We start from the raw sequence: 68679 nt of genomic DNA on the forward strand, positions 1-68679 counted from the left end.
TAGAAGTACTCTCTTAGTCTCCACAAAAGATGTCTCACTTTTCTCTTTACTTAATACACAAAATATCAAAAAATTTCGTGTCATCCCACAAGTGCGATATCTTTTGTTGGACGGAGGGAGTACTAGAATTTACAATATGTATAAGCAATGACTGAAAGAATTAAAACAAATTTATGTGCTTATAAAGCTATTTATGTGTCCATAACGTTCTTGTACTAAGAGTTTGATGGTGCTTCAAAAGGAAATCTTGGTCAAGCCGGGGCAGCTGGAGCTGTACTGTGATCTGATGTCTTGATTGCTTTGATCATGATATGCACATTTGACATTTTTGATATGTTAAGCTTTGTAGGCTGCGGGAATCTTAGGCATTGCACCCAATAATTTTGCTGACTAGGCTTTGTACTTGGGTTGAGATATGCACTAAATCGGGTATTCGTGGATATGTGATCCGAAAAATTTGGGTAGCCGATCTCGAATTTCCCAAAAACTGATACTTGATACTCAATCGAAACTGATTTCGGTATCCAGTCCCGATTTTGATTTCTTTTTATTTAGAAAATTACTATACAAATTTTTAGAAATACAAACTTGTAGTTCGAATGTGATACAAACTTGAAGTAGTTCGAATTTTAGAGAAAATAATCGGTCATGGACTCATGGTATATAAGGAGTACTAAAGTCTAAATAAAACAATCTTTGTTTATCCAATAACTTAATTAAATGTATCAACATGACAACAAAATACAGTAACACTGTGACATCCCAAACTTAAAATATGCATAATTTTGCATATTGATATGATTTTATTTATCATTTTATATTTATAAAATTATTTTATATGTTATATTTAATATATATAGTTATAAGGTGACCTTAAATAACTAATTTAAGTGTGTGCAGTGTGCTGATAAGGCTAATTTCATGCATCGGTCTAGGGGTTCATTTCATGAAATTACTGGGTCTAACGCATTGAATTAAGTCAGGTATGTGAAGTTTTTCGCCAGATCCAGGAAAAGAAGAGGACGCTTGCATGGTCCTAGGAAACTGGCGAAAGAGTGAACAATTGGAAGAAAATTGCTAGACGGAGGAAGCCTCGGAGTTGAAGGGTAGAATAGGGATTTCTACGAAAACTCTAGAAGGATATGTCCGCATCTATAAAAGGGAGAAGCATGCAGGCTGGAGGGACCTTCTCGGGGGAGGCCTCATTAACAGCCCCTTGCTCGATTCACCTTTCCACACACTTGACTCCAAATTCGCGAGAGATTCCAGTTAGCACTTGGCTGGGGTTCACATTTTAGCTTTCCAAGAGTGGTCCGAGGGTTGTAACACCGTCCTAGTTCAAGGGCGAAGAAACAATTTACATTTCCGTTGCTATTACACTGATTCCGCCGAGCTTCGCTGTTCGAAGCTCGGTTTTCTTTTGTTAACCAATATTTCCTGTTTTATTCCAGATTTTACTTTCGCTTATGTCTATTGTGTTCATTTCTGGTTTGCTGGCTGAGTGCGCTTGATTTCGAGTTGGATTGTCAGAGTTGTTTATTTTTTGCAGTTGGTTTCTGATTATTTGCTGATATTTTTCGTTTGGATCTGAAGAATGGTTCTGTTTTTTGGATGAATCGGAGGTTGGGTTTTTGCTGGAGTTTGTGATTTGTTTGCAGATTGTTCTTGATTGATTGAATTTGGCGGTGATCGGAGCAGATCTGTTAGAATCGGAGTTATGGAGTTGATTTGGTTGATTGTTGAGTTTGGATTGCTTGGATCCGGAGTGGATTAAGCGTCCGACGTGATTCTGAGCAGGAGTGTTTAAATTTCATGCCTAGCTTACGTGTTTTCATTTCATTCCGCCTAGTTTACGTAGATCTGGTTTATTTCCGATTTGTAGCAAGTTTCAGGCATCCAAATTTCTATATTCTGTTCGAATCTGGAAGTGTGCTCTGTTTTCTGCATTTGCGTTTCTGAATCTGTTAGGAACTTTGCATGCGAAGCTAGCTGGAGCTGATCTGTTATCTGCAGCTTTTTACCGTACTTGCTATGTTTGGAATCATGTTCCCCGCTGTTTTATTCTTTCTGCCTAGTCTCAATCAGTTAGTTATTTACTCAGTCAAGGAAGTGATTGTGTCTTTCGGATTTGATGTCTGATTCCAGTAAGTTTTCTGTGTCCTAGGTCTAGCGTTTACATTTCTTGCCTAGATCTAGTGGTAGTTAAAATCTCAACCCCTTTGCGTGGCAGCAGCCGTTTGTTTCCATAGTCTCTTAGCACTACCCTGCGAATCCATCTCTGTGGGATCGACCCCACTTCCCTATACTAATTCATAGTAATCGGGTTGAGGGATTTATTTTTGAAGGGGAGTCGAGTGTGTCCAACGATAAAAACACTGTAGTTCTCTTGAGTTCCTGGACCCAGTGATCCAGTGGATTTAAGGAGCGTTGTGTCTGGACCGAGCCTTGCATTAATTCTCATATGTGCACACTTGCTTACTCCCGAGTCTAGTCATTCGACATTAGAGTCGAGAGGCAGGCCCAACTCACTTCAAATGGCGCAGGTGGTAGACCCAGATCCAGAAATCGGCTCTCTCACTGCCCATTTAGATGGAGAACCAGCTCAAGCTATAGTGATAAATCCACGCCAGAGGACTATCGAGATCAAGACAAATGTACTCGGCATCTTGCCGACGTTCTCTGGGTGTAGAAATGAGTGTCCGTATGAGTTCTTAAATGAATTCAGTAAGTTATGTGGTATTCAGAAGAGGCCGAATGATGCAACAGAGGAGGATTATCGCCTACGAGCGATTCCGTTTACCTTGAAGGGGGAAGCTAATACGTGGCTATTAAGGTTGCCTCCGGATTCTATCCGCACGTGGAGGGACTTCAAGTTAGAATTCTTAGATTATTTCTTCCCATCCAACAAGACGAATGCACTTAAGAAAGAAATACTAGAGTGTAAGAAAGATTACGATGAATCGTTGAGTCAGTATTGGTTGAGATTTAAGGGGTTGTTGGATGCATGCCCGAATCACCGAATGATAGAGGCAGAGACCTACTATCTATTTTACGAAGGAGCAACTCCCGAGTCAAAGGACTTAATGAACTCCTCGAGTGGGGGAAATTTCACAAGAAAAAGGGGAAGTGAGGCAAGAGAGATCCTAGGGAAGTTGATTGACGCTAAGAAGGCGTACGATAACCCTAGGAATGCAGTGAAAAGAGGATCGGTGCATGCTGTGAGAGAACAAGAAGATGACAAAGTTGAAGCAAGGATTGATAGGCTCGAGAAGGCTCTTTTGAACGCGATTGAAAAGACGATTCCACTGGCTTCACAAGGGAAGGAGAAATCTCCTGGACCAGGAGATAATCAAATGCAACAATATTACGGGACCCAGGAAGGAGATTATCAGGCCCAGGTCAATGCAATGGGAAGTTGGAATCCCGATGGGAGCTGGAATCCAGGGAGACAGAGAGATGCGCCTTGGAGAAACCATCCAAATTTCAGATGGACTGACAATGAACAGAATATCAGCTGGCACCACAACAAAGTCAGCAGTTTGCACCTCAGCCCGAAAGACAAGGTAACTGGTCAGGAAGGAATCAAGAAGGGCAGGGCAACTGGATCAATCGTAACCAAGGAGACCACCCAAACTGGGGAAACAGAAATCAGAGCAATCAGGGGAACTCTTATGTACCACCCCACCAAAGGAATTTTCAGAACAATTACCAGGGCCAAGGAAATCAATACAATAACTCTTCAGGCGGTCAAGGAAACGCTCGTCAGAATCAAGTGAGTGGACCAACTCTGAGTATAGGGCCAGGGCCCAGTCAGCCCCCGAAACCACCAAAAAGTATCGATGATATGGTGCACGACCTCGTCAGTTCTCAGCAACATATGTAAAACAACCTGCAATCGAACAATGACGTAGTGCACAAGCTTCAAGACGCTCAGCAAGAACAGAAAGCAGCCATGGATATGTTGGCTAAGCAACTGTCCCAAATAGCCACTTCTTTGAGTGACATGCGGGGAAACGAAGGAAAAATTCCGGCCTCAGTAAGGCCACCTGATAGAGCTAATATAAGTCAGATTACCTTGAGGTCCGGGAAAGGATATGAGGGACCGGTGGTGAGAACAAAGGAGGGGACAGATCCTAAGGAAGGCAAGAAGAAAGAGGATACAACTCCCAGACCCAGACACTTGGAGGGAGGAAGTCCCTTGGTCGAGGATGATCTTGAGGAAAAAGATTTGGAGAAACAATTGCCTAGACCGACCGAACCATTCTTACTCGACCCAGAGCCGGAGTTGGAAGAAGAGGCAGTGGGAAAAGAAACTGGAGAGTTATCAGCTGAAAGTTCTACCGGAGCAGGGAAGCGACTGAAACCTTTTCCAAGTCGGGGGGAAGCCAAGAAACAGAAGGAAGAACCGGTAGACTTCATGGACATTTTTGGGAAGTTGGAAATCAATCTGCCATTTTTACAGGCCCTGAAGATGCCAGTCTTTAGCAAGTTCATCAAGGAATTTATAGCTGGGAAGGCTAGGCCCAGTGGGAAAATTCTGATAGGCGAGAATGTCTCCGCAGTAATTCAGAAAAGGAAGATGCCTTCAAAATGCAATGACCCAGGTATGTTCACCTTACCCATCTCTATTGGTGACGTGAAAATCGAGCATGCTATGTGTGATTTAGATGCGTCGATAAACGTGTTACCACTTTCCATATACAAGAAGTTAGTTGGGGTAGGCATGGTAGATACAAAAGTTGTGATTCAATTGGCGGATAGGTCATGCATCTGTCCTGAAGGGGTGCTTGAGAATGTGATAGTCAGGGTACATGACTTCTTGTACCCTGCTGATTTCCATGTGATTAAGATGAGTGATAATGAGTCTGCTGAGTCGGGCGGAGTACTTTTAGGGAGACCTTTCCTACGTACCGCTAAAACTATCATTGATGTTTTTGATGGAACAATTTGCCTTGATTATAATGGGGAGAAATATACATTCAGTATAGATGAGGCAATGAAGAAACCTCTTGACATTGAAAACCTGCATGTTATAGATGTTATTAACCCCTTGGTCCAGGAATACCTTGAGACGGAATTAATGCAGGAACAGGTTGAGAACTCCGAGATGAGTCATGCCATTGATAGAGAGGTAGCCAGTTGGTGTCAAGCAATGAACACAAGTGAGTTATCTGATGAGGAGTTAGCTGAAGCAATTCTGGAATTCTGTGCAAATCCGGAACTAGTTAGGTCAAGAAAGACACCGTATGTGGCGAGTGTGGAAGGTTCTGCTGGGTCGAGGAAGGGAATGACTACGGAAGAAACAGAGAAAAATCCCTTGCCCCAGGAAAAAGATGTTCCCAAGAAAGAGCTGAAAACACTTCCACCAGGCCTAAAGTATGCTTATATAGAGGAGAACGAAACTTTCCCTGTTATTATCAACAGCAGCTTGACCGAAGGACAAGAAGAGGAACTGCTGAAGGTAATCCGAAGAAACAAGAAGGCTATTGGGTGGACACTCTCTGACCTGGTAGGAATTAGTCCAGATTTGTGCATGCATCACATCCGTTTGGAGGAAGGATCAAAAGCCTGCAGAGATCCTCAACGCAAATTGAATCCTAACATGAGGGAGGAAGTGCTGAAGGAAGTATTGAAACTACTCTCCCTAGGAATCATTTATTCCATACCAGACAGTGAATGGGTGAGTCCAGTCCATATGGTGCCCAAGAAGTCAGGAATACAGGTGGTCAAGAACGACAAGAATGAATTGGTGCCCACCAGACTAGTCACTGGGTGGAGGATGTGCATCGATTATAGGAAGTTAAATGAAGCGACCAAGAAAGACCATTTCCCTCTACCTTTCATTGACCAGATGCTGGAAAGGCTGGCGGGCAAGCAATATTTCTGTTTCCTAGACGGGTATAGTGGGTATTTTCAAATCTATGTGGATCCCGAGGACCAGGAGAAGACAACTTTCACGTGTCCTTTCTGCACGTATGCTTACAGGAGGATGCCGTTTGGCCTGTGCAATGCGCCAGACACTTTTCAACGGTGTATGATGAGTATCTTCTCGGATCTTTTGGAGGACTGCATCGAGATTTTTATGGACGACTTCACTGTGTACGGGAATTCATTTGACTCATGTTTGGCTAGCTTGGATAGAGTATTGAGAAGGTGCCAGGAAAAACATTTGGTTTTGAACTTCGAGAAATGCCACTTTATGGTCCCTGAGGGAATTGTCCTAGGGCACGTAGTCTCGGAAAAACGTATACAGGTAGACCAGGCAAAGATTGAGGTGATATCAAAACTGCCTTACCCGACGAACCAGAAGGAGGTAAGAGGATTCCTAGGGCACGCAGGATTTTATAGAAGATTCATAAAGGATTTTGCGAAGATTGCTCAGCCACTCACTCATTTGCTGCACAATGATGTTGAGTTTGTTTTCAATGAGGAGTGCATAAAGGCTTTTCAACTACTGAAAGATAGACTAGTATCGGCTCCCATTATCCGAGCACCCGATTGGAGTTTGCCATTTGAAATAATGTGCGACGCGAGTGACTATGCAGTAGGGGCGGTGCTAGGTCAAAGAGTTGACGGAAAAAGTTACGTAATTTTCTATGCATAAAAAACGTTCAACCAGGCCCAGGAAAACTATGACACCACGGAGAAGGAAATGTTGGCAGTCGTGTACTCTTTTGAAAAATTCCGACCATATTTGCTTGGGTCGAGGGTGATAGTCTTCACTGATCACGCTGCAATAAAGTACTTGCTGGCGAAGAAAGAATCAAAGCCGAGATTAATCCGTTGGGTGTTGCTTTTGCAAGAATTTGATTGGGAAGTTAGAGATAAAAAGGGAACTGAAAATAAAGTAGCCGATCATCTGAGCAGGATATTTCAAGGGGAGACCGAGGAAGCAATACCGGACGCATTCCCTGAGGAACATTTGTACTACGTGAAAAAAATTCCTCGACCTATCAGCTGGGAGGAGGTTATGGAGTTAACAGGTCCAGGGGATGTCGAAAAAGGGAAATGCCATCAAAACGCTGAGCCATGGTTCGCAGACCTGGCGAATTACTTAGTCACTGGAGAAGTGCCCAGTTCGCAAGTAATCTCCCGGGCCCAGAAGATGAAATTGAAGAGCGAGGCCAAGTACTATTTCTGGGATGACCCGTACTTGTGGCGAATGGGAGCCGACCAAGTAATCCGAAGGTGTATCCCGGAGTGGGAACAGAGGGATGTGCTGAATCATTGCCATGCCCTAGCTTGTGGAGGTCACTTTGGACCTAGGAAGACCGCAAGGAAGGTGTTAGACAGTGGTTTTTTACTGGCCTACATTGCATAGGGATGCGTTCGAGTTTTGTCAGAATTGTGAGAGGTGTCAACAGACCGGGGGAATATCCAGGAGGGATGAGATGCCGCAAGTTCCAGTGATTGTGTGTGAGATCTTCGATGTTTGGGGGATGGACATCATGGGTCCATTTCCGTCTTCATACGGGAACACTTACATACTTGTGGCAGTGGATTATGTGTCAAAGTGGATAGAGGCAAAAGCAACCACCTCGTGTGAAGCTAAGGAGGTAGCAAAGTTTCTTAGAGCTAACATTTTCAACAGATACGGAGTGCCCAGAGCTATAATATCTGACAATGGGACGCACTTCTGCAACCGGACTATTGAAGCTCTGATGAGAAAATATGGTGTCCACCACAGACTGTCTACACCTTATCATCCGCAATACAACGGCCAGGTGGAAATATCCAACAGAGAAATAAAAGCGATATTGGAAAAGACGGTTAATCCGTCCAGGAAAGACTGGAGTAAGAGGCTTGGAGACGCACTATGGGCTTACCGGACGGCATACAAGACGCCTATTGGGATGTCACCATATAGGCTTGTGTTCGGCAAAATGTGTCACTTGCCCGTGGGAGTAGAACACCGAGCATATTGGGCGGTCAAGGAGATAAACATGAGACCCGAATCCTGCGAGGAAGAGAGGAAATTGCAGCTGCAGGAGTTGGAGGAGCTAAGGCTGGAGTCATATGAATCGGCGATGTGGTACAAAGAGAAAACGAGACTCTGGCATGACAAGAACCTCCGGGTCAAGGAATTGCAAGTCGGGCAGAAGGTTCTTCTATTCCAATCCCGGCTCAAGCTAATGCCTGGTAAGTTAAAGTCCAAATGGATTGGGCCATACACTGTTGTGAGTCTGCGTGCAAATGGAGCTGTAGAAATCCAGGGAATCTCTTCAAACTCTACTCCTTTTCTTGTTAACGGTCATAGGGTAAAGGTATTTAGGGATAGCTCGGAGATGTGTGTAGTGGACGAAATGCCACTACGCGCACTCCATGATATCGCCTAATAGATCTGGGAAGTGAGTGTTCTTAGAAATTTCCTAGGTCCAGCATCCAAGAAGTTTTAGCATGACCTGACCTAGGGAATCTTGAGAACACTTGAACATAAATTGTAAATATTCAATCGCCTTCTTTAAATCAAGAAAAACCCAAACAAATCAGAAAAAAAATAATCTTCCAAAATATTTTCGAAATACCAGACTCCTTAAGGAATGTTTTTGATACTGTCATACCCTAGACCCGGGGAGTCTGGCGTTTCAATTTTTAGTTTAATGTTTTTTCTCTAAGTGTGGTTTTGCAGAAGGAATTCACAAGGGTAAGGAGTTGTGGAGTAAAAATTTTGGAGGGAGTTGGTACCGGTTCGGATTTCAAAAGGCACTTTATGGGGAGGCGTACGGTCGCAAGCGTCATCACCTGCAACCGCCTGCCAAAACGTCCTCTCTCATACCTACACTATAATCGTTTTGCTTTTTTTATTTCTCGTTACCTATTCTCTCTCCAATATTCACAAACACAAAAATCCCCAATTTCCTCTCCCCTTTTACTCTCTCTAACCCTAATTTGCTAATTCCGCCCCAAATTCTTTACAAAAATTCCCCAAAACAACATCCATTGAAAACAAACAAGGAACCGGAAGCACCTCAGGGTCCGCCGACTCTGGGGCGGCGGCGTTTATGGCCGAGCTATTCCAGAAATTTGGGGGTGCGGAGAAGGCGATGGAGGCATTCGCCATGTTTGCAACCGCAATGGGTAAATCCGTACAAGCTGCTCCGTCTTCTAGTGTACCACAACAGGAGACCGTCTCAGAACCCGTCGCCGAACCTGAAACCGTTCAAGAAGCCTTCGCCATTCCGGAACCCACTGCCGTACCAGAGCAGACAGTTGCTCCGGAGACCACCACACAACCGGAGGACATTCAAGAATCCACGACCCCTAGCCCGGAACCAACCACCGCAGGGAATCGTGAAGACGACTCAGATTTGGTCACAGGGTTGGAATTGTTGGCTATGTGCGAACCAAGATTAGACTCTGCAACTGAGGGGGAAACCCCTGTTTTGGACGAATCTGTGGGGGGGGAAGCCCCTATAGTTGGTGAAGGTGGGGGCGACGAGGCCGTAAATTCTGAACAAAATGTGGAGGGGGATACCCCTGAGAAACCGGTGGGTGCTGAGGCCCACGTCGGAGAAGGATTTGAGGGGGTAGAGACCCCTGTTTACATCTCGGGGGCAACCCCATTGTTGTCCAAGGAGAGAGAAGCCCTCGATTCTGAATTTAACCAGGAACCCGCTGACGCCGGGGTGAAGTTGATTGTGGATCTGACCGAGATCCCAGAGGAGACCGACTCGCCGGTCAACCCCAGAGATGCTAGGAGGCGGGCTCGCCGGAGCCTCATTGATGAGATTGATGAAACTGTGGAGCCGACGGAGGAAGAATTGCTGGGTCCAGAGACCGCAGCATCTGAACAGGTGAACTCTCCCAGACCTGGCAGGGGGGAGAGTGATGAGGAGAAACGTCGCCAAGCGACTGAGAAGAAAAGGAAGGGGAAACAAATTGCTCCTTCCTCGACCAAGAAGGCGAGAGGGAACTCTACTGAATCCACACTTCCGCCGGCAGCTAAGGTGCCATATGCCGCAGAAACCGAGAGCCCTTCTGAGTCCAGCAACTCGGAAGAGGAACAAGAAGAGGAATTCAACTTTGAGCCAACCGAAGTGTGGATAACAAACAACTTGCTAGATGAAATGAGGACGTTTGACGACCCAAAGTGCACGGCCATTTATAAGGAGAAGAGTACTGAGGGGAAGGTCGCTAAGTCCGGAAAGATGTATAGCTCATCGGAGCTCAAAACGATTGCTTGCAACGATGAATTCCGGACTTATATCGACGCAATAGGCTTCGATTGGTTGCTCAAGCACAGTACTACCGAGGTTCCGATTGACCTGGCCGGCGAATTCTTTTCCACCTTCCGATTTAAGTCCACTACCGATTTGGATGCCGACTCCATTCATTTCAGACTTTTCGGTGAGGAACATACGATGAGCATCCGGGAATGGACCTTGCGGATGGGTTTGCAGACGCGAACGGAGGACGATGAAGGCCTGTGGAGCGAGAGGATGATTGGTCCCCCGAAAATGACGCCGGGATTCAAAGTGCAAAGCGCATGGGAGTTCTTGACTCACCCGAGGGTGGGTCAGTTTAAAACAAGCTTTTCGAAGGCACACCACATCGAAAATAGGGTCCTGAGGTTTGCCCAGACTTTTATTAGTTACAATTTAATGGGCACAGCCAACAACGCTCTGACTACCGCCGATCTGTACTTCACATGGTGCATGGCTACGGGGGTAAGAGTTCACTTGGGCTACTGGATAGCCCAAGCCTGCCATCAAGTGACTGCAAATCCTTCCCGGCACCTATACACGTGCCACTTGCTCGGAGCTTATCTGCAGAGGAATGTGATCATGAAGATCCATAAGGCATGCCGAGAGGTAAAGATGTGTTCGCCCCCTGAGGTTTTTAACATGGATTATTTTTTCAATAAAGGGTTGCTGATTGCACGCGGAAGGGAGGTTTGCTTTTACGAGGTTGGGCAGTCAGAGACTCAGGTGAAACAGGAATCCGATGTGGTGGAAGTGAAGAATACTGCTGGTTTGGAAGCAGGAGCCAGAATAGAAGTAGAGGAAGTGCGAAAGGAGGTTGGTTGGATGAGGTCAGAAATGAAGATGGTTCTGGAAGGAATTGTGTCCCTGCGGGGTAAAGGGAAGGATAGTAGTGAGGCTGAGAAAGTGAGGAAGGAAGTCGCCGGAGTACGAACGGAGATGGAAGAAATAAGAGTAGAAGTTCGGAAGGTTAGGGAGGAAATGGTGGCCCTCAAGGGGCGCATTTCTGATCTTGTGGCGACATCGACCAGATGTACTGAAAAGATGACGGAAGGTGTTGAGTTGATGATGGCAATGACAAAGTGGCTTAGAGCAAGGTTCCCAGAGACACCGAAGGAACTTCCGAAGCCTAGCGGCGTTTCTACAACGCCAGGTCAAGGAAGTCTGACTGCGCAGAAAGCCACCGCATGCCCCCGAGGCCCCAGACTACTCCATCTCCCTCTCGGCCCATGATATTGAAAACAGCCGTACCCCGCTCGACAGAAGAACGACAAGAGAAGCTGGAGTTGCCAGCCAGAAGAAAGCTAAGGTGACCCACCAGACACGCCACCAAAGTCTGGCCCTCGCGGGGGCCAGACCCCGAATTGAACCCCCCCACGGAGCCAAGTAACCCTTATTTTTTTTTATTTTCTTTTCCGTTTTGTTTGTGTTCTTATATGCCAGCATGCTCTGTATTGTACATATGTGTTGCCTTTCTTACACTTAGCCCAACTTTGGTCTAAGTGTGAGAAGGGGGTGTTTTGTTTTTTGCATGCCTTAGTTTGTTTGTTGCGCCTTCTCCCACTTAGCCCGATGCTCGGTCTAAGTGTGAGAAGTTTTGCTCTGTATTTGTGTTTGTTGTTGTTTGCTTATCAGTCTGCTGTTAGTACTTCCCTTTTCCCCCCTTCACTACGATGGCTTGGCGAAAAAGTTGGAGTGAAGCGGGAGGGGGGATGGAGTAAGTATCGTTTTTGTGTCTTAGGATGTGTGCTTCGCATGAGCTAGCTAGATAATAAGGCAAGATCCCCTTAGTAAGAGTGATTGAAGAGAGAAAGCAGATCAACTTTGACACTTTTCTTCCTTAATAAGCCGAATGCGATCTGAATGAAGTTAGGGCGATGGAAAACGCCTTGGATAACCTAGCTGTACAGCCCTACTATAAAGAGAGTTATAAGCCTAAACACTTTTAGAGCTAACATGAAACAATGGGCTATCACTTGATGCTTAGGGAGTAGAGTATGAAGGAGAAAAAAAATGGGTTAAGGAGGAATAAGCTGGACGAAGTCCAGAAACCGGAGGTATAAGCTGGACGAAGTCCAGGGAAAAAAGGAGGAATAAGCTGGACGAAGTCCAGGGGAAAGGGGTTGTAAAAATATATATATATATATATATATATATATATATATATCGTAGCCTGGCCCAGGGAAATTCATAGGAAAGGAGGAAGAATAGGGAGAAAACTCTCATAACCCGACGCATCATTGGTATAACTTAACTTTGGAGAGTTTTTGATCCTAACATCCCTGGTGAGGAATGAGTGATCGAGCGAACCTAACAGATGGGGAAATCAATAGGCTATCTTGACTAACTGACAGACCGTTTAGGCAGACGAAGGAAGGGGGAAGATTTGAAGACTGTAATCGATCAGATTGAACTTAAACTTGTGGGGATAGTAGATTAAAAATTCGAAACTAGTTCATGCTTGTTTGTTTTGTTGTGTTTCTGTTCTTTGTGTTTATTTCTTTTCTAAGTCCGTAGTTGCTTAGGTCTAGGAGTTTGTTTTGTTTTCATTTTTTTTAAAGTTTTTACTTGGCAACCATGCATTGAAATATTCGCCTTATTCCTATTTTCTTGTCTTCATACTTGAGGACAAGCATGGTTTTAAGTGTGAGCAGTTTTGATAAGACTAATTTCATGCATCGGTCTAGGGGTTCATTTCATGAAATTACTGGGTCTAAACGCATTGAATTAAGTCAGGTATGTGAAGTTTTTCGCCAGATCCAGGAAAAGAAGAGGTGACTACTCCATCGCTCTCACGTCAGACGTTGAGCACTTGGAGCAGCCGGACCTTGATCTCTTGCGCGGTCTCCCAGACTCCATCGACCGCGAGGGCCTCTGTGCAGTACTGGATGAGAGAGTTGGAGCAGATCTTGGCCCGGTTCTTTTGGGGCACAGTTGGGGAGCAGAGGAAGATCCACTGGGTTAGCTGGAAGAAGAAGATTTGCCTGCCGTTAGATGAGGGAGGCCTCGGCATCCGTCGTTTCCGCGAGGTCGTCAAAGCTTTCAGCATCAAGCTCTGGTGGAGATTTCTCGCGCAGGATTCACTTTGGGCGCAGTTCACCATGCGCAAGTATTGCTTCCATGCAGGTCGTGCTTTCATTTCTCCTTACTCTGTGCATGATAGTCCTATCTGGCATCGTCTCACGGACATTAGGGGTCAGGTTCATGGTCTCATTAGGTGGTCCCTAGGCGAAGGGCGGATTAGTTTCTGGGATGACGTGTGGGTCGAGGATCTCCCCCTTAGGACCTATTGTCCGCCCGGGACTGATCTTCCTGCTGCTGAGGTTTCTAGGTTCTGGCATGATCATACTTGGCATGTTGAAAAACTGCATGATTATCTGGCTTTGTATGGTGTGCCTTTGCATGTGTTGGATCTTATCAGGGCTGTCCCGATTGAGGTGGGCAGGCGGGATGTGATGCGATGGAGCCTCACTGGCGATGGCGAGTTCTCGACGGCCACAGCCTGGGAGCTCATCCGGACACGGTCCCCTAGACATTTCGGACTTCGCATGGTTTGGAATGCTGGGCTGACCCCTACCATCTCTGTCTTCATCTGGCGCCTCCTCCTCCACAGGCTCCCTGTTGAGTGTTATGTTCAGGCCCGTGGTATCTCTCTTGCATCCAAGTGTCTCTGTTGTGTCTCTTCTATTTCAGTCGAGTCGTTTCAGCATTTGTTTGTGTCGAGTCCTCTGGCGAGATCGGTTTGGGATTACTTTGATGGCTGGTTCCCTTACATCAGCACACACATTCACACGTGCACTGACATTGCACTTAGATTAGGTTTTTGGTGGAGGTCCTCTCACAGGGCCACCGCCTTGCACATTAGTTTCATCATTCCCTGTTTGGTATACTGGTTTATCTGGACGGAGAGGAATAGCTGCAAGCATCGCGGCATTTCTTTTCGATCTTCACATGTTATTTGGCAGGTTGTTCGGCACCTGCGGATCTTGGTGGCGGCGGGTGTGCTAGTCCCCCTTCATTGGCGCGGTTGCACCCCGGCCGTTGACTTCATGCCTTTGGCTCCTCCTCGCCGGCGAGTTCTGAGGTCCCTGCAAGTGCTTTGGCATCCACCCGACGATCCTTGGGTGAAGCTGAACACCGACGGGGCCTTTACCAGCTCGACGAGACAGGCAGGCGGTGGGGGAGTGGTTCGAGGCTCAGATGGTTCTCTCTTGGGGGCCTTTTGTACGCCTCTCGTAGCAGGGTCGGCCTTCGAGGCGGAGCTTTTAGCTCTTCTTCACGGGTTGACTTTGGCTATGCAGTTCTCTTCGCATGTTTGGGTCGAGATGGATGCGGCAGCAGTGGTCGCGGTGTTCACTTCGGGACGCGGAGGAGCAGCGGATGTGAGACATCACATGGCTCGCATTCGCACTTTGCTCGCTCAGATGCAGTTTATGTTCTCTCACATCTTTCGAGAGGGCAACCGGCCAGCAGACTTTTTGGCAGGTAGGGGGGTCCAGACCCCTGCCATCACCTTCTTTGATGCAGATTTAGCGCCTCGGTATTTGAAGTCGCTCGTGAGGATGGACCAGTTGGGCTATCCGAACTTCAGATTCAGATATCGAGATGGTTGACTACTTCACTTGGTTCGTGATTTTGATTTATGGTTTCTTGCTCTCCTTTGGATTTGGCCCGCTTTTGGCCATCATCCTTTTTCTTTTTATGATGTATAGCTTTGTTATGTTTAGTCTCTCTTTAGTTAGATGGTTAGTACCCGGTCTGTGGGGATACCATAGTAGCTTTGTTAGCTCTTGTGATTTGTATCTCTCGTGCGGACCGAGTCACTTTTGGGCTCGTCTGATGTATGTTCGTTTGGTGTTTTTTTGATATATACAGGTTGGGGGTCCGCCTTAACCCCTCGCCGTGATGGTGTTTGAGAAAAAAAAAAAAAAAAAAAAAAAACCCTAAACCCCGACCATCTCTGTCTTCATCTGGCGCCTCCTCCTCCACAGGGTCCCTGTTGAGTGTTATGTTCAGTGTCGTGGTATCTCTCTTGCATCCAAGTGTCTGTGTTGTGTCTCTTCTTTTTCAGTCGAGTCGTTTCAGCATTTGTTTGTGTCGAGTCCTCTGGCGAGATCGGTTTGGGATTACTTCGATGGCTGGTTCCCCTACATTAGCACACACATTCACACGTGCACTGATATTGCACTTAGATTAGGTTTTTGGTGGAGGTCCTCTCACCGGGCCACCGCCTTGCACATCAGCTTCATTATTCCTTGCTTGGTATACTGGTTCATTTGGACGGAGAGGAATAGCTGCAAGCACCGCGGCATTTCTTTTCGTTCTTCACATGTTATATGGCAGGTTGTTCGGCATTTGCGGACGTTGGTGGCGGCGGGCGTGCTTGTCCCCATCCATTGGCGCAGTTGCTCTCCTGATGTCAACTTCATGCCTTCAGCTCGACGAGACAGGCAGGCGGTGGGGGAGTGGTTCGAGGCTCAGATGGTTCTCTCTTGGGGGCCTTTTGTACGCCTCTCGTAGCAGGGTCGGCCTTCGAGGCGGAGCTTTTAGCTCTTCTTCACGGGTTGACTTTGGCTATGCAGTTCTCTTCGCATGTTTGGGTCGAGATGGATGCGGCAGCAGTGGTCGCGGTGTTCACTTCGGGACGCGGAGGAGCAGCGGATGTGAGACATCACATGGCTCGCATTCGCACTTTGCTCGCTCAGATGCAGTTTATGTTCTCTCACATCTTTCGAGAGGGCAATCGGCCAGCAGATTTTTTGGCAGGTAGGGGGGTCCAGACCCCTGTCATCACGTTCTTTGATGCAGATTCAGCGCCTCGGTATTTGAAGTCGCTCGTGAGGATGGACCAGTTGGGCTATCCGAACTTCAGATTCAGATATCGAGATGGTTGACTACTTCACTTGGTTCGTGATTTTGATTTATGGTTTCTTGCTCTCCTTTGGATTTGGCCCGCTTTTGGCCATCATCCTTTTTCTTTTTATGATGTATAGCTTTGTTATGTTTAGTCTCTCTTTAGTTAGATGGTTAGTACCAGGTCTGTGGGGATACCATAGTAGCTTTGTTAGCTCTTGTGATTTGTATCTCTCGTGCGGACCGAGTCACTTTTGGGCTCGTCTGATGTATGTTCGTTTGGTGTTTTTTGATATATACAGGTTGGGGGTCCGCCTTAACCCCTCGCCGTGATGGTGTTTGAGGAAAAAAAAAAAACCCTGAACCCTGAACCCTAAACCCTAAACCCTAAACCTGAACCCTGAAACCTAAACCCTAAACCCTGAACCCTAAACCCTAAACCCTTTTTGATATATACAGGTTGGGGGTCCGCCTTAACCCCCCGCCGTGATGGTGTTTGAGAAAAAAAAACCCTAAATGTCTTCCTGCCGCGGAGGTCACTAGGTTTTGGCGTGATCGTACTTGGCATGTTGATAAACTGCATGATTATTTGGCTTTGTATGGTGTGCCTTTGCATGTGTTGGATCTTATCAGGGCTGTTCCGATTGAGGTGGGCAGGCGGGATGTGATGCGATGGAGCCTCTCTGGCGATGGCGAGTTCTCGACGGCCTCAGCTTGGGAGCTCATCCGGACACGGGCCCCTAGACATTTCGGACTTCGCATGGTTTGGAATGCTGGGCTGACCCCGACCATTTCTATCTTCATCTGGCGCCTCCTCCTCCAGAGGGCCCCTACTGAGTGCTATGTTCAAACCCGCGGTATCTCTCTCGCATCCAAGTGTCTGTGTTGTGTCTCTTCTTTTTCAGTCGAGTCTTTTCAGCATTTGTTTGTGCCGAGTCCTTTGGCGAGATCTATTTGGGACTACTTCGATGGCTGGTTCCCTTATATTAGCACACACATTCACACGTGCACTGACATTGCACTTAGATTAGGTTTTTGGTGGAGGTCCTCTCACAGGGCCACCGCCTTGCACATTAGTTTCATCATTCCCTGTTTGGTATACTGGTTTATCTGGACGGAGAGGAATAGCTGCAAGCATCGCGGCATTTCTTTTCGATCTTCACATGTTATTTGGCAGGTTGTTCGGCACCTGCGGATCTTGGTGGCGGCGGGTGTGCTAGTCCCCCTTCATTGGCGCGGTTGCACCCCGGCCGTTGACTTCATGCCTTTGGCTCCTCCTCGCCGGCGAGTTCTGAGGTCCCTGCAAGTGCTTTGGCATCCACCCGACGATCCTTGGGTGAAGCTGAACACCGACGGGGCCTTTACCAGCTCGACGAGACAGGCAGGCGGTGGGGGAGTGGTTCGAGGCTCAGATGGTTCTCTCTTGGGGGCCTTTTGTACGCCTCTCGTAGCAGGGTCGGCCTTCGAGGCGGAGCTTTTAGCTCTTCTTCACGGGTTGACTTTGGCTATGCAGTTCTCTTCGCATGTTTGGGTCGAGATGGATGCGGCAGCAGTGGTCGCGGTGTTCACTTCGGGACGCGGAGGAGCAGCGGATGTGAGACATCACATGGCTCGCATTCGCACTTTGCTCGCTCAGATGCAGTTTATGTTCTCTCACATCTTTCGAGAGGGCAATCGGCCAGCAGATTTTTTGGCAGGTAGGGGGGTCCAGACCCCTGCCATCACCTTCTTTGATGCAGATTTAGCGCCTCGGTATTTGAAGTCGCTCGTGAGGATGGACCAGTTGGGCTATCCGAACTTCAGATTCAGATATCGAGATGGTTGACTACTTCACTTGGTTCGTGATTTTGATTTATGGTTTCTTGCTCTCCTTTGGATTTGGCCCGCTTTTGGCCATCATCCTTTTTCTTTTTATGATGTATAGCTTTGTTATGTTTAGTCTCTCTTTAGTTAGATGGTTAGTACCCGGTCTGTGGGGATACCATAGTAGCTTTGTTAGCTCTTGTGATTTGTATCTCTCGTGCGGACCGAGTCACTTTTGGGCTCGTCTGATGTATGTTCGTTTGGTGTTTTTTTGATATATACAGGTTGGGGGTCCGCCTTAACCCCTCGCCGTGATGGTGTTTGAGAAAAAAAAAAAAAAAAAAAAAAAAAAACCCTAAACCCCGACCATCTCTGTCTTCATCTGGCGCCTCCTCCTCCACAGGGTCCCTGTTGAGTGTTATGTTCAGTGTCGTGGTATCTCTCTTGCATCCAAGTGTCTGTGTTGTGTCTCTTCTTTTTCAGTCGAGTCGTTTCAGCATTTGTTTGTGTCGAGTCCTCTGGCGAGATCGGTTTGGGATTACTTCGATGGCTGGTTCCCCTACATTAGCACACACATTCACACGTGCACTGATATTGCACTTAGATTAGGTTTTTGGTGGAGGTCCTCTCACCGGGCCACCGCCTTGCACATCAGCTTCATTATTCCTTGCTTGGTATACTGGTTCATTTGGACGGAGAGGAATAGCTGCAAGCACCGCGGCATTTCTTTTCGTTCTTCACATGTTATATGGCAGGTTGTTCGGCATTTGCGGACGTTGGTGGCGGCGGGCGTGCTTGTCCCCATCCATTGGCGCAGTTGCTCTCCTGATGTCAACTTCATGCCTTCAGCTCGACGAGACAGGCAGGCGGTGGGGGAGTGGTTCGAGGCTCAGATGGTTCTCTCTTGGGGGCCTTTTGTACGCCTCTCGTAGCAGGGTCGGCCTTCGAGGCGGAGCTTTTAGCTCTTCTTCACGGGTTGACTTTGGCTATGCAGTTCTCTTCGCATGTTTGGGTCGAGATGGATGCGGCAGCAGTGGTCGCGGTGTTCACTTCGGGACGCGGAGGAGCAGCGGATGTGAGACATCACATGGCTCGCATTCGCACTTTGCTCGCTCAGATGCAGTTTATGTTCTCTCACATCTTTCGAGAGGGCAATCGGCCAGCAGATTTTTTGGCAGGTAGGGGGGTCCAGACCCCTGTCATCACGTTCTTTGATGCAGATTCAGCGCCTCGGTATTTGAAGTCGCTCGTGAGGATGGACCAGTTGGGCTATCCGAACTTCAGATTCAGATATCGAGATGGTTGACTACTTCACTTGGTTCGTGATTTTGATTTATGGTTTCTTGCTCTCCTTTGGATTTGGCCCGCTTTTGGCCATCATCCTTTTTCTTTTTATGATGTATAGCTTTGTTATGTTTAGTCTCTCTTTAGTTAGATGGTTAGTACCAGGTCTGTGGGGATACCATAGTAGCTTTGTTAGCTCTTGTGATTTGTATCTCTCGTGCGGACCGAGTCACTTTTGGGCTCGTCTGATGTATGTTCGTTTGGTGTTTTTTGATATATACAGGTTGGGGGTCCGCCTTAACCCCTCGCCGTGATGGTGTTTGAGGAAAAAAAAAAAACCCTGAACCCTGAACCCTAAACCCTAAACCCTAAACCTGAACCCTGAAACCTAAACCCTAAACCCTGAACCCTAAACCCTAAACCCTTTTTGATATATACAGGTTGGGGGTCCGCCTTAACCCCCCGCCGTGATGGTGTTTGAGAAAAAAAAACCCTAAATGTCTTCCTGCCGCGGAGGTCACTAGGTTTTGGCGTGATCGTACTTGGCATGTTGATAAACTGCATGATTATTTGGCTTTGTATGGTGTGCCTTTGCATGTGTTGGATCTTATCAGGGCTGTTCCGATTGAGGTGGGCAGGCGGGATGTGATGCGATGGAGCCTCTCTGGCGATGGCGAGTTCTCGACGGCCTCAGCTTGGGAGCTCATCCGGACACGGGCCCCTAGACATTTCGGACTTCGCATGGTTTGGAATGCTGGGCTGACCCCGACCATTTCTATCTTCATCTGGCGCCTCCTCCTCCAGAGGGCCCCTACTGAGTGCTATGTTCAAACCCGCGGTATCTCTCTCGCATCCAAGTGTCTGTGTTGTGTCTCTTCTTTTTCAGTCGAGTCTTTTCAGCATTTGTTTGTGCCGAGTCCTTTGGCGAGATCTATTTGGGACTACTTCGATGGCTGGTTCCCTTATATTAGCACACACATTCACACGTGCACTGATATTGCACTTAGATTAGGTTTTTGGTGGAGGTCCTCTCACAGGGCTCCCACCTTGCACATCAGTTTTATCATTCCTTGCTTGGTATATTGGTTCATTTGGACGGAGAGGAATAGCTGCAAGCACCGCGGCGTTTCTTTTCATTCTTCCCATGTTATTTGGTAGGTGATTCGGCATTTGCGGATTCTTGTGGCGGCGGGTGTGCTAGTCCCCCTTCATTGGCGCGGTTGCACCCCGACTGTCGACTTCATGCCTTCAGTTCCTCCTCGCCGGCGAGTTGTGAGGTCCTTGAGTGTGCTTTGGCATCCACCCGACGATCCTTGGGTGAGGCTGAACACAGATGGGGCCTTCTCTACCTCGACGGGACAGGCTGGTGGTGGGGGAGTGGCTCGTGGCTCAGACGGTTCTCTTTTGAGGGCATTTTGCACGCCCCTTGTAGCTTCGTCGGCCTTCGAGGCGGAGCTTCTAGCTCTTCTTCATGGGTTGACGATGGCTATGGAGTTCTCATCACAGGTTTGGGTCGAGATGGACGCAGCAGTAGTGGTCGCAGTGTTCACTTCAGGACGCATGGGAGCGGTGGACGTGAGACATCACATGGCTCGCATTCGCATTCTGCTCTCACAGATGCAGGTTCGGTTCTCTCACATCCTCCGAGAGGGTAACCGGGCAGCAGATTTTCTTGCAGGTAGGGGGGTCCAGACCCCTGCCATCACTTACTATGATTCAGATACAGCGCCTCGGTACTTGAAGTTGCTTGTGAGGATGGACCAGCTGGGCTATCCGAACTTCAGATTCAGATATCGAGATGGATGAGTTCTTATTTTTGTTATGGATTTTGATATGTATTTCTTGTATTTCCTTTGGGCTTGGCCACTCCTTGGTCATCGCCCAAGTTATTATGTACTTTATTAGTTCGTTTGCTAGATGGATAGTATCCGGCTTGCGGGGACATCCTAGTAGCTTAGATAGGTTTTTTGATATGTATCTCTTTTGTGGACCAAGTCACTTTTGGGCTTGGTCAATGTACAACACTTTATCGTTTGATTTGATATGGACAGGTTGGGGGTCCGCCTAACCACCCTCCGTAATGGTGTTTGAAAAAAGAAAGCCCTAAACCCTAAATGAGCTCCCAAATCGAAATGCCTTTGATTTCTCCTCGCCGGCGAGTTCTACGGTCCCTGCAAGTGCTTTGGCATCCACCCGACGATCCTTGGGTGAAGCTGAACACCGACGGGGCCTTTACTAGCTCGACGGGACAGGCAGGCGGTGGGGGAGTGGTTCGTGGTTCAGACGGTTCCCTCCTGGGGGCCTTTTGCACGCCCCTCGTAGCTGGGTCGGCCTTCGAGGCGGAGCTCTTAGCTCTTCTTCACGGGCTGACTTTGGCTATGCAGTTCTCATCGCATGTTTGGGTCGAGATGGATGCTGCAGCAGTGGTCGCGGTGTTTACTTCAGGACACGGAGGAGCAGCGGATGTGAGACATCACATGGCTCGCATTCGCACTTTGCTCGCACAGACGCAGTTTATGTTCTCTCACATCTATCGAGAGGGCAACCGGCCAGCCGTTTTTTTTTTGCAGGTAGGGGGGTCCAGACCCCTGCCATCACCTTCTTTGATGCGGATTCAGCGCCTCGGTATTTGAAGCCGCTCGTCAGGATGGACCAGTTGGGCTATCCGAACTTCAGATTCAGATATCGAGATAGATGACTACTTCACATGGTTCGTGGTTTTGATTTATGGTTTTTTGTTTTCCTTTGGAGTTGGCCATCTTTTGGCCATCATCATTGTTGTTATTTTGGTGTATAGCTTTGTTATGTTTGTTTTCTCGTTATTTAGATGGTTAGTACCCGGTCTGTGGGGATACCATAGTAGCTTTGTTAGCTCTTGTGATTTGTATCTTTCGTGCAGACCGAGTCACTTTTGGGCTTGGATGATGTATGTTCTTTTGGTGATTTTTGATATATACATGTTGGGGGTCCGCCTTAACCCCTTGCCGTGATGGTGTTTGAGGAAAAAAAAATCCTAAACCCTAAACCCTAAACCCTGAACCCTAGGAGGTCGCAGGTTCGAATCCTAGGAAGTGCAGATTTGGGGGTTAATTTCTCCTTGGGCTTGTGGGCCCAGAATGACAACGAAGTGCACCTACGGGGTAAGACGCTTCACCTCCAACTGTTAGGTCGGGGGTCCGAGTCACATCGGAGGGTAGATGGGGAACCATCGTCGATCCTCCTAAAAAAAAAAAAAACCCTGAACCTAAAAACCGAACCATTCATGCCCTTGCATGCAAATCACACACACTAAAAACACACAATGCTCTCTAGCCCTTTGAAATTTCAAAATCCGATTTCGCCTTTTTTTCACGTTTTTTGTCCTTGTTTTTTCCATCCATCTTCTTCGTTTGAGTCTTAGAAGTTGTTCTACCATTTTTGTTTTAGTCTTCGTCGTGTTTTTGGCCGTTTTCCAGCCACTTTTTATTTTCGTCACTTTCTTTCTCTAGATTCCCGTCGACTTCTTCCCTATTTCCCGGCGGGTCAGGTCGCCGTTTCGTCGTGTCTGGTCTGGTATAGGGGTCTGTGAGGTGTAAGGAGTTGTTTCGCTGCCTCAGTTTGAAGTTTCGTCGAGGTCAGAAAAGCTCGAAGTTTCGCCATCAATGGCGGATCGGCCGCCTACCCTTTTGCCACCCTCCGTTCAACGGCTGGTCTCTGTTTTTGAACAAGAAACACATGCGGAAACTGAACAAGCCTCAACTGAGGCTCGAAATGTGGGTCTCCAACCGATTTTGGAGTTTGCCGTTGGGGCGGCTTCAAACATCTCCGATCATTCAATGTCGGCCGAAGAGCTTGAAGATGATGATTTACTTGATGATGAGGAGGAATATCTCAAAGAATTGGAGGACCAGCGACTCATTGATGCAAAAAACGGTCATTTTGAAGAAGGGTTTCTTCCTTCGATCAAGCTGACGGCGACGGCAGCGGAGGTTGCGGATTACATTGCCCAGTCATTTGCATCTGCTAGCATGTCTCTTGACACGTTCTTAGGTGAGGGGGACGGTCTGAATTACGGGATTCATGGGATTGGAGTTGAGGATTCATCGAAAGATGGTGGAATCGGAGCTGGTGGAATCGGAGTTGGTTCATGCGGGTTTGAACAGCCACCATGCAGACCTACTGACACTACCATGCATGACTCCATACCTCTTCCCATTGGGAATGCACAAGCATTAATGATAAAGGCTACACAATCTTTGACAAGCTCCAAGAATCAAGGTAACAACTACTCTACTTTAGGTGTGGAACGGCTGCTGTCAGATGTGCATGAGGAAATGAATGGAGAGACTGCTGCATTTCTAGACCTTGCTGAGAATCGATCCCTGGTGGAGCAGCTTCCCTTAATGGATCATCAAAATGGGCCTTCGGTTTTGGGCTCCGCCTCCTTTTCGCTGATCCAGGTTAGTCCAGCTTCTGGGCCTGCTCCTTTTCCTTTAATTTCTGCCCATACAATTAATCCCCCCCAGTCCATTTCAAAGACCCCTACTATTCTATCCCCTACAGCCCAAACCACCCAGCAACCCAACCCTCCACACCCATCAACCCAACCCAAAACTCAACAGCCCAAACTCCCATCACCCCCATATGAAACACGTTTCCAGAAGGCTAAAAAATTGCAGCATCAACACATTTTCAAAGTTCCTAAACCCCCAGCCCGATTCTCTGTTAATTCATCTTCTTCATCAAAAAATAAAACCAAAAAATCAAGCCTTGGAGCTTTATCTCAGTCAGCATCGGGAATGGCCGGAAGAGAGCTCACGGCTTACCTCTTTGCCGGGAATTCCGAACAGCAGCCTGCCCAGAAAACCACCACCATGCAGCCTTCCATTTCTGCCCAGAAATCTGCCACATTGCAGCCGTCTTCCTCTGCCCAGAAAAATCAGATTCGACGCCCGATTGCTCCAGATTTTTATGATGAAGATATGTTGGAGTTTCCTCCTCTTGAACTCACGGGACTGATTCACACGGGGGTCACCGGAGGGAGCTCTTTGCAAGGCAGTTCAGCGGCTGCTTCCTTGCCCTCTTAGCAGCCCCAAAATGCAGACAATCCATGGAAAAATTCTAAGAAAAAAGGACCGAACAGGGAGGCTGCCATTTCGGCACAAAATTCTCATCCCGACAAATCAAATGAAGGGCTACCTAACGTGCATTTTGCCCGCTCCATGGCGGATGTTCTTCGGTCGGGGCAGCCCGCGGAAGGTCCCATTTTGCTTGATCGTGAAACAGCCGATAAAAGAGGCGAAGTCCGCATTGTCGAAGGTAAACCTTGTTTATTTTTTTCCGCTAATGAGACTTCTCTTCTTGCAGGCTGTTTAGGTCCCGCCATCGTCGGCAAATTTTCACACTCCATCCCCCCTGCCCACCAAATCCAAAAGGCACTAGGTAATATGAAACTTGTTGGTGCTATGTCTTGGAATTTCTTGAATGCGAAGCATATTTTTATTCAATTATCTGATAAGAGTGATTATGTGAAATTATTGAATGGGCCTAACAACTCACATGTTTGGTATGTTGACCATCACCCGATGCGTGTATTTAAATGGACTCCTGATTTCGACCCTTTTTTGAAATCCCTATTGTCGCAATTTGGTGTAACATACTTGCTTTGCCTGTACACTTATTTGAAGAGTCGTCTCTTATTGCGATTGGTGAGATGCTAGGCAAACCTGTACAAGTAGATAGGGCCACTATCACTAGATCCCGCGTTTCATTTGCTCGCATTTGTGTCGAGGTTGATTTTTCGCGCCCTATTGTTGATGAGATTGATATCGATATTGCGGGGAAACATGTCAAGTTGAAGGTGAAATGGGACAAGATCCCTCTTTATTGTTCCGAATGCAAGCACGTTGGTCACTCGGCGTCGATATGCTATGCATCCGGGAGGCGGCCTATGCCTCCCAAGAGGGACTACTCCCAACGGCCGATCCCACAGAACCGGCCTCCTCCCAGCAGAGAGGGAGAGTCGCATCAGGCAGGCCCTAGTAGACAGCCTCAGGGCCCGAGGTACCAACCTTTTGCTAGCCAGCCTTCAGAGAGGCCACCCCCCAAGGTTGGACAGCCATCGCGTCAAGAGAGGCGCAAACATGGCATTGTGCTCAAAGAGCCGGCCCCTGGCCCCGTCTTACACCCTGGGCCTTCGTCAGCAGCCGCAGAGGGTTCACAGGCAGCACGGGATGATGGCTTCGTCGTGCCTATGACGAAGAACATGGCTAAGAACGCATCAAAGCGCGAGAGGGAGCGAAGGAGACGCCAAGAGAAGATGAAGGCGAAAGCCACCTTGGCGCGGACAGTGTCAGACGGAGAGGGACATCAGGGTATGGAGGGGGATGATTCCTCGTCAGGGAGAGAGCGGGCCTCTAGGTCCAGATCGTTTTCTATTACACGTGGTTTCGGATACGGACCTCTGGCGATGGTTTTGCATGGTGATAACATGTTCGGGGCTTTGGAGGATTTTCCCTCGGATGATGCCGAGGTTGAGATGGACAGCGATACCCACCAGGATCATATGAGAGTGGTTGTACCGAACACGAGGCTTGAATCCGACGATCCGATGCTACAGTACATTGGAGACACTTCCCCTCCCGCAGAGGGTCCTTCGAAGAAGGCGAGGCTTTCGGCCTCTGGAGCCTACTGAGTTTCCCATGACTTCTCACTTCATGATGTGCCAGACGCGCGCCGGTCATATCCCATTTGTCTTATGCCGATGACATTATCATTTTTGTCATCGGGTCCCTGTTGAGTGCTATGTTCAGACTCGCGGTATTTCTCTTGCATCCAAGTGTCTGTGTTGTGTCTCTTCCTCCAGAGGGTCCCTGTTGAGTGCTATGTTCAGACTCGCGGTATCTCTCTCGCATCCAAGTTTCTGTGTTGTGTCACTTCTTTTTCAGTCGAGTCTTTTCAGCATTTGTTTGTGTCGAGTCCGTTGGCGAGATCTGTTTGGGACTACTTCGATGGCTGGTTCCCTTACATTAGCACACACATTCACACGTGCACTGATATTGCACTTAGATTAGGTTTTTGGTGGAGGCCCTCTCACAGGGCCACCGTCTTGCACATCAGCTTCATTATTTCTTGTTTGGTATACTGGTTTATTTGGACGGAGAGGTATAGCTGCAAGCACCGCGGCGTTTCTTTTCGTTCCTCCCATGTTATTTGGCAGGTTGTACAGCATCTGCGGATCTTGGTGGCGGCGGGTGTGCTAGTCCGCCTTCATTGGCGCGGTTGCACCCCGGCCGTTGACTTCAGCCTTTGGTCCCTCCTCGCCGGCGAGTTTTGAGGTCCCTCAGTGTGCTTTGGCATCCACCCGACGATCCTTGGGTGAAGCTGAACACCGATGGGGCCTTTATCACCTCGACGGGACAGGCTGGCGGTGGGGGAGTGGTTCGGGGCTTAGACGGTTCTCTCTTGGGGGGCCTTTTGTACGCCCCTCGTAGTTGGGTCGGCCTTCGAGGCGGAGCTCTTAGCTCTTCTTTACGGGTTGACATTGGCTATGCAGTTCTCATTGCATGTTTGGGTCGAGATGGAAGCTGCAGCAGTGGTCGCGGTGTTCACTTCAGGACGCGGGGGAGCAGCGGATGTGAGACACCACATGGCTCGCATTCGCACTTTGCTCTCACAGCTGCGGGTTATGTTCTCTCACATCTATTGAGAGGGCAACCGGGCAGCCGATTGTTTGGCACGTAGGGGGTCCAGACCCTTGCCATCACCTTCTTTGATGCGGATTCAGCCCTTCGGTATTTGAAGTCGCTCGTGAGGATGGACCAGTTGGGCTATCCGAACTTCAGATTCAGATATCGAGATGGATGACTACTACATTGGGTTCGTAGATTTATTTTGTGGTTTTTTGTTTTCCTTTGGAGTTGGCCAACTGTTGGCTATCATCCTTGTTCCTTTTATGATGTTTACCTTTGTTATGTTTGTTTTCTCGTTAGTTAGATGGTAAGTACCCGGTCTGTGGGGATACCATAGTAGCTTTTGTTAGCTCTTGTGATTTGTATCTCTCGTGCGGACCGAGTCACTTTTGGGCTTGGTTGATGTATGTTCTTTTTGGTGTTTTTTTTATATATAGACAGATTGGGGGTCCGCCTTAACCCCCTGCCGTGATGGTGTTTGAGGGAAAAAAAACCCTAAACCCTAAAACCTAAACCCTAAAAGTCTGAGGATCCAAGCCCCTTAGCTCAAGTGGTTGAGGAGGGAGGCAAGGATACCGCGCCATCCTAGAGGTCACGTGTTCGATCACTGGGAGGCGCAGCTTGGGGATTAATTTCCCCTGGGGCTAGTGGATTCACTGGCCTGGATCCAGGAGCTGGGGGAGGTGAAAAAGCCTGGAACCAGGAGCTGGGGGAGGTGAAAAAAGCTTGGACCCATGCCTGGGAGGTCGGTGGACCCGTTGGTTCCCACCTTGAGAACGAGGCGCAGTTCGGTGGTAAGACGCTTCACCTCCGATCGTTAGGCCGGGGGTCCGAGTCACTTCGGAGGGTAGATGGGGAACCATCGTTGATCCTCCTTTATAAAAAAAACCCTAAAAGTCTGAGGCCAATATTTAATACCCATCATTTTCTGGGTCAGCTTCAATAGCATGGTTTGCTATCTTCATACCCATTGCAGCATTATTATGTAATTTACAAGAAGTTAGCAGAGAACCCCATATGCCCCCGGGGTAAACGGCATAAATAAAACAAGCGCTTCAGCCTCATCCAGATAACCAGATCGCCCATAAAGATCCACCATACATGCATAGTGCTTTAGTGTGGGTGCAATAGAATATTCCTTCATTTTGTGGAACATTGACTTGCCCTCATCAACTAATCCAGCATGAACACATGCTGAGAGTACTGCAAGAAATGTTAGCTCATTTGGTCTAACACCAGATTCTTTCATTCGTTGGAACATCTCAATTGCAGATTTTCCATATCCATGCATACCATAACAAAAAATCATTACATTCCAACATATGATATCCCTTTCACTTATTGAGTCGAAAATTTCTTTTGCCATATCAATTTGTCCACATTTGGCATACATATCAACCAACGATGTAGCAACAGAAACTTCACAGCTAAATCCAGCTTCTATGATATAATCATGAACCTTTTTCCCCTTTTCAAGAGATGCAATCTGAGCACAAGCAGACAACAAAACTGCTAGTGTTGCTTTGTTAGGCTTTAAGCCTCTCCTAATCATTACATCGAAAAGAGCTATAGCCTTGAGACAATTACCATTGTCAGTGTAAGATTTGATAAGAGAGTTCCATGTAGTAATGTCATGTGATGTGTGATTGAGTAACCTTTCTGCTTCATTCAACTTACTACATTTCCCATACATGTTTATCAGTGAATTAACAATTGTGACCTTCTCAAGCATCATTGTTTTTATCATACAGCAATGTATAGAGCGAGCAAAACAGATGGCTCCCGCTCTTGAGCAGGAAGAAATTACTGATAATAGACTGGATAAATCAGGTTTAATCCCTTGATGTTGCATTTGTCCGAAGAGCATTATACATTTACTATCTAATCCTACCTTTTCATAGCTAGACACCATTATATTCCAAGAATCTTTTACCTGATCGCGGCATTGAATAAAAATCTTCTCAGCAAGATCCACGAGGCCAAACTTACAGTACATTGACAATAACGAAATATGTACCTTCTCATCAATCATATTGTAACACCCGACTTTTTCTACCCTTTTTATTTGTTCTTGTAGTGAAATCGTTTGTGCACCTGAAAAATTCTTGCCTTTTTGTTTCGTTAGTCGAGAGAAGAATTTTATATTTGGACCTATTACAATTTATTCTTTTACAAGTCCAATTATTTTTTTTATCTTGAGTAAGCCCACCTAGTTTTGAACCCAAGTCAATTTTATTATTTCTACAAATCAGTTATGGAAGGGAGATTTAATAGTAGTATCTTAAGAGACGGATATACATGAAACCGCTGCAGATAATCTTTCCACCAACAATTAAGATCCACTCTTCCAAAAATATAGCAACAAGTATATCCCACGTTTTCACAATCTATCACCCACTTTCTTCAAAAAAATAAATATCTAGAGAGATACCAGAGGCAGCAGCAGCGACCAGTTTCGGCGGATGGAGGGAGGATTGGATTTCTATGAAATTCAAAAAAAAAAAAAAAAAACTAGAGAGAGGTATGGGAGTGAACGTCTGTAACGAGAGTGATTAGTAAAGATGAGTTCTTGGATTCCCAAAGCTTGAGATAGAGAAGTTGCTGTACAATCTTCGGAGAATTGTATTTGAAAAGATGAGGAAAAAGGCGAGGGTGGTGCTAGAGTTTCACGACGGTGATGACAGTGGCTCAGGCATCGCTGAAATTTTGTTGAGAAGAGAGGGAACGCAACAGCGAGACCAAAGATTCGAATGAGGGTTGGGGCGGCCGAGTTCCGGCAAGGACGACGGTGGCAGCAACCCGTTTGAAGGAGCTGCTCGATGGCGAGCTCACTGGACTGTAGTGACAGCGGAGTTCGCGACATCAGCGGCAATGATCGACGGAGGAGAAACTTCTCTGATCGAACAACAACGAGCAGCAGCAGCGCAGCAGGCTGTCCCGGCGGAGCAGCAAAGTCCGTTCAGCAGCGGCGGTCTCAGCGGCTGCAGCGGGGCGGCAACGATTCCGACAGCGGCGCGGAGGAGAGGCAAAGGCGGACAACAACTGATCCTTGGCCGTGGCGGCGGTGATCGATTAAAGGCGGTGTATCGGTGGCCGAAAGAGAAGGCGGTGCGGCGAACTCACCTCCGTGACTACCACGGCAGAGGTGCTGCAAATTTCAGTGAAAGGAAGATGAGCGCAACGGAGTCCAACGTCGAGAGTTTGAGACAAAGAGAGAAAGAAAAGAGGAAGAGGAATGGAGGCACCGTTAATTTCCCTCAAGTAGGATTCTGTTTGGAAAAAGGATGAAAGGAAAGGGACGATGGAGTATTTTATGAGGTATTTTTTTTTTAATGTTTTAGGCCATATGATTAAATCAAGAAAGTGGCCGATTCTATCAAATTAAAGAAATAAGTTGGGGATGTTATTAGGGAATTAAAGTTTGGGCCGGAGTACATTAAATCAATGGATGACTTCACGCACGCTTTTCAAGAACGAAATGGAGCACAAGTTAAGGCTTTAAACGAATGAGGTGGGCTTTCGAACTAAAATATTTTCAAGAGCTCTCGATTTCGTTTGAGCATCATTTTATGTGACGAAATTCTTTTTAACTGAGATTGCAAGTATTATTAATTTTATTCGATGATGATGTGATGTATGCGCTCAAAGTGAAATGATTTAAGTGAAAGTGATGTTATGTGATATATGTGTTGATTTATCGAGTGATTTGTGATTTGCTCGACTTGTTGATGTTGATGTTGATGTTGATGTTGATGAGGTTGATGTTGATGTTGATGATTGCTTAGTGGGGAGTGAGTCCCTACTATGAGTTTAATCGAATTCGGGTCCTAGCAAGGGTGCGTCCCTACTCGGACTAGTGTACACGATGAGGACCGTGAGTCATCGAGTGGGTTGGCCGGTTTTCGTGCTCGTGGTAAGTGGCCACCTTACACGGCACCCTAAAGAACAGATATGGCAGTTTCTTAAATAAATCAAGGAGAAATGATTGTGTTTTGAAATGATGAGGAAATGATTTGAGGATGTGACGAAGGTTTGTGCTTTTGAAATATTTTTAGTGCTTCTCGGCATTTTAAAGTGAAACCCGAGATTCACGAAATGATGGCATGATATAACTGTTTTTATAAAATTGTTTTGGCATTTGTTCACTGAGTACATCAAGTACTCTGCCCTGCATATGTTTTCCCTATGTGCAGGTTGAGCGTTGACGAGGACGGAGGATGTTGAGCATTTGGACAAAGACCGTATGCAATAAATGCTCCGGTTGCTATTGTGTCTTCATACATAGTAGTAGCCAACTCTCAAATGCTTCCGCTATGCCAAGTTATAAGAATTTCCTTGATTTCCTTTGAATTGTCAAACTATGTCATTCACGTTATGTACCTTCGGGATTTGAAACCCTGTTGATAAATGAAATTTCGTATTTCGATCGATATGTCGTACTTCTTTGATTGTTTCCCCTTCTTCCCCGCTTCTTAATTCCCCCATTAGTCGCGATTTTCCCGTGCTTCCTATCCTTAGGAAGTGCGGTCGTGACAGAATGGTATCAGAGCAATTTTTCTTTCCGCTCTGGACCCGAGAGTCTTTTTCAGTCTTAGTCTAGACTTGTTTCGCTAGACTAAAATAATAATGGTAATAATAATGATGATAATAATAATTATGCATTGAAGGCTCAACATCCCGACTCGTCACACTCAACCGAGAAAAAGGTAAGATGTTTTATGAGAATGTTTTGAGAAAGAAAGATGATGAAGTTTTGATGAGGAACGATGGATTGTTTGTTTTTACATGAAAAGATGAAAGTTGATGTTCAAGTATGTTTTGATTTTTGAGTCAAAGCTTGTACTTCAAAGTTGAAAGTGAGATGTTGAATTTTTGAGAAAAGTGTGAGTTTTGAAGAAAATGTTTTGATTTGAAAGTAGATGTGAAATGTGAAAGCGTTCTGTTTTGGGAAGTGAAATGTTGTGTATTGTACTTGTTATTTGAAGTATGAATGACTGGATATGTGATATTTGTTGATCTATGAGGTGGTAAAATGTTGTGAAATGAGAAATGTTTATGCAATTGATGTTGGACGTGATAATGAATGGAGTATGATTGATAATGTTATGAGATGTAGACTTCAAAGGCCTTAGATGTAGGCTAGTTATACGCGCGAACCGTAGTTTCGAGTTGAAATAACCTATCACTTTCCCGAGTGATGAAAATGAACGAGAATCTGGAAGTTTGGGGTGAACCCCTAAATTGTCAAGTCACGACGAGGCAAGGAGAGTGAGAGTGCGAATGGAGGCCGGTGAACCATGAAACTTTTCTTGGAATGGCGTGAAACGTTGGAGCAAGCTTGATGTGTGAACTATTCCCTACGTTTTCCCGGAACGACAAGAACACAAAGAATACGAGATGATTTCAAGAAGGGATGATGCGAAGTGCGGGATCTAATTTAATATAGTCTAATCTCGCGTAATTTATTAAAAGTGGCAGCGATGTGACTTTCAACTACAATGTTAATTAAACGACACGAGAAAGCTGTTTGGAAGACAAGATGATGGAGAAATTCTTTTTCGAAGGACGTAAGCAAATTTCGGGACGAAATTTTTGTTAAGATGGGTAGATTGTAACACCCGACTTTTTCTACCCTTTTTATTTGTTCTTGTAGTGAAATCGTTTGTGCACCTGAAAAATTCTTGCCTTTTTGTTTCGTTAGTCGAGAGAAGAATTTTATATTTGGACCTATTACAATTTATTCTTTTACAAGTCCAATTATTTTTTTTATCTTGAGTAAGCCCACCTAGTTTTGAACCCAAGTCAATTTTATTATTTCTACAAATCAGTTATGGAAGGGAGATTTAATAGTAGTATCTTAAGAGACGGATATACATGAAACCGCTGCAGATAATCTTTCCACCAACAATTAAGATCCACTCTTCCAAAAATATAGCAACAAGTATATCCCACGTTTTCACAATCTATCACCCACTTTCTTCAAAAAAAATAAATATCTAGAGAGATACCAGAGGCAGCAGCAGCGACCAGTTTCGGGGGATGGAGGGAGGATTGGATTTCTATGAAATTCAAAAAAAAAAAAAAAAAAAAACTAGAGAGAGGTATGGGAGTGAACGTCTGTAACGAGAGTGATTAGTAAAGATGAGTTCTTGGATTCCCAAAGCTTGAGATAGAGAAGTTGCTGTACAATCTTCGGAGAATTGTATTTGAAAAGATGAGGAAAAAGGCGAGGGTGGTGCTAGAGTTTCACGACGGTGATGACAGTGGCTCAGGCATCGCTGAAATTTTGTTGAGAAGAGAGGGAACGCAACAGCGAGACCAAAGATTCGAATGAGGGTTGGGGCGGCCGAGTTCCGGCAAGGACGACGGTGGCAGCAACCCGTTTGAAGGAGCTGCTCGATGGCGAGCTCACTGGACTGTAGTGACAGCGGAGTTCGCGACATCAGCGGCAATGATCGACGGAGGAGAAACTTCTCTGATCGAACAACAACGAGCAGCAGCAGCGCAGCAGGCTGTCCCGGCGGAGCAGCAAAGTCCGTTCAGCAGCGGCGGTCTCAGCGGCTGCAGCGGGGCGGCAACGATTCCGACAGCGGCGCGGAGGAGAGGCAAAGGCGGACAACAACTGATCCTTGGCCGTGGCGGCGGTGATCGATTAAAGGCGGTGTATCGGTGGCCGAAAGAGAAGGCGGTGCGGCGAACTCACCTCCGTGACTACCACGGCAGAGGTGCTGCAAATTTCAGTGAAAGGAAGATGAGCGCAACGGAGTCCAACGTCGAGAGTTTGAGACAAAGAGAGAAAGAAAAGAGGAAGAGGAATGGAGGCACCGTTAATTTCCCTCAAGTAGGATTCTGTTTGGAAAAAGGATGAAAGGAAAGGGACGATGGAGTATTTTATGAGGTATTTTTTTTTTAATGTTTTAGGCCATATGATTAAATCAAGAAAGTGGCCGATTCTATCAAATTAAAGAAATAAGTTGGGGATGTTATTAGGGAATTAAAGTTTGGGCCGGAGTACATTAAATCAATGGATGACTTCACGCACGCTTTTCAAGAACGAAATGGAGCACAAGTTAAGGCTTTAAACGAATGAGGTGGGCTTTCGAACTAAAATATTTTCAAGAGCTCTCGATTTCGTTTGAGCATCATTTTATGTGACGAAATTCTTTTTAACTGAGATTGCAAGTATTATTAATTTTATTCGATGATGATGTGATGTATGCGCTCAAAGTGAAATGATTTAAGTGAAAGTGATGTTATGTGATATATGTGTTGATTTATCGAGTGATTTGTGATTTGCTCGACTTGTTGATGTTGATGTTGATGTTGATGTTGATGAGGTTGATGTTGATGTTGATGTTGATGTTGATGAGGTTGATGTTGATGTTGATGATTGCTTAGTGGGGAGTGAGTCCCTACTATGAGTTTAATCGAATTCGGGTCCTAGCAAGGGTGCGTCCCTACTCGGACTAGTGTACACGATGAGGACCGTGAGTCATCGAGTGGGTTGGCCGGTTTTCGTGCTCGTGGTAAGTGGCCACCTTACACGGCACCCTAAAGAACAGATATGGCAGTTTCTTAAATAAATCAAGGAGAAATGATTGTGTTTTGAAATGATGAGGAAATGATTTGAGGATGTGACGAAGGTTTGTGCTTTTGAAATATTTTTAGTGCTTCTCGGCATTTTAAAGTGAAACCCGAGATTCACGAAATGATGGCATGATATAACTGTTTTTATAAAATTGTTTTGGCATTTGTTCACTGAGTACATCAAGTACTCAGCCCTGCATATGTTTTCCCTATGTGCAGGTTGAGCGTTGACGAGGACGGAGGATGTTGAGCATTTGGACAAAGACCGTATGCAATAAATGCTCCGGTTGCTATTGTGTCTTCATACATAGTAGTAGCCAACTCTCAAATGCTTCCGCTATGCCAAGTTATAAGAATTTCCTTGATTTCCTTTGAATTGTCAAACTATGTCATTCACGTTATGTACCTTCGGGATTTGAAACCCTGTTGATAAATGAAATTTCGTATTTCGATCGATATGTCGTACTTCTTTGATTGTTTCCCCTTCTTCCCCGCTTCTTAATTCCCCCATTAGTCGCGATTTTCCCGTGCTTCCTATCCTTAGGAAGTGCGGTCGTGACACATATAATTCCTCCTTATGATAAAACTATGGAGTGCCTTCCCTTCAGAGACTCCCAATGAATTAGCGAAACCAGAAACCAAACAACTAATTGCCATTCCATCAGGATGTAAACCAGTAGCTTGCATCCTCAAAAATATATCAAAGCATTCAACAATGCACCCTAACCTTGAAAAGACACCCATGACTGACGTCCATGATAATAGATCCTTATCTACAACTTCAGAAAAAGACATACGTGCATCCTCAACACTACCACACTTGAAATACATTGACAAAATGGCAGACTGAACCACATTTGAGGATACAAATCCTGATTTTAGAGCCAGCATGTGCAAGCACCTACCTTCAACCAAAGCACACAAGTTTCCACAAGCTTGGAAACCCCCTTCTAATGTTCGGAAATTCAGCTTCTCACTATTGCCACCAGTTCTATGCATCTCACAAAGAAAGTGAAAACCTTTCTCACTCTCGCCATTCTGCACGTGCCCTATCACAAGTGCAGTCCAAACAACCACATCTTTAACAGTAGTTTCATCAAACATGAGAGATGCATAGTCCATAGTTCCACATTTCGAATACATATACACGAATGAAGCACCAACAGCAGAGTTTCCATCGAAAAGATTCAGTTTTGAGATTAATCCATGAAATTTCATGCCAATAGAAAGCGATTGGAGTTCAGCACAAGCAGAAACAACCATTGGTATGGTAAATTGTGTAGGCAAAATGCCAGCAAACCTCATCTTGGAGAAGAAGTGAATGGCTTGCACATGGCCCCCATTAGAAAAATGGGTTTTGATGATGGAGTTCCAAAGAAAGTGGTCTGTAAAAGTGAGGGAATCAAATACTTTGGTTGAATTATGGGACTGTTTGAGGGACGCATAATATGCTATCAGCTTTGATGCGATAAATTTATTGTGTGCGTTACCGGTTGTTATGATAGTGGCATGGGCAGATAGAAGGGTCTTCTGGTCCAAGTAATCGGTAGTAAGGAAATAGTCAATGTGTTTGATAAGGTAACTCGATAGCGAATCGACAATCGAATTAGATGAATGGAGATGTTTGTGGAGCTTCGGGAGTGTGAATACAAACATTGAGGGTGGGAGGAGCTACGAAATATACAAGGGGAGAAGCTTGAAGAAGGAACCTCGTGAAGAAGTGAAGCTTGAAGCAGAAACCTCGTGAAGAAGTGAAGAAAAAGAGCGGTTGATCTCATTCTGATTCTAGGGATTCTTTCCGATTTTGATTATTGAAATGGGAATGGGAATGCAAGGTTAATTGCGACAAGAAGAATCTGAGGCGATTACGAAGAAGAAGATAGTGTGTGGAGATGGTGGCCGTTGCGGCGGACGTCACCGGAGTGCGTAGCAGGAGCAGGATTTCAGAGAGGTTTCTAAACGTGCGGGAGAGAGAAGAAGAATGTGAAGAGACGTATGTTGGACTTGTGATGTGACGTAGATTCAAGAATAGGCCTAATTATAGAGATTTAGTATAAAACTGGGCCTGCGTATTCGATAGACAGTCCAGGCGAAGTGAAAAGTCCAAGGTAATTTACTCATTTTAAAGTTACTTATGGATACTAGTGAGTATGCGTTAATGAATAAATTAATTATTTTAGTCATATACAATTTAATTCTCAAAATATTAACTAGTCATTATTATATACTTGAATCAGTCAATGAAATAGGAGTACTTGGTTCGCTAAGATCAGAGAAACAGAACCAAGATGCAAGTAGAGAACTCTTGAATTAATTATTTACAATTCTAAATTATTTGTAAAATAAAAAAAAATCACAATCCTAACCAAAGTAAACACGCCGCCAGTGGCATCAGTAGCTGAGGATCCACAGCCCAAGCCGAAGACATGTCGGATTCCAAGCGAGAGTCGTATCTGTAATTGGGGTTAGACCCGTACAAGGCCTGGATCCCGTCTACGTCATCCTTCCGGAGCCCCACTTTCCTAGTTCTCGGGCTCAAACTCGGGTACATAACAGCCTCCTTGACGGAGGAGTGGGCCAGGCCTAGCACGTGCCCAATCTCGTGCGTGGCCACCGATTCCAGGTCTATGGCCACCTTAGACCGTTCCGCCTCAAAGTCCACCGCCCACCTCTCCGCCGCGTCCAGGTGGAACCGCCCGTTCTCCGGCGAGAACGCGTGGGCCAGCACCCCCAGTATCCCGTCGAACGCCTCCCCGTCCCCGTGGTCCCCGCTGTACCACCCGATCCTTATGTCCGCCTCGCCGTAGTCCTCTGCCTCCGTGAAGTTCACCGGGATCACCGCCGACCACCGCCCAAACGCCGCCGCGAACGCCGCCCTTATCTCCGGCATCCCCAAATAATCGATCACGTAACCCGGCGAGAACGCGTATGTGAGCATCATCGGAGCATCCCTCACCCACCGCGGCTTCCCATAGAAGTACGCGAACCGCCGCGTCGTCTTCAGGCCGGCGTTGGTGATATCGCCGACTCCGCACCTCGGCGAGACGATCACCTTCATCGTGGTGTAATCGAGCCTCCCCGTCTCAGAAATCCCCAAATTCTTCTGGTATTGGATCAGAGCCTGCTCGAATTCGTCGTCGAAGATATCGGTTAGGTTTTGATGCTCCGGCGGGAGGTAGCCGAAGCGGGTGAAGTAGCGCTTGAGGTCGGCCATGCCGTCGGGACGGCTGCCCTTCTCGGCGTCGATGAAGCGGGCGAAGGTGTGCCATGTGTTGTTGGCGAAGAAATTGGTGAGGTTTCCGGTGATAGAGACGGGGAGGTAGGTGGCGAGGATGGGCGGCGGGAAAAGAAAGACGAGGAGGAACAGGGAAATTGAAAAAGGGGGGCGGGCAATATAACTGAAAAACGGAAACATGGTTAAGGTAGTTGGTCTTGATTTTTTGCCTTGGGATTCGGAGAGAGATTGGTATTCTGTAATAAGAGTATTTATGTGAATAGAATATACAATTCTTTTCTTAGTATGTTAATCTAAATTTATACCAGTACTAGTATAATTTAAGAGCTGATTAGGTTTTATTTAGCTGGGCTTAGTTCACCTAGATAAGATCGATGAGCAACTAATTAAAGTTAAGAAGATTCTTTAATTTGGCCGGGTCTTTTCCGTTCTGAGATTCCAAGATGGGAGAGGCTTTGACATTTACACTACTTTGGATTTTCTTCCTTTGTTATACGCATACATATTCAGGGATTTTAAATTTTGTGGGTAGAGTAAGAGTTAATTATGGTATTTGAATGATAGATTTGATGAATAAGCTTAGTTTTTATTCCTCCTACGTGAAAAGGAGTTTACACTAACATGTGTGCTTATCACTTCAATTCTTGTGGTATTTTATTGGGAAATAGATGTCAATATATAGGCTTTTTTTATAAAGAGATTTCAGAATATGGATCTCAATTTGCTGACCTTTTGAAATTTATGATTTATATTTTGAATTTGTCCTCTTCGTAAACCCAATAATCTAAACTTAGATTCATACTCACACTAGCTTGCAAAACTGTCTTGAATTTCAAGTGTATGTCTCTTTGTTAATCTCTTTTCTTATGAGCTAGTAATAAGTATGTAGGAAAAATGAAATGGAAAATATATCTATAAGACTATACCTGGTGGAGTATAATGTTTATTCTAGTTATGGCTTTTGTTACAGATATGGTTTGAAACTTTGAAGGACATAGGGATTTTGTATCATAATAGTAATAAAATAAAAGTGTGCGTATATACTCTAATATTTGGTTCCATTTACTTTATTTTTATGCATTCCAAATAGGAGTATATGATTTCATGTTTATAAAACTTTCAATATCTTTAACTTCCACTGACGAAGTTATATAAAATAAAGACTTTGGCTTACGTTCTCGAATGAAAGATATATTAGTATGCGTACGTGTTTAGTTGTATAACTGACCTTTTTTTTAACTAAATTCTCATGAAGGATTTAGGAACGAAGGTGAAAATTTTCTGAAATTTGGTCACTTATGTTATCAATCCCTTATAGGAGTGTATAACAAGTCTTGATTTGATGATCGAAAATTGAAAGGTGTGTGGGCTTTAACGAGGGGTTGATTTATATTTGTTGGATAAGATAATCTATTTCTACCTAAGCAAACACCTACTTCGACTTGGACTCTAGCATTCTAGTTTGTTGGGAACGGTTTTATTAGTTAACCAAATTGGTGTATAATGTGCTCTCGATCGTGAATGCGTCACTTTGTGTATTTAGACACATGAAACGCTTCAATTGGGTTTTTTAATTGGCTGCATATAGAGAGTATTACTTCACTTCAATTGGGTTTTTAAATTGGCGGAAGATAGAGAATATTACTTCATTCGTCTCTGATTAGAAATCTCGTTTTTTCATTTTGATCCGACCACGAATTGAAGTTTTGATTTACTTTTACTATTAATGACAGTAATAGACATCATATTTCACCAATTCTTTATATTCATATTTCCTTTGTAATGAATATATATAAGTGGGACTAATATTTCATTATTTTTTTTTATATTTCTTGAAATTTGTATAAGAAATAAATGAGATTTTTAATGACTAATGAATATACTATTACTATATAGTAGTACTAATAAATAGAAGTAGAAAGAGTATTATATAAAGGTGCGTAAGAGAGAGTGACGTTAGAGGCGCAAGTTTCTTTAGTTTCACTTTCATTATTTGAATCTTATATGCCTTTTGATTTCGAAGGGTGTCATTTTTTACAATCAGTCTTCCGTTTACTTTTTTCTTTATTTTGCTTGCCATAAATATATGTATTTAAAATTACGACCACCAACTCCAACCACTAATATTCACCAACGAGAGTTCTTGAAAGTCTTATTTGGTCACTCATAAGTTGAATTGCCGCGAAATGGAGTAGTAATTAACACCATATTTAATCAAATTAATCATAACTCCTTAGAAATATTTTTACCTGCGAGTTGATGATGTCCCCTCCCCACCCACAACCAAAGTGGATTAATAAATTAATTTGTGGGATTTGATTTATTTGACATGCTAATCAATTAAATTATATAGAGAGTTTTGTTATGTTGTTAATTACACATAACTACTACTCCCTCCGTCCCGCACTACTCGCACTTATTTCCTTTTTGGGCGTCCCAAGTTACTTGCACTCTTTCCATTTTTAGTAAAAAATTTCACCTACAGCCGTCATTTTTGACTTTCCTATACTCTCATTCCTTAATCTCCGAGCCGAAAAGGAAATGAGCGAGTAGCCCGGGACGGAGGGAGTACTACTTTCTTCGTTTTATTCCATAATAGTTGAACGTTCCATAATAGTATAATCGTTTCATTTTTGTAGTAAAAGTAAAAATATTTCTTATCACCTACTTTACGCTCTTTTACTTTATTATTTATTCATCTCTCCATCTTTGTCCTTTTCTACTTTATTCTTCTTTTATATAACTCACTTAGCACATTTTTTTCTTAAATTGCGTGCCAAAAAGAAATGTTTTCACTATCGTGGAGCGAACGGAGGGAGTACTAAATTTAGTCCATCCAATCTAAAATAAAAAATTGATACTATTATTATCCTTTTCAATTTATTTAATATTTTTTTTAGATTTAAAATATAGTCTACGACGATTCACTTAATATCTTTAGGGATCTAATTATTTCTTAGATACATCCCAATATACACGTATCTAAATCCAGTCCCTTTTTCAATTGTATAGTTACAATTTTACTACTACTACTATTTATATCCGAATTATATCCGAATATAAATGGGATGCTTATAATTTAAACTTTCCTCCCTTAAACATATTACATACTTCCTCCGTCCGCAAAAAATAGAGCACATTTGTCATTTTTGATTGTCCACAAAAAATATAGCACATTTAAAAAATGGAAGTTTTCAATAACTTCTCTCTTACTTTTTTCTCTTCTCTCTTATTAATAATATGAACCCTACATTCCACTAACACTACTTCTCTCTTACTTTTTTCCATTCTCTCTTACTTTACCAATTTCACATCAAAACTCGAACCATTCACAATATATCCTAATTTTCGTGGACAGAGGGAGTATAATTTTTTGTCCGTCATAAAATATATATGCAATATTAATTTTAAATTGAAGGTTGAAATGTTATCTTTAATTACATTTAAAATTATGAAAACAATTTAAACAAATAACGATGATCATTTGAAATTTAAAAAATTATATTTTCTCGATCCCTCTTCTCTATAAAATCATTTTTTTCTCATTTCTCTCAATTTTGTAGTTTGATTTATTTCGTTTTATTATGTTTTGTTTCCTACTTTCTGGTTTCCTATTTGATCCTTTTATTTTGACACACACTTGTGTGAGCTCTCCCTGGTGGTGAGCAATACCACCAAGTATATATGATCTGAATTCAGTAAGTTTTATAGAATTAAGTCCTAATTATATGGATTGATTTACTATCTAATATTTAAATAATCATATTATTTATTACTCATTTTGTTATGTAAAAATAATAATAGTTGGGTCAACGAAAGGAACTGCATTTAGGATAGCGTGGAATATCAGAACTCTATTGGGAAAAATCATATAGTCATATAATTTACAGTCAAGACTATTTATTTGATTAGGCAGTGGACGGCCACCGGTTTTTAGCATATATAGTTGTTTTTTCTCTTTCAGAACATGGAAAAATAATTGTTGATTAAAAACAAAATATGATCTCATCTTAAATATGGTTGATCTCATTATGATATTGTAGCCTAAATTTATAATTACTACAAATACTAGTATTTATTTTCATTTTTTTAATAGCTGGAGCTAAACTTTCAGCGAACAAATAAATTGATTTAATTTGACATTTAAAATAAAATAATAAATCAACGAATTCATATATTATCAATAAATATGATGAGATAAACACTAATAGCGTCTCCAGCGGTTTTCCCTTATCATCATGCCCCTTACTCATTGCCCCACCCCACACTATTTTTTTTACCAATTCCTTATTTGAGACAACACCGGCAGCCATTTATCTCTTGGATATTGGTCTCTAAAATTATGAACTTTGCCAAAATTTGGTATTTCCCATCAACTTTGAAATTGGTCAATAATATCATAAACTTTGTTTTTTATTTGGTATTTCCCAAACTCACTCAAATAAGATATTTTCATCAAAATCTTATTTTACGTAGGCAATCGTGATACGTATTATGATATTTTAAATCACGTTTTAAGTTCATAACATGTAGGATAATAAGTCACGTTGATTTAATTGTGTCAAGTGTGATAAAAAAAGTCTCGTAAGTTAGTCAAATATAGTAATAGACATGTCGTGGGAAATACCAAATTTTAAGCAAAGTTTATGGTTTTAGGGACCAATTTCCCTTATCTCTTAACCATATTATCCCTCAATTATTTATGGTTCGACCACTTCATTTTTTATAACAACCCAATTTAATTAAAATTGAACATTATATTTAAATTATAAAAATATCATTTCATTTATAAAATCGAAATATAATTAAAATACTAAAATTAAAATTTATTATAGGCCACAAAATACTTCATCTTTAAATGAGAGGCTTCGGCTACTCGGTGTCACAAATGTGTTCTATTAAGTATTCCTCTGAATGCTGCGCATAAAGAATCTGTTTGGGTTCTTGTGACATGTTAGGTGTCTTTACGAAGGTCGGCCATCAAATACCATCGGCGAGATAGTACCCCCATGTTGTATTTTCGGCCGTTGACCATGAAGGATATCGCCAATGCTCTATCGTTGAAAACATGGTTGAAAACGTTGGATAAGTTGAGCACGTTGATATCAAGCAGTTGCTAGTTACGGGGACACCGAAATATGCACACTAAACCTTAAGTACGCCACCATCCATGCCATGGGCAATTCTTCCATTGTCAATGCATGCAGTAAATGTTGTCAAGCATTTTGGGGAAGCTGTGGCGTTGTTCGTGAAGACAAAGCAATTGTTGGAAATCGTAGGTGGTGAGTCTCCGAAGGTATTCCGTATCGAAGGATTCGCGAACACCTCTGCAAAAACTTTTCAAGCATTCACATCCAGTGGTGTCCGTAGAGTGCAAATACTTGTCGAACAGATCCGACGTTTGCGCAGTAGCAAGCTGTCAAATTGCGAACATACACTTTTGCACTGTCGTAATACCCTTTCGACCGACAGTGTAAATTCATTCGTGAAAGAAATCATCACGAGTTGTTATGAGCCAATTTTTGTGTCTTGGTTACTAGCCAGTTTACCGTGTTTAAACAGATTATATACGTAAATTAGTTGTTAAATGTGCAGGAAATAGTATAAATTCACACAAGGGGTGTTGAAGGCAAAAGAAGTGAAAAAACAGCAAAAAGTGTGCAAACTGGTCAAGAGGCTACGTCTTGGAGACAGACCGAAGAAGAAGCCGCCAACTGATCAAAGAGAACAAATGGCTCACTAATATGGCAAATTGGACGAGAAATGAAGAAGAAACAAGAAGAAGTTGAGCATAAGAGTGCAAATGTGTGTTGAGGCTTGTGACTCGTTTGTCATTTCCTTTCCATTCATCTTGGTCACTTTAATGTCGACGGAACAACTCTCGAGGCACTTATGTGCCAAAACTCTCATCTCACATTGCCCCATGTCGTTTCTGGTGTAGCTATCGCCAGCGCTGACCTTCGTCCTCTTCGGACCGCTAGCCTTGTACCCCACTTGGAATTTGGTATATCCCTGACAAGGAGCTAGACGTTGTTGAACTTGAACTCGGAAAATATACCGTTTTGGGAGTACGTCTTCATAACCTTGTCGCGGATGTCTTCCAAACTCTGGCCGTTGCCCCATATCCTATGAGTGTTGTGGTAGATGGATGAAAATTTGCCAATATCTGTATTCATTCGTTCCCAATGGTCGTCAAAGCACTTCTTTGTCCACCCCAGCTTCGAGGCGTTGTACCTCTCCTCGATCCGCCACCAGAACCTGTTCACCTCCTGATTGTTGGCGAAGATTGGGTCCTCGGAGATGTTGACCTAACACTTCACCAGAGCCATCGACTCCTCGGGGTGTAGTATTGTCTTTTGGTCTTCCCCTCGGGCGCGGGTTGAGACGTTTCCGATGCTTTGCCCTTCCCCTTTTGTCGTGTCTAGGGAGCAGGAGCCTCCTTCTGAGGGGAGTTTGACGGCTCCAAGTCAAAGACTTCGTACTCGTCGGTGTTCAAGTTCGGATCAACGACGAACTCGTGCAATGGCTGATACACTTCGTCAACATAGTTAAAGTCATTCCCCTGGCATTGACAAAATTGGTAGAAGACGGCAGTGAAAGCGAGTCATGGGTCTGCCACTTGGCAAAATCAGGGGACCACAGAGAAACATCGGTGTTCTATCGGGATTTGTCAGTTTTGGAAAACCGCCAGGATTCTTTTTTGCTTTATAGAGAGAAAAATGAGATGAGAAGGGATTGGAGTGAAAGAGGTGAAGAAATAGAGTAAAATAGAGGGTATTTAAAGAGAAAAAGTTGGGGGGGGAAATGGACATGGATTGGTGGATTTATCGGTTGTCGGCGTGTGATAGTGCCAATCGGCGCGCCCTATCTTTGGGGTGTATGGGACGGAGGCATGATCGGCGGTTGAGCTACAATAGGGCCAATCTTTTCGCCGATTGGGTAAGGCGGAAAGATCAGCCCTATTGTGAGTGGCTTTAAGTCGTTAACTAAGGGACATACCTGCAACCATACATCATTTACAATCTCATCCATTAACTATTCATGAGTCTCACTATTTCATTTCTTTTTTATCTTATTTTTCCAACCAATTTAATTTCGATTAAACATTACTCCCTTGTCCGACATTAATTGCCACACATTTCCTCGTCCCCAAATAATTGACACATTTACTTTTTACTACTATTTTTGTAATGGACCCACATTCTACTAACGCATTCACTCACATTTATTACATGATTGAAATGCTAAAATTACAAAAAATGATAAAAAAAATTTAAAAAGTAAAAAAATGGTAATATTTGGGAAGTGGGAAAAAAATCAAAAATCATAAATGATAAATCACATACGGTTAAAACGACGCACACTCGCGGGGGAGGAGGTGAGTGGGTGTCACTGTGCGCTGGGGGAGCCCCACGTTGCCATAGGCGCGTGTCCTGCCTGATCGGGACCTACCGTTAGCAGAGGGAAACCCTCTACGACGGACCAACCGCAACGACATCCCATCGGTGACCCGTCCACCGAGACAAGCCAGCCTAATGCGGAGATCACCGTTGCGGGTACTCTAAGAAAACTCTTCTTTTTTCTTTGCATCTTTAAAAATGCTCAAATTGATTTTGAGGAAATAGAGAAAACAAGAGGAAAAAATCCTAGTATAAAATGACGTCCAATGCCGGCTAAGTCCACAACAACTTTCTAAATAGTCCCGACAAGCCACTAATGTAAAATTTTGCCACATCAGGTAATGGATGGGAAATGATATCCCGATCAAAGTTCGTGATACTATTTATGAAGTTTAAAATTTATGAAAAAAAAAATTACATTTATGTTCATGATATTAGGCATCATTAACCAAAAAAAGATATTGCCCATTAATTATGAATTCTTTCACGCCTCTAGTAAAATAGTGTAGCACAGCTATATTTTCTTTCCGGAAAAATCCATGCATTCTATATTCCTTTCGTAACTTGTCACATAAAATTACTGATGGCAATATACTTAAATACAAGAAAACTAGAAGTACTAATTAGATGGTTGTTAGAGAATCCAACAATGACTGGACCGAAAAATTCAGGGTATGCTTCTAAACACACCATCCATATCAGGAGCAAAACCTTTTTCTTTTTGTTTCTCAAACTCACGAAAAAATAAAGAAAGAAGGAACCAAATCAAGATCCTTGATAATTTTAGAAACCCTTGTGTCTGAATGATCAAACATAAAAAAATCTATTGATCAATGGAAGAATGGCCCTTTTTGTTCATTTATAAAAAATGGCCCTTTCTGGCAGAAAATTGAGGTGTTCCATTTGTGCAATATTATTTCTTGATTGGAAGATTGGATAAGAGAGGAAGAAAGAAGGAGCTTTAATGTTTCAGCACCCACAAAGGAAAAGGAAAAAAAAAGAGAAAGGGAAATAAAAAATGGCATCAAACAAAGGGGAAGTGATAGAAGAAATTGCTGTGGTGATGGGATTGGTTTCTGTGCAATTCTTGTACGCGGGAAATGCAATTTTGCTGAGCATTATTCTGAAAACAGGAGTCGAACCTTCTTCTCTAATAATATGTTCCACTTTTGCTACTTTTCTTGTGCTCTCTCCTCTTGCAATCCTCTTTGAAAGGCATATCTAATTTATTTCCATTAAATTACGTAGTACTAGTACTATATTAGTTTGGTAGATAAATAGCCCGTCCATGCATGTTGCAGGAGAAAATGGCCTTCAAAGATCACTTACAAGCTTGTTATACAGTTGGTTTTACTTTCGTTTGGAGGGTAGGTATTTAATTTTATGTTATGCTACTAAACACAAGTATTTTGAATAGATTTGTGGATTCAGGGTGACAGTGTTTCAGTCGCTGTTCATGAAAGGAGTCCACCTGACCTCACCAGCAGTAGCAACAGCAATGCCAAATCTAGCACCGGGGCTCATCTTTTTCATCGCCTGCGCCTTCGGGTTAGAGAGAATGGACATAGGGTGCAAGTACAGCAGAGCGAAGATAGCTGGGACGATGCTGTGCGTGTTGGGAGCCGTATTGATGAGCCTCATGCAGAGCGCACCCAACGACCATTCCAACACCAAAACTCCCACTGACTTCAACAAACAAACAATCCTGGGTTGCACCTATCTCATTGCTGCTGTTTTTGTTCTCTCCAGCCAAGTTGTGTTGCAGGCTTTCACATTGAGGGATTTTTCAGCACCCATATCAATGTGTTCCATAACCTCGTTGCTAGGTTCGATGTTAACAGCATTAGTGGAGGTTGTCCAAGATGCGAATTACTGGGATTGGAACTACCATCTTCAAGATTTGCTTGGCTACTCCATTGTGGTAATTACTATATACTACTACTACTTCCATTCATAATTTCAAGAGGCTTATGATTTCGAACAGGCAGGCGGGATCAGCGGAATGTGTGTAAGCGTGAACGCATGGGCGATGAAGAAAAGAGGTCCGGTTGTGGTCTCCATTTTCAACCCTCTCGGAACTGTTATTTCTGCTGCCATCTCTATCTCATTAGGCGAATCCCTTGCTGCCGGAAGGTAGGAAGGAGTATATATGTTTTTTTTAAAAAAAAAAAAACTAATTTGTCTACATGTTTTATCGCAGCTTGGCAGGAATGTTGGTGATGTTCAGCGGTCTGTATTTGGTGCTTTGGGCTAAACGAAATGAAAGCAATGCAAAGACTCCCAATGTCGACCACCACGCCGCCGATGAAACTATTGTCTTTGATATTGAGAAGCCACTTTTAACTTGATTTTTTTTCATTCAAAAATGGGATTTTCTGTTGTAAAATGCGGAAGTTAACCTTGCTACTTTGATACCAGTATATCTCTTCACGTTTGCTTTAAATGTTGCTCCCTCCATCCCTATTAATTGTCCACTTTTGTCATTTTCGTCTGTCCTCCATTAATTATTCACTTTCACTTTTTTTACAATAAATAATAAGCAGGTCTCACACACTAACTAATTTCACACACATTTTATTATAAAACTAATACTCCTACTATATAAAAGTGAGACTCATATTCCACTACATTTTTTAACTCACAGTCTTTTACATTTCTTAAAATCCGTATTAAAATCAAAGTGGACAATTATTAAGGAACGAAGGGAGTAGATAAATTAGCTTAGATTATCTAATGGGATAATTTATTGTATTCCTATACCCAACTCCTATATGTCCGATGGATTAAATTTTTAACTTTCAAAATTTAAGAGCATTCAAATCACGCCCAAGATCGCATCTAAATCTCTCTCAATTTCTAATATTTCACTACAAACAAAATATGGCTAAGGACGCTTTTGTAGTTAATTTAGGACATTATTTTAAGTTTTTATATACTTCAACAACGCTTCAAAAAGCTGTCTTTATTGGTGGTGTGTTAAATAAAAATAAAGACTCAAATAACAAGTGCCAATGAAGTAAAAGAAATTTAGTTCACTACATGAAAATACTAACAGCATCATGCTTGTCAAAAAATTGTAAAACTTACCTAAAATTTAGTTCAGTTCCATACAATTGATAAACTTTGGTCGCACATTCACTCATCTGTCTAAATAGAGACCAAGGGAGTAATACTTTTTAGAGGGAATATTTTTTTAGTATGCAAACTTTGTTAAAGTATCAATTTTGGTCCATAACATTTAAAAATATCTTCAGAATCAAAAGAACAATCAACTCTGCCCAAAACTTTTCATATATCATTATCCTTATAAAGTAAGAAAAATAAAACATAGTAAGGGGCAAGGCAAACAAACCAGTGAAAATGATATCAGAAAATGAAAGAATGACAATCAGCAGGACGAACAAGATTATGTAGGTTATCAGAAAAAATGAACTTGGTGAAAGTGGAACATCAATGCAAATATTACCTCGATTTCACTAACGCCTATCTGTTTTGCCAGTTGACCTCTTGCCAGAAAACAAGTGTTTTGGTTTGAGAGTTGGTATGACTCTGTCCGCTTCTCCTCTACGCGCCTCCTTGTTCCTGTTTTTGCTTGAACTTTTAGCAATCTTGATAGCCTTCTTTTTCTGGGCAGAATCTTTGAAGCCCTCTCCAGGGACAACTTCACTCGGTGGTCTTGACATCGACCTTGACCTCGACATAGATCTTGACTTCAAGCGCATTTTCTTATTTTGTTTATCGCCATCAACTTCCATGGACTCTACTCCATCAGTGGACCTCTCCCTCTAGCGACCCCTTGATTTGCTACGAGCTCGGTCAACAGCCATTGATGGATCAAGTCCAAGAGATGATAGCTGTCTCCCCATTCTTTCAGATGTAAACCTTTTATCTTTATCGAATTTTCTGGGAACAGTTGGTCGGCTCTCTGCAGTGCTCTTCTTAATTCTATGCTGTTGGATAAGTAAACTCTTCTTCTTCCTGATCTCTGTAAGTGCAGCCTGTTCTTCAGGGGTAAGCTCAGCCCCATCCATCTCAAAATCATCGTCTTCCTCCAGTCCTTGGAGAACACCTTCTTCTCGCTCCAATTCCTCGAGTCTCATTAATATATCAGGGTCGAGGAAGTCTGCTACATTGTGCCCATCAAGGAATTCTGGCAGGATATCCTCTTTCCATTCATCATGGGCAAGAATATAGCGCTTTTTCAAGCTAGCAGAGTACACACCTGCCCCTCCATTCTCATTCTCAAGATCTCTCTCCAGCTTCCTACTCTCCTTGCCTGCATCATCCTCAGCTTCCCTGGCTCTAGCTTCCAAAACAGACTGCGGTATAAAAGCAGGCCTTTCCTTCTGATCACGCGGCTTAGGCATGGCAACATGAAAGCGGTTCAAACAGTCATTCAACTTTTTGGACTTCATTTTCTGCTCCACTCTTTGATCCAATAGCCTTTCACAAGCAGCATTCTTTACAGCTATTACACCTTCCTCAGTCAAAGTACTCATAGTCAAGAGCACATTACTAACGTCTGTTGCTTCACCCCCATGGCCTACTAGAGTTTTCATAGCTTCTAACTTCATCTCCTGATCAGTTTCATATCATCTTCGGGAAGCCCTTCCAGCGCCTGCAAGTCAGTCTTATTGCAGACAATGATGAGGGGTTTATTCATAAACAATGACTTGATGCTATCAAAAAGAGCAGCCTGCTGAGCAATGCTATAACCACAAGAACCAGAGATATCAAGGAAAAACAATACTGCAGCTCTGAGATGTGCAAGAGCTGTAATGCTGCACATCTCAATAATGTTACGATCCTCAAACGGCCGGTCCAAAATCCCAGGAGTGTCAATCACTTGATACCTCAGGTACTTATAGTCTGTATGACCAACAAACAAGGACTTTGTGGTGAAAGCATATGGTTGTACATCAACATCAGCTCTGGTGATTTTGTTCATGAATGAACTCTTGCCCACATTGGGGTACCCACAGATCAAGAGAGTTCTAGTATTTGGATCAATAGAAGGTAATCTAGCCATGTGCTGTCTTATCTGCTCAAGATAAGCTAAAGTAACCCTTTTAATAACAGTACACATACGCCCCAGGGCAGCAACCTTGAGTGACTTACAGCGATAGAGAGAATCTACATACTTCAATAGTCTGACATAGTCCTTAGCAATCTTACCAATGAGGTTCCTTGCAGTATTAATTTGGCCCAGAGCAAGCTTGTAATGGTCTTTGTTATAAAGAACATGCAGCAAGTCACCATAGAAGGGGTGAATGTCGTTCAGCCTGGGGAAATCATCAATAATTGTTGAAAGCTTGTCGTGAAAATTCTACTGGGTGAACTTCACCTTGCGCATGTAAAACTGCCTGAGACGTGAAATGGCATATCCCTTGTGCACTTGGGTCGGGTTCGGCGTTGTGTACGAGAAAGAATGATGTCGATGAATTCCTAAACTGTGAATTTAAATCGCCGTACAAACAAAATGTAGCAAGAAGAAAGCTGCAAATACATATAAATTCGGAAAAACACAACCCGGACAAAAGTAATCACCATAACGTAGCTAAGTAATAACAAGGCTAGAAGAAATTGATATGAAGTAGTAACATCTACTGGATTACCTTTGGTGTTCCGAACAATAATCGAGCACATTAATGAAATATTAAATCCACAAAAGATTTTTCAACCAAACCAAGCTTCGGTGGTGAAAACAAAAAGAGAATTTGGTGCATTAAGGAAAACTCGATTGAAAACATATAACATAGATCCCGAAAACGAAGAATAAAAAAAAAAGCGAAAGCAGAAACATCTTACTATTTCGGCGATGGTGAGAGTTGCGATTGGCACCCTAATCAGACTATACTTGAGAGTTGAGACCTAATTGGATGAACCGGGCCGGGCCGAGCCTGACCTTTTTTAAGTTAAAAATTTTATATTTTAAAATGAACCTTTTTTACAATTAAGAATTAATTTCTATGAGTTTATTTAAATTTTAATTTATTTTACACATTTCAAAATTTGAATAATAAGTCATAAATTTTAAAAAAAATCTAAATTGTTTCATTTAACTAAATTTGTTTTACTAACTATGTCCCACAATAGAAGTGTTGTTTAGTTATTTTCACCCATCTATATTCCACTTTCACTATAAATAGTAAGTAGACCACCATTCCACCGACTTATCCACTCGGCAAACTATATGAACTTACCCTTAAAACGTGAATAATCTGGAATGAGAGAAATCCGTCCTTCAATTTCTTAGCCTCATCAAACAAGCCGGAGATATTGTGGGGTTTTTTACCCTCCATAATCCATGAATCTACCACAGAAATTATGCATTTCATGCCTCGTGAGCAAGCATTTAAGAATGGAGGAAGACAGGAAGTCATGATATTAAGGTAAAAAATATGATCATCAACAACGTTTTTCAAATTTGTGTAAAAGGATATTGGGTACCCGATATCTAAACACGAAAAATCAGGTAATTGGAAACCTGATACCCGATTTTTCAGGTTTCGGATCGGGATCGGGATCGGATAGTGAGATTTTGAATGATCGGATATCGGGATACCCGATCGGATATACCTGAATTATCCAATTTTTTTCGATTTAATCTAGAGTATATTGACAATATCGTGTTTGTCACACCCCAACCAACCCTTTTGTCGTATATTATACTCCATCTGTCCCGCTACAAGTGAGGCGCTCCAAATCGGACGTTGTTTTACAAAAATGATAATAAATAGTTAGAGTAGAGATAAAGTAAAGTAAGTAAGATAATAATGTATAAACAACTCTCTACTATATTATTCTCTCTCTTACTTTATTTTTTCTTCACTTTAACTATTTATTATTACCTTTGCAAAAACACGGCCAGAAAGAAACGCCTCACTTGTAGTGGGACAGAGAGTATAATTATGAAATTTTTAATCAAATAACCTACATATAAAATTTGTAACACACCCATATAAAATAAAGACTAAAGTCCCAAAAATGGTCCTTAACATATTGCGTTTTTTTATTTTGGTCCAAAACATTATCTTTTGAATTATTCGGTCTCTCGCATTTGAAATCGGATCACATTTGGTCCATTTTGGACGGTTCCGTCAAATTTTTGACGGTTTTAATTACCGGGTCACAAATCCGTCACTAATCCGTCACTAATTGGGAGAAACTGATTTGTTATAAATCTGTTACTAATCCGTCCCTAATCCGTCACAAATGTGATCCGATTTCAAATGTGAGGGACCGAATAAGCGGGAGGTGGTGGAGGCCCTCTTGGCGTTCAGCAAGGGGGAGGCGTTTTATAATAAGATCGGGCGGGCGTGGAAGCGGGGCTACCACCTCCACGGCCCGCCCGGGACAGGGAAGTCCACCTTGATCACTGCCATGGCGAACCTCCTGGGCTATTACGTCTACAACCTCGAGCTCACGGCGGTGAAGGACAACACGGAGCTGGAGAAGCTCCTGATCGCGACCTCCAGCAGGGCGGTGATCGTGATTGAGGACATCGACTGCTCTGTCGACCTCACAGGGCAGAGAGTGAAGATGAGAGAAAAGGAGAAAGAGAATGAGAACAACCAGGTGCTCCATAGGTTGGGAATGGAGGAGAATGAGACGAAGAGCAGCAAAATTACTCTTTCTGAGCTGCTGAATTTCATAGATGGGTTGTGGTATGCTTGTGGAGGAGAGAGAATCATTGTTTTCACGACCAACTATGTGGAGAGGTTGGATCCGGTGTTGATAAGGAGAGGGAGAATGGATAAGCACATTGAGATGTCGTATTGCAGCTTCGAAGGGTTTAAGGTTTTGGCGAAGAACTACATTGGGGTAGAGTGGCATGAGCTGTTTCCGAGGATCGAGAGGTTGTTGGGGGGAGGTGGAGATGATGCCGGCGGATGTGGCGGAGAATTTGATGCCGAGGAGCTTGGCCGGAGATGCAGAGGAGTGCTTGGAGAGTGTGGTGAGGGCGCTCGAGGCTGAGCAGAAGAAGTTGAACGCAACAATGATAAAAACACCTCTCCAGCGGAGAATATTAACGGGATCCTCGTCTCCGGAGGAGAAGATAGATGGAATGCGATTTGAAACAGAGGATTCCTCGGTCGAACCTTTCATGAAACAGTCATTGGGGTAGAGGATATTATATATATGATACGGATTTGTGACGGATTTGTGACCTGGTAATTAAAACCGTCAAAAATTTGACGGAACCGTCCAAAATGGACCAAATGTGATCCGATTTCAAATGTGAGAGACCGAATAATTCAAAAGATAATGTTTTGGACCAAAATCAAAAAAACGCAATATGTTAAGGACCATTTTGAGACTTTAGTCTAAAATAAACTCAGAAATCAACACTTATATGTTTCATATTTCAAAACATTTTGAACTGTACTGATACTCTTTCACCACTCTATATGCTATACATTGGTGTACATGCAAAAATTATGAGGAGGAGAAGGTTGCCAAAATGCGTCAGCAGCCGAACCTGCTAACATGTGCTAATATCTTATTCCTGAAAAATATTAGTGGTTTATATGAGCCACAACTCAGTGTATACAAATCTCACCTTTAATTCCACATCCCTGAAATCAAACATATTCTTTAACCAGTATATATATAATAATAATCAACAAAATTAAAAGTGATTCCATATACATATGCACATACCACTTTGTTCAGTTTATTATTCTGTGACAAATCAAGTCTGGTATCTGCCCGGGATTCCATTGTATATGACCCAAAGGTCCCATTGCCTTTGTACATAAATATATGACCCGAAGGTCCATTGTCATTGTATAATATGACCCAGAGGTCTCATTGCCATTGTATACATATATATGACCCGAAGGTCCATTGCCATTGTATATATGACCCGTAGGTCCATTGCCATTGATATCAGATCCAGTGCAAGACTGTCACAGATCCTCTTTAATCCAATGATTCAAATAAATCCAAAATCATGTGCAAACATATCAATTGCATCAATTACATATTTCTATCATATAATTCTTTTACAATCTATAAAACATCTCCATTGCACCAATCACATATCCATATCATATTCCACCATTTATATCAAATAACCCATAAATATATCAGAGTCACATTATATAATCAAATTATTCACTTTATTTAACACCTAGCAAAGAAGCACATAAAACATAAAACATGTAAAATTAAAAGTGTGATTTATACACACCTTATTGCAGTTATTTGAATCCATGATTTTTCATCCTTCGTTCTATAAATTTCTCCTCTCCGAATAATATTTCCCTCCTTCGTTTTATTTTTCGTTGCTGGTTTCCTACTTCTCTAAGTTTTTCGCCCTTCCATTTTTCTTTTTACTATTCCTCTCCTTTTCTACTTGATAAAAATCAAGTATAAATATGCGTATGCTGTAGTCAATCGGCCGACACAAAAATGGATCACTCTCTCCTTTTTTTTTCACAAACCTTCTAAATTATATACATATATCAAACACTTTTATTTTGTTCTATACATGGAAGTTTGATATTTAGCTACATATTCATTTTAGAAATATACAAATGGCACTCTTATATATATATATATATATATATATGTGCATGCAAGCTTAAAAATTGGCCACGTAATACATGATCTTTTAACACATAACTAAAACATATTCTTCATTTTATTATTAATATAAGTTAACCCTATATAGATGTCACACTTATTTTACTATTACATTTAAGATTCACGTAAATATACTACTTCCAAGCACGCACACGCATTATTACATATGCACATGAAGTGAGTTGGGCCTGCCTCTCGACTCTAATGTCGAATGACTAGACTCGGGAGTAAGCAAGTATGCACATATGAGAATTAATGCAAGGCTCGGTCCAGACACAACGCTCCTTAAATCCACTGGATCACTGGGTCCAGGAACTCAAGAGAACTACAGTGTTTTTGTCGTTGGACACACTCGACTCCCCTTCAAAAATAAATCCCTCAACCCGATTACTATGAATTAGTATAGGGAAGTGGGGTCGATCCCACAGAGATGGATTCGCAGGGTAGTGCTAAGAGACTATGGAAACAAACGGCTGCTGCCACGCAAAGGGGTTGAGATTTTAACTACCACTAGATCTAGGCAAGAAATGTAAACGCTAGACCTAGGACACAGAAAACTTACTGGAATCAGACATCAAATCCGAAAGACACAATCACTTCCTTGACTGAGTAAATAACTAACTGATTGAGACTAGGCAGAAAGAATAAAACAGCGGGGAACATGATTCCAAACATAGCAAGTACGGTAAAAAGCTGCAGATAACAGATCAGCTCCAGCTAGCTTCGCATGCAAAGTTCCTAACAGATTCAGAAACGCAAATGCAGAAAACAGAGCACACTTCCAGATTCGAACAGAATATAGAAATTTGGATGCCTGAAACTTGCTACAAATCGGAAATAAACCAGATCTACGTAAACTAGGCGGAATGAAATGAAAACACGTAAGCTAGGCATGAAATTTAAACACTCCTGCTCAGAATCACGTCGGACGCTTAATCCACTCCGGATCCAAGCAATCCAAACTCAACAATCAACCAAATCAACTCCATAACTCCGATTCTAACAGATCTGCTCCGATCACCGCCAAATTCAATCAATCAAGAACAATCTGCAAACAAATCACAAACTCCAGCAAAAACCCAACCTCCGATTCATCCAAAAAACAGAACCATTCTTCAGATCCAAACGAAAAATATCAGCAAATAATCAGAAACCAACTGCAAAAAATAAACAACTCCGACAATCCAACTCGAAATCAAGCGCACTCAGCCAGCAAACCAGAAATGAACACAATAGACATAAGCGAAAGTAAAATCTGGAATAAAACAGGAAATATTGGTTAACAAAAGAAAACCGAGCTTCGAACAGCGAAGCTCGGCGGAATCAGTGTAATAGCAACGGAAATGTAAATTGTTTCTTCGCCCTTGAACTAGGACGGTGTTACAACCCTCGAACCACTCTTGGAAAGCTAAAATGTGAACCCCAGCCAAGTGCTAACTGGAATCTCTCGCGAATTTGGAGTCAAGTGTGTGGAAAGGTGAATCGAGCAAGGGGCTGTTAATGAGGCCTCCCCCGAGAAGGTCCCTCCAGCCTGCATGCTTCTCCCTTTTATAGATGCGGACATAGCCTTGTAGAGTTTTCGTAGAAATCCCTATTCTACCCTTCAACTCCGAGGCTTCCTCCGTCTAGCAATTTTCTTCCAATTGTTCACCCTTTCGCCAGTTTCCTAGGACCATGCAAGCGTCCTCTTCTTTTCCTGGATCTGGCGAAAAACTTCACATACCTGACTTAATTCAATGCGTTAGACCCAGTAATTTCTTGAAATGAACCCCTAGACCGATGCATGAAATTAGTCTTATCAAACTGCTCACACTTAAACCATGCTTGTCCTCAAGTATGAAAGACAAGAAAATAGGAATAAGGCGAATTTCAATGCATGGTTGCCAAGTAAAACTTTAAAAAAAATGAAAACAAAACAAACTCCTAGACCTAAGCAACTACGGACTTAGAAAAGAAAATAACACAAAGAACAGAAACACAACAAAACAAACAAGCATGAACTAGTTTCGAATTTTTAATCTACTATCCCCACAAGTTTAAGTTCAATCTGATCGATTACAGTCTTCAAATCTTCCCCCTTCCTTCGTCTGCCTAAACGGTCTGTCAGTTAGTCAAGATAGCCTATTGATTTCCCATCTGTTAGGTTCGCTCGATCACTCATTCCTCACCAGGGATGTTAGGATCAAAAACTCTCCAAAGTTAGAGTTATACCAATGATGCGTCGGGTTATGAGAGTTTTCTCCCTATTCTTCCTCCTTTCCTATGAATTTCCCTGGGCCAGGCTACGATATATATATATATATATATATATATATATATATTTTTACAACCCCTTTCCCCTGGACTTCGTCCAGCTTATTCCTCCTTTTTTCCCTGGACTTCGTCCAGCTTATACCTCCGGTTTCTGGACTTCGTCCAGCTTATTCCTCCTTAACCCATTTTTTTTCTCCTTCATACTCTACTCCCTAAGCATCAAGTGATAGCCCATTGTTTCATGTTAGCTCTAAAAGTGTTTAGGCTTATAACTCTCTTTATAGTAGGGCTGTACAGCTAGGTTATCCAAGGCGTTTTCCATCGCCCTAACTTCATTCAGATCGCATTCGGCTTATTAAGGAAGAAAGTGTCAAAGTTGATCTGCTTTCTCTCTTCAATCACTCTTACTAAGGGGATCTTGCCTTATTATCTAGCTAGCTCATGCGAAGCACACATCCTAAGACACAAAAACGATACTTACTCCCCCCCCTCCCTCTTCACTCAAGCGTGTCCCCAAGCCATCGTAGTGAAGGGGGGAAAAGGGAAGTACTAACAGCAGACTGATAAAGCAAACAACAACAAACACAAATACAGAGCAAAACTTCTCACACTTAGACCGAGCATCGGGCTAAGTGGGAGAAGGCGCAACAAACAAACTAAGGCATGCAAAAAAACAAAACACCCCCTTCTCACACTTAGACCAAAAGTTGGGCTAAGTGTAAGAAAGGCAACACATATGTACAATTACAGAGCATGCTGGCATATAAGAACACAAACAAAACGGAAAAGAAAATAAAAAAAAAATAAGGGTTACTTGGCTCCGTGGGGGGTTCAATTCGGGGTCTGGCCCCCGCGAGGGCCAGACTTTGGTGGCGTGTCTGGTGGGTCACCTTAGCTTTCTTTCTGGCTGGCAACTCCAGCTTCTCTTGTCGTTCTTCTGTCGAGCGGGGTACGGCTGTTTTCAATATCATGGGCCGAGAGGGAGATGGAGTAGTCTGGGGCCTCGGGGCATGCGGTGGCTTCTGCGCAGTCAGACTTCCTTGACCTGGCGTTGTAGAAACGCCGCTAGGCTTCGGAAGTTCCTTCGGTGTCTCTGGGAACCTTGCTCTAAGCCACTTTGTCATTGCCATCATCAACTCAACACCTTCCGTCATCTTTTCAGTACATCTGGTCGATGTCGCCACAAGATCAGAAATGCGCCCCTTGAGGGCCACCATTTCCTCCCTAACTTTCCGAACTTCTACTCTTATTTCTTCCATCTCCGTTCGTACTCCGGCGACTTCCTTCCTCACTTTCTCAGCCTCACTACTATCCTTCCCTTTACCCCGCAGGGACACAATTCCTTCCAGAACCATCTTCATTTCTGACCTCATCCAACCAACCTCCTTTCGCACTTCCTCTACTTCTATTCTGGCTCCTGCTTCCAAACCAGCAGTATTCTTCACTTCCACCACATCGGATTCCTGTTTCACCTGAGTCTCTGACTGCCCAACCTCGTAAAAGCAAACCTCCCTTCCGCGTGCAATCAGCAACCCTTTATTGAAAAAATAATCCATGTTAAAAACCTCAGGGGGCGAACACATCTTTACCTCTCGGCATGCCTTATGGATCTTCATGATCACATTCCTCTGCAGATAAGCTCCGAGCAAGTGGCACGTGTATAGGTGCCGGGAAGGATTTGCAGTCACTTGATGGCAGGCTTGGGCTATCCAGTAGCCCAAGTGAACTCTTACCCCCGTAGCCATGCACCATGTGAAGTACAGATCGGCGGTAGTCAGAGCGTTGTTGGCTGTGCCCATTAAATTGTAACTAATAAAAGTCTGGGCAAACCTCAGGACCCTATTTTCGATGTGGTGTGCCTTCGAAAAGCTTGTTTTAAACTGACCCACCCTCGGGTGAGTCAAGAACTCCCATGCGCTTTGCACTTTGAATCCCGGCGTCATTTTCGGGGGACCAATCATCCTCTCGCTCCACAGGCCTTCATCGTCCTCCGTTCGCGTCTGCAAACCCATCCGCAAGGTCCATTCCCGGATGCTCATCGTATGTTCCTCACCGAAAAGTCTGAAATGAATGGAGTCGGCATCCAAATCGGTAGTGGACTTAAATCGGAAGGTGGAAAAGAATTCGCCGGCCAGGTCAATCGGAACCTCGGTAGTACTGTGCTTGAGCAACCAATCGAAGCCTATTGCGTCGATATAAGTCCGGAATTCATCGTTGCAAGCAATCGTTTTGAGCTCCGATGAGCTATACATCTTTCCGGACTTAGCGACCTTCCCCTCAGTACTCTTCTCCTTATAAATGGCCGTGCACTTTGGGTCGTCAAACGTCCTCATTTCATCTAGCAAGTTGTTTGTTATCCACACTTCGGTTGGCTCAAAGTTGAATTCCTCTTCTTGTTCCTCTTCCGAGTTGCTGGACTCAGAAGGGCTCTCGGTTTCTGCGGCATATGGCACCTTAGCTGCCGGCGGAAGTGTGGATTCAGTAGAGTTCCCTCTCGCCTTCTTGGTCGAGGAAGGAGCAATTTGTTTCCCCTTCCTTTTCTTCTCAGTCGCTTGGCGACGTTTCTCCTCATCACTCTCCCCCCTGCCAGGTCTGGGAGAGTTCACCTGTTCAGATGCTGCGGTCTCTGGACCCAGCAATTCTTCCTCCGTCGGCTCCACAGTTTCATCAATCTCATCAATGAGGCTCCGGCGAGCCCGCCTCCTAGCATCTCTGGGGTTGACCGGCGAGTCGGTCTCCTCTGGGATCTCGGTCAGATCCACAATCAACTTCACCCCGGCGTCAGCGGGTTCCTGGTTAAATTCAGAATCGAGGGCTTCTCTCTCCTTGGACAACAATGGGGTTGCCCCCGAGATGTAAACAGGGGTCTCTACCCCCTCAAATCCTTCTCCGACGTGGGCCTCAGCACCCACCGGTTTCTCAGGGGTATCCCCCTCCACATTTTGTTCAGAATTTACGGCCTCGTCGCCCCCACCTTCACCAACTATAGGGGCTTCCCCCCCCACAGATTCGTCCAAAACAGGGGTTTCCCCCTCAGTTGCAGAGTCTAATCTTGGTTCGCACATAGCCAACAATTCCAACCCTGTGACCAAATCTGAGTCGTCTTCACGATTCCCTGCGGTGGTTGGTTCCGGGCTAGGGGTCGTGGATTCTTGAATGTCCTCCGGTTGTGTGGTGGTCTCCGGAGCAACTGTCTGCTCTGGTACGGCAGTGGGTTCCGGAATGGCGAAGGCTTCTTGAACGGTTTCAGGTTCGGCGACGGGTTCTGAGACGGTCTCCTGTTGTGGTACACTAGAAGACGGAGCAGCTTGTACGGATTTACCCATTGCGGTTGCAAACATGGCGAATGCCTCCATCGCCTTCTCCGCACCCCCAAATTTCTGGAATAGCTCGGCCATAAACGCCGCCGCCCCAGAGTCGGCGGACCCTGAGGTGCTTCCGGTTTCTTGTTTGTTTTCAATGGATGTTGTTTTGGGGAATTTTTGTAAAGAATTTGGGGCGGAATTAGCAAATTAGGGTTAGAGAGAGTAAAAGGGGAGAGGAAATTGGGGATTTTTGTGTTTGTGAATATTGGAGAGAGAATAGGTAACGAGAAATAAAAAAAGCAAAACGATTATAGTGTAGGTATGAGAGAGGACGTTTTGGCAGGCGGTTGCAGGTGATGACGCTTGCGACCGTACGCCTCCCCATAAAGTGCCTTTTGAAATCCGAACCGGTACCAACTCCCTCCAAAATTTTTACTCCACAACTCCTTACCCTTGTGAATTCCTTCTGCAAAACCACACTTAGAGAAAAAACATTAAACTAAAAATTGAAACGCCAGACTCCCCGGGTCTAGGGTATGACAGTATCAAAAACATTCCTTAAGGAGTCTGGTATTTCGAAAATATTTTGGAAGATTATTTTTTTTCTGATTTGTTTGGGTTTTTCTTGATTTAAAGAAGGCGATTGAATATTTACAATTTATGTTCAAGTGTTCTCAAGATTCCCTAGGTCAGGTCATGCTAAAACTTCTTGGATGCTGGACCTAGGAAATTTCTAAGAACACTCACTTCCCAGATCTATTAGGCGATATCATGGAGTGCGCGTAGTGGCATTTCGTCCACTACACACATCTCCGAGCTATCCCTAAATACCTTTACCCTATGACCGTTAACAAGAAAAGGAGTAGAGTTTGAAGAGATTCCCTGGATTTCTACAGCTCCATTTGCACGCAGACTCACAACAGTGTATGGCCCAATCCATTTGGACTTTAACTTACCAGGCATTAGCTTGAGCCGGGATTGGAATAGAAGAACCTTCTGCCCGACTTGCAATTCCTTGACCCGGAGGTTCTTGTCATGCCAGAGTCTCGTTTTCTCTTTGTACCACATCGCCGATTCATATGACTCCAGCCTTAGCTCCTCCAACTCCTGCAGCTGCAATTTCCTCTCTTCCTCGCAGGATTCGGGTCTCATGTTTATCTCCTTGACCGCCCAATATGCTCGGTGTTCTACTCCCACGGGCAAGTGACACATTTTGCCGAACACAAGCCTATATGGTGACATCCCAATAGGCGTCTTGTATGCCGTCCGGTAAGCCCATAGTGCGTCTCCAAGCCTCTTACTCCAGTCTTTCCTGGACGGATTAACCGTCTTTTCCAATATCGCTTTTATTTCTCTGTTGGATATTTCCGCCTGGCCGTTGGATTGAGGATGATAAGGTGTAGACAGTCTGTGGTGGACACCATATTTTCTCATCAGAGCTTCAATAGTCCGGTTGCGGAAGTGCGTCCCATTGTCAGATATTATAGCTCTGGGCACTCCGTATCTGTTGAAAATGTTAGCTCTAAGAAACTTTGCTACCTCCTTAGCTTCACACGAGGTGGTTGCTTTTGCCTCTATCCACTTTGACACATAATCCACTGCCACAAGTATGTAAGTGTTCCCGTATGAAGACGGAAATGGACCCATGATGTCCATCCCCCAAACATCGAAGATCTCACACACAATCACTGGAACTTGCGGCATCTCATCCCTCCTGGATATTCCCCCGGTCTGTTGACACCTCTCACAATTCTGACAAAACTCGAACGCATCCCTATGCAATGTAGGCCAGTAAAAACCACTGTCTAACACCTTCCTTGCGGTCTTCCTAGGTCCAAAGTGACCTCCACAAGCTAGGGCATGGCAATGATTCAGCACATCCCTCTGTTCCCACTCCGGGATACACCTTCGGATTACTTGGTCGGCTCCCATTCGCCACAAGTACGGGTCATCCCAGAAATAGTACTTGGCCTCGCTCTTCAATTTCATCTTCTGGGCCCGGGAGATTACTTGCGAACTGGGCACTTCTCCAGTGACTAAGTAATTCGCCAGGTCTGCGAACCATGGCTCAGCGTTTTGATGGCATTTCCCTTTTTCGACATCCCCTGGACCTGTTAACTCCATAACCTCCTCCCAGCTGATAGGTCGAGGAATTTTTTTCACGTAGTACAAATGTTCCTCAGGGAATGCGTCCGGTATTGCTTCCTCGGTCTCCCCTTGAAATATCCTGCTCAGATGATCGGCTACTTTATTTTCAGTTCCCTTTTTATCTCTAACTTCCCAATCAAATTCTTGCAAAAGCAACACCCAACGGATTAATCTCGGCTTTGATTCTTTCTTCGCCAGCAAGTACTTTATTGCAGCGTGATCAGTGAAGACTATCACCCTCGACCCAAGCAAATATGGTCGGAATTTTTCAAAAGAGTACACGACTGCCAACATTTCCTTCTCCGTGGTGTCATAGTTTTCCTGGGCCTGGTTGAACGTTTTTTATGCATAGAAAATTACGTAACTTTTTCCGTCAACTCTTTGACCTAGCACCGCCCCTACTGCATAGTCACTCGCGTCGCACATTATTTCAAATGGCAAACTCCAATCGGGTGCTCGGATAATGGGAGCCGATACTAGTCTATCTTTCAGTAGTTGAAAAGCCTTTATGCACTCCTCATTGAAAACAAACTCAACATCATTGTGCAGCAAATGAGTGAGTGGCTGAGCAATCTTCGCAAAATCCTTTATGAATCTTCTATAAAATCCTGCGTGCCCTAGGAATCCTCTTACCTCCTTCTGGTTCGTCGGGTAAGGCAGTTTTGATATCACCTCAATCTTTGCCTGGTCTACCTGTATACGTTTTTCCGAGACTACGTGCCCTAGGACAATTCCCTCAGGGACCATAAAGTGGCATTTCTCGAAGTTCAAAACCAAATGTTTTTCCTGGCACCTTCTCAATACTCTATCCAAGCTAGCCAAACATGAGTCAAATGAATTCCCGTACACAGTGAAGTCGTCCATAAAAATCTCGATGCAGTCCTCCAAAAGATCCGAGAAGATACTCATCATACACCGTTGAAAAGTGTCTGGCGCATTGCACAGGCCAAACGGCATCCTCCTGTAAGCATACGTGCAGAAAGGACACGTGAAAGTTGTCTTCTCCTGGTCCTCGGGATCCACATAGATTTGAAAATACCCACTATACCCGTCTAGGAAACAGAAATATTGCTTGCCCGCCAGCCTTTCCAGCATCTGGTCAATGAAAGGTAGAGGGAAATGGTCTTTCTTGGTCGCTTCATTTAACTTCCTATAATCGATGCACATCCTCCACCCAGTGACTAGTCTGGTGGGCACCAATTCATTCTTGTCGTTCTTGACCACCTGTATTCCTGACTTCTTGGGCACCATATGGACTGGACTCACCCATTCACTGTCTGGTATGGAATAAATGATTCCTAGGGAGAGTAGTTTCAATACTTCCTTCAGCACTTCCTCCCTCATGTTAGGATTCAATTTGCGTTGAGGATCTCTGCAGGCTTTTGATCCTTCCTCCAAACGGATGTGATGCATGCACAAATCTGGACTAATTCCTACCAGGTCAGAGAGTGTCCACCCAATAGCCTTCTTGTTTCTTCGGATTACCTTCAGCAGTTCCTCTTCTTGTCCTTCGGTCAAGCTGCTGTTGATAATAACAGGGAAAGTTTCGTTCTCCTCTATATAAGCATACTTTAGGCCTGGTGGAAGTGTTTTCAGCTCTTTCTTGGGAACATCTTTTTCCTGGGGCAAGGGATTTTTCTCTGTTTCTTCCGTAGTCATTCCCTTCCTCGACCCAGCAGAACCTTCCACACTCGCCACATACGGTGTCTTTCTTGACCTAACTAGTTCCGGATTTGCACAGAATTCCAGAATTGCTTCAGCTAACTCCTCATCAGATAACTCACTTGTGTTCATTGCTTGACACCAACTGGCTACCTCTCTATCAATGGCATGACTCATCTCGGAGTTCTCAACCTGTTCCTGCATTAATTCCGTCTCAAGGTATTCCTGGACCAAGGGGTTAATAACATCTATAACATGCAGGTTTTCAATGTCAAGAGGTTCTTCATTGCCTCATCTATACTGAATGTATATTTCTCCCCATTATAATCAAGGCAAATTGTTCCATCAAAAACATCAATGATAGTTTTAGCGGTACGTAGGAAAGGTCTCCCTAAAGTACTCCGCCCGACTCAGCAGACTCATTATCACTCATCTTAATCACATGGAAATCAGCAGGGTACAAGAAGTCATGTACCCTGACTATCACATTCTCAAGCACCCCTTCAGGACAGATGCATGACCTATCCGCCAATTGAATCACAACTTTCGTATCTACCATGCCTACCCCAACTAACTTCTTGTATATGGAAAGTGGTAAACACGTTTATCGACGCATTCTAAATCACACATAGCATGCTCGATTTTCACGTCACCAATAGAGATGGGTAAGGTGAACATACCTGGGTCATTGCATTTTGAAGGCATCTTCCTTTTCTGAATTACTGCGGAGACATTCTCGCCTATCAGAATTTTCCACTGGGCCTAGCCCTTCCCAGCTATACATTCCTTGATGAACTTGCTAAAGACTGGCATCTTAAGGGCCTGTAAAATGGCAGATTGATTTCCAACTTCCCAAAAATGTCCATGAAGTCCTAACGGTCTTCCTTCTGTTTCTTGGCTTCCCCCTCCGACTTGGAAAAGGTTTCAGTCGCTTCCCCTGCTCCGGTAGAACTTTCAGCTGATAACTCTCCAGTTTCTTTTCCTCACTGCCTCCTTCTTCCAAACTACGGCTCTGGGTCGAGTAAGAATGGTTCGGTCGGTCTAGGCAATTGTTTCTCCAACCTCTTTTTCCTCAAGATCATCCTCGATCCAAGGGACTTCCTCCCTCCAAGTGTCTGTGGTCTGGGAGTTGTATTCCTCTTTCTTCTTGCCTTCCTTAGGATCTGTCCCCCTCCTTTGTTCTCACTCACCGGTCCCTCATATCCTTTCCCGGACTCAAGGTAATCTGACTTATATTAGCTCTATCAGGTGGCCTTACTGAGGCCGGAATTTTTCCTTCGTTTCCCGCATGGTCACTCAAAGAAGGGGCTATTTGGGACAGTTGCTTTAGCCAACATATCCATGGCTGCTTTCTGTTCTTGCTGAGCGTCTTGATAAGCTGTGCACTACGTCATTGTTCGATTGCAGGTTGTTTTACATATGTTGCTGAGAACTGACGAGGTCGTGCACCATATCATCGATACTTTTGGTGTTTCGGGGGCTGACTGGGCCCTGCCCTATACTCAGAGTTGGTCCACTCACTTGATTCTGACGAGCGTTTCCTTGAACGCCTGAAGAGTTATTGTATTGATTCCTTTGGCCCTGGTAATTGTTCTGAAATTCCTTTGGTGGGGTGGTACATAAGAGTTCCCCTGATTGCTCTGATTTCTGTTTCCCCAGTTTGGGTGGTCTCCTTGGTACGATTGATCCAGTTTGCCCTGCCCTTCTTGATTCCTTCCTGACCAGTTTACCTTTGTCTTTCGGGCTGAGGTGCAAACCTGCTGACTTTTTGTGGTGCCAGCTGATATCTGTCATTGCAGTCCATCTGAAATTGGATGGTTTCTCCAAGGCGCATGTCTCTCTGTCTCCCTGGATTCCAGCTCCCTATCGGGATTCCAACTTCCCATTGCATTGACCTGGGCCTGATAATCTCCTTCCTGGTCCCGTAATATTGTTGCATTTGATTATCTCCTGGTCCAGGAGATTTCTCCTTCCCTTGTGAAGCCAGTGGAATCGTCTTTTCAATCGCGTTCAAAAGAGCCTTCTCGAGCCTATCAATCCTTGCTTCACTTTGTCATCTTCTTGTTCTCTCACAGCATGCACCGATCCTCTTTTCACTGCATTCCTAGGGTTATCGTACGCCTTCTTAGCGTCAATCAACTTCCCTAGGATCTCTCTTGCCTCACTTCCCCTTTTTCTTGTGAAATTTCCCCACTCGAGGAGTTCATTAAGTCCTTTGACTCGGGAGTTGCTCCTTCGTAAAATAGATAGTAGGTCTCTGCCTCTATCATTCGGTGATTCGGGCATGCATCCAACAACCCCTTAAATCTCACCAATACTGACTCAACGATTCATCGTAATCTTGCTTACACTCTAGTATTTCTTTCTTAAGTGCATTCGTCTTGTTGGATGGAAGAAATAATCTAAGAATTCTAACTTGAAGTCCCTCCACGTGCGGATAGAATCCGGAGGCAACCTCTATAGCCACGTATTAGCTTCCCCCTTCAAGGTAAACGGAATCGCTCGTAGGCGATAATCCTCCTCTGTTGCATCATTCGGCCTCTTCTGAATACCATAACTTACTGAATTCATTTAAGACTCATACGGACACTCATTTCTACACCCAGAGACGTCGGAAGATGCCGAGTACATTTGTCTTGATCTCGATAGTCCTCTGGCGTGGATTTATCACTATAGCTTGAGCTGGTTCTCCATCTAATGGGCAGTGAGAGAGCGATTTCTGGATCTGGGTCTACACTTGCCGCTTTGAAGTGAGTTGGGCCTGTCTCGACTCTAATGTCGAATGACTAGACTCGGAGTAAGCAAGTGTGCACATATGAGAATTAATGCAAGGCTCGGTCAGACACAACGCTCCTTAAATCCACTGGATCACTGGGTCCAGGAACTCAAGAGAACTACAGTGTTTTTGTCGTTGGACACACTCGACTCCCCTTCAAAAATAAATCCCTCAACCCGATTACTATGAATTAGTATAGGGAAGTGGGGTCGATCCCACAGAGATGGATTCGAGGGTAGTGCTAGAGACTATGGAACAAACGGCTGCTGCCACGCAAAGGGGTTGAGATTTTAACTACACTAGATCTAGGCAAGAAATGTAAACGCTAGACCTAGGACACAGAAAACTTACTGGAATCAGACATTCAAATCCGAAAAGACACAATCACTTCCTTGACTGAGTAAATAACTAACTGATTGAGACTAGGCAGAAAGAATAAAACAGCGGGGGAACATGATTCCAAACATAGCAAGTACGGTAAAAAGCTGCAGATAACAGATCAGCTCCAGCTAGCTTCGCATGCAAAGTTCCTAACAGATTCAGAAACGCAAATGCAGAAAACAGAGCACACTTCCAGATTCGAACAGAATATAAAATTTGGATGCCTGAAACTTGCTACAATCGGAAATAAACCAGATCTACGTAAACTAGGCGGAATGAAATGAAAACACGTAAGCTAGGCATGAAATTTAAACACTCCTGCTCAGAATCACGTCGGACGCTTAATCCACTCCGGATCCAAGCAATCCAAACTCAACAATCAACCAAATCAACTCCATAATCGATTCTAACAGATCTGCTCCGATCACCGCCAAATTCAATCAATCAAGAACAATCTGCAAACAAATCACAAACTCCAGCAAAAACCCAACCTCCGATTCATCCAAAAACAGAACCATTCTTCAGATCCAAACGAAAAATATCAGCAAATAATCAGAAACCAACTGAAAAAATAAACAACTCTGACAATCCAACTCGAAATCAGCGCACTCAGCCAGCAAACCAGAAATGAACACAATAGACATAAGCGAAAGTAAAAATCTGGAATAAAACAGGAAATATTGGTTAACAAAAGAAAACCGAGCTTCGAACAGCGAAGCTCGGCGGAATCAGTGTAATAGCAACGGAAATGTAAATTGTTTCTTCGCCCTTGAACTAGGACGGTGTTACAACCCTCGGACCACTCTTGGAAAGCTAAATGTGAACCCCAGCCAAGTGCTAACTGGAATCTCTCGCGAATTTGGAGTCAAGTGTGTGGAAAGGTGAATCGAGCAAGGGGGTTAATGAGGCCTCCCCCGAGAAGGTCCCTCCAGCCTGCATGCTTCTCCCTTTTATAGATGCGGACATAGCTTCTAGAGTTTTCGTAGAAAATCCCTTCTACCCTTCAACTCCGAGGCTTCCTCCGTCTAGCAATTTTCTTCCAATTGTTCACTCTTTCGCCAGTTTCCTAGGACCATGCAAGCGTCCTCTTCTTTTCCTGGATCTGGCGAAAAACTTCACATCCTGACTTAATTCAATGCGTTAGACCCAGTAATTTCATGAAATGAACCCCTAGACCGATGCATGAAATTAGCCTTATCAGCACACTGCAAACACTCTAAATTAGTTATTTAGGTCTTTTATAACTTATATATTAAATATAACATTAAAATAATTTTATAATATGAAAATGATAAATAAATCATATCAATATGCAAAATATTAGCATATTTTAAGTTTGGGATTGTCACAGTGTTACTGTATTTTGTTGTCATGTTGATACATTTAATTAAGTTATTGGATAAACAAAGATTGTTTTATTTAGACTTTAGTACTCCTTATATACCATGAGTCCATGACCGATTATTTTCTCTAAAATTCGAACTACTTCAAGTTTGTATCACTTCGAACTACAAGTTTGTATTTCTAAA

The 68679-nt window shown here is 43.8% G+C and overlaps 2 protein-coding genes and 3 pseudogenes across 2 annotated transcripts; 2 read left to right on the forward strand and 3 right to left on the reverse strand.

The window, feature by feature from the left end:
• Window positions 1-27723: 27723 nt before the first annotated feature.
• Window positions 27724-36091, reverse strand: LOC121806967 (annotated as a pseudogene).
• Window positions 36092-36579: 488 nt separating this feature from the next.
• LOC121806968 (metalloendoproteinase 4-MMP-like) lies at window positions 36580-37867 on the reverse strand. Its single transcript, XM_042207147.1, has one exon. It carries the CDS (start codon window positions 37812-37814, stop codon window positions 36753-36755), a length of 1062 nt encoding a protein of 353 aa, XP_042063081.1. The 5' UTR covers window positions 37815-37867; the 3' UTR covers window positions 36580-36752.
• Window positions 37868-46052: 8185 nt separating this feature from the next.
• Window positions 46053-47382, forward strand: LOC121809239 (WAT1-related protein At5g47470-like). Its single transcript, XM_042209771.1, has 5 exons — window positions 46053-46249; window positions 46336-46401; window positions 46466-46955; window positions 47019-47167; window positions 47235-47382. The coding sequence occupies exons 1-5, from the start codon at window positions 46053-46055 to the stop codon at window positions 47380-47382; spliced, it is 1050 nt and encodes a 349-aa protein (XP_042065705.1).
• Window positions 47383-48309: 927 nt separating this feature from the next.
• Window positions 48310-51336, reverse strand: LOC121809240 (annotated as a pseudogene).
• A 25-nt stretch (window positions 51337-51361) lies between these two features.
• LOC121809241 lies at window positions 51362-53162 on the forward strand (annotated as a pseudogene).
• The last annotated feature ends 15517 nt before the right edge of the window (window positions 53163-68679 follow it).

Source organism: Salvia splendens, chromosome 6 (assembly GCF_004379255.2).
Source record: "Salvia splendens isolate huo1 chromosome 6, SspV2, whole genome shotgun sequence".
NCBI lineage: Eukaryota > Viridiplantae > Streptophyta > Magnoliopsida > Lamiales > Lamiaceae > Salvia > Salvia splendens.

Excerpts from the sequence above, each read along its gene's own strand:
- LOC121806968 (XM_042207147.1), bottom strand. The coding sequence starts at position 37,814 with ATGTTTCCGTTTTTCAGTTATATTGCCCGCCCCCCTTTTTCAATTTCC.
- LOC121809239 (XM_042209771.1), top strand. The coding sequence starts at position 46,053 with ATGGCATCAAACAAAGGGGAAGTGATAGAAGAAATTGCTGTGGTGATG. Across the intron at positions 46,250-46,335 it reads CTTGCAATCCTCTTTGAAAG|GAGAAAATGGCCTTCAAAGA; the intron begins GCATATCTAATT and ends TGCATGTTGCAG. Across the intron at positions 46,956-47,018 it reads TGCTTGGCTACTCCATTGTG|GCAGGCGGGATCAGCGGAAT; the intron begins GTAATTACTATA and ends GATTTCGAACAG.